Source organism: Lithobates pipiens, unplaced genomic scaffold, assembly GCF_037356315.1.
Source record: "Lithobates pipiens isolate NorthernLeopardFrog02 unplaced genomic scaffold, aLitPip1_a1.2 Scaffold_18, whole genome shotgun sequence".
NCBI lineage: Eukaryota > Metazoa > Chordata > Amphibia > Anura > Ranidae > Lithobates > Lithobates pipiens.
Window position 1 is genome coordinate 114,719,108 of NW_027507758.1, and position 72,089 is coordinate 114,791,196.

The following is a 72,089-nucleotide window of genomic DNA, read 5'->3' on the forward strand; positions in this document are numbered from 1 at the left end:
ATGCGCGACACATGCAGACTTCTGCGGCCATTTGAGGAGATCACCAAACTGGTCAGTCGCAGCCATGGCGCCATCAGTGACATGGTACCTTATGCCTTCTTTCTGGAGCGTGCATTGCGTCGTGTCATTGATCAGGCTGTGGAGGAGCAGGAGCGGGAAGATGAGGAAGTCGCAATGCTGGATGAATTCCCAGGGGGGGCTACTCTATCTGAGACAAGTCAACAACAGGAGTCTGATGAGGAGTCAGAGGAGGATGGTGCCGGGGCGGATGAGCAGGAGCAAGAAGAGCATGCTTTAAACCTTTCTGGGATCCCTGTTGTGCGAGGATGGGGAGAGGAGAATGAAGAGGACGACATTATCCTGGATGATGAGCAGGAGCCAGGCCACCACACCGCTTCCACTTTAGTGCAAATGGGGGCCTTCATGCTCCAGTGTTTTAATAGGGACCCCCGTATAAAAAGCATGAGGGTCAAGGACCAGTACTGGGTGGCAACGTACTTAGACCCCCGGTACAAACACAAAATGGCGGAAATGTTACCGCCGTCGCAGAGGGCTGTCAGAATGCAGCACTTCCAGGCCTTGCTTCGAGAAATGCTGCATTCTGCTTTTGCGTGCGCTGGCAGAGGAGCAATTCCCACTCCCAGAGAAGGATTTGCGGGTACCAATCCAACAGCGCCTGCAAGAAGAGGCCGGTTTGAAGATGTGTTGGTGACTTCGGATATGAGGTCATTCTTTCAGCCGACCCATCGACAGGTGTCATCCGGATCCAGCATCAGGGAACGCCTAGACCGTCAGGTGTCCGACTACATTGGGTTAACGGCCGATGTGGACGCTCTGAGGAGTGATGAACCCCTAGACTACTGGGTGGGCAGGCTTGACCTCTGGCCAGAGCTTGCCCAATTTGCAATCGAACTGTTGGCTTGCCCCTCATCCAGTGTCCTGTCCGAAAGGACGTTCAGCGCAGCAGGGGGGATTGTGACCGATAAGCGTACTCGCCTAGCTCACCACAGTGTTAACTACCTCACATTTCTAAAAATGAATGAGGCATGGATCTCGGAGGAATTCAACACATGTGACCAGTAGACCATGTATATGTCTATAAACTATTTTTTTAATCAAGCACACAGACCTTCTTAATTCATTTGGCTCACTTCCTTGACCCAAAAAAGCACACCGTACTATATGCCCCTACCCTCCTCTTTGAAGAGGTTGAGCGGTGTCATATTTCTACTGGGGCTGCTTATGATATCCCTGTGCTGTGCTGACTTCCTCCTGGGGGTTCTTATTATGAAGGGATCACACTATCCCTGTGCTGTGCTGACTTCCTCCTGGGGGTTCTTATTATGAGGGGATCACACCATCCCTGTGCTGTGCTGACTTCCTCCTGGGGCTGCTTACGGTGCTGCTGTCAGTGCTGTATGTCACGGTGCTGCTGTCAGCGCTGTATGTCACGGTGCTGCTGTCAGCGCTGTATGTCACGGTGCTGCTGTCAGCGCTGTATGTCACGGTGCTGCTGTCAGCGCTGTATGTCACGGTGCTGCTGTCAGCGCTGTATGTCACGGTGCTGCTGTCAGCGCTGTATGTCACGGTGCTGCTGTCAGCGCTGTATGTCACGGTGCTGCTGTCAGCGCTGTATGTCACGGTGCTGCTGTCAGCGCTGTATGTCACGGTGCTGCTGTCAGCGCTGTATGTCACGGTGCTGCTGTCAGCGCTGTATGTCACGGTGCTGCTGTCAGCGCTGTATGTCACGGTGCTGCTGTCAGCGCTGTATGTCACGGTGCTGCTGTCAGTGCTCTGTATTACGGTGCTGCTGTCAGATGCCTCTATCACGGTGCATGTGTCATTCCGGTATGTCACGCTGCTGGTGATCATCTCCTGCACCCTCTTCTTTGCCTACCCTGGTCCCTGACCTTCCCTCTCCTCCATTGCCTTCATTAGCTCCATAGTCCTGAATTGTTAGAACAATTTCCCAAATAAAATAAAAATGCTTGTAGTTATCGATCCCAAATTCACCTCATACATGTATTATGTCATTGTCCAGATGGTGGGACTACGTTTTACCCCCTAATAATTACCACGTGGCCGCAAATTCGACATGAAGGTTTGCAAAGTTCGCCTCCCATTGAAGTCAATGGGGCCCGCGGCGAACGTTCGGTTTCGCGAACGTTTGGGTCCGTTCGCATTTCGCGTTCGCGAAACGTCCCGTCGGAAGTTCGTCCATCACTAGTCAGCAAGCATAGCAATTGTGACAAGGATAGAATCCTTTTCCAGAGAAAAATGAGAGTGTACGTTTGGGGGAGGCTCAACTACAGATTTTACAATGAGGTCTCTAATGGTAGGTGCTCTTTTGTAGACAATATTAGTTTTTTCAGGTAAAATCTTCTCACTTTATAGCTTATCCTTACATTGTGATAAATGTGGCTGTGAAGTGAAATAGCGCTATGCTGCCAGAGTGCAAAGTGCTAAGTGGTCTTGCTAGGTCAACCGGTAAATTAGAAATTGACAACCCCTGTGTGCTTCAAATAGATATGACAAAGTGCAAATCCAATAACTTAAATAACCTGCAAAGCTAAGAAAGTAAAAATACCTTGAAGAACTCAAGCTGTAGGGCGCGAGCGGAGGCATACCGGAAGTAATGTCAGTAAGGATACAAGTTCAGCACTGATGGATTCTCATACAGTTTTCATTGTTTTTTATGTGAGTAATAGCTGTTTTACTTCTAATAAACCTTTACGAACAATATTACACCATGGGAATGTCTTTTATATATACATAACCGCAGATGAAATGAAGAGAGGCCCCCCCCCCCCCCCAGGATCACCAAAGAGAACACATCCACCGTAGAGATCTGTTGATTAGGAGAAGGAACAGAGGACATCCAGAGGCAAGCGGATGTATAAGCATCTCCAGCTCTGAGATATTTTTACATGCTTATCTAAAGCTATACTAAGGTGAGAGGGTAGTGAACACTGAGGTGACACGATGTTGGAAAGATTATACATCTTTATGGACACTCATAGTTAATGGTGAAGGGATGCACCATTAATAAATAAGGATGACTTTTTACATTTGGGACAGTCACTCAACATTTATGTTACTATTTATTGGGAGAAATGGGGGAGAGAGAGGGGGAGAGAGGGAGTAGTAGAGAGAGGGGGAGAGAGGGAGTGAGAGGGAGAGAGAGAGAGAGAGAGAGAGAGAGAGAGAGAGAGAGAGGGATGACAGAGAGAGAGGGCTGACAGAGAGAAAGAGAGGAGTGACAGAGAGAGAAAGGGGGTGACAGAGAGAGGGGGGTCAGATATATAGAGGGATGAGAGAGAGAAGGGGGTGACAGAAAGAGGGGTCAGAGAGAGTGGGGAGGAGAGAGAGGTAACAGAGAGGGAGTCAGAGAGTGGGGGGTGAGAGAGAGAGAGTGGGAGAGAGGGGGAGAGAACACCCACACACAGAGAGGGGTGATAGAGAGAGGGGTCAGAGAGAGAGGGGAGACACAGATAATTCAACCAAAACCATAATATACTGCAGCGTACTAGACCTCGGTTTGGTGCCTGCATTTGTTTTCTTTTTCCAAGCTTGCTTTGGAAAAATACACTTTCTTTCCAGGAGTGGCTTTGTTACTCCTCCACTGTATCTATGGTGGAAGCCATTGCTTTCACCCTAGGCTGTTTTCCTAATATGTAATGTAATGTAATATGTATCTCTTTGTCTCCATTACATGTGGGCAGGGCATTTGGTAGTTTATAGAAAATAGCTAGGTAAGAAGATATTGAAGATCAATAGGCATTTCCTGTACTTTCTGAAAATATTCTTAACTTGAAAAAAAGAAAACTAAGGCAGCTAGCACATTTAAGGACTGTAAGCTGCTGTTCCATTGCCAAAGCTAATAGAAGTGGGGATAGAAGGCATTCGTGTCTGTTCCCCCTACAAATAGTAGAAGCCCAGGTACTGTATGAACACATTTGGACCTTGATAGATTACACCCTCCCATTTCCTAAAGCCCCAGTAGTACAAGAGAGGCATTAGGTATGACTGAGGAAATGGAAGGATCAGTGATGTTTCTTACACATGCATTATTGTTTGTTTGCTTTTAAATAATTGTATCCCTTCTGCCCTCTGTAGCTAGGAGAATCTAGTGCCACCCTCTTTTTTAGTGTGTCTTTAGTTTATGTTCTGAGCAAAATTAATTGCTGGTGCCAAAGATACAAAACAAAAAGGAAGGCGCACTGACCTAGTGCATTACCATACACAGAGCTTTATTGAAAACAGAACACAGCAAAATGGCTACTCACAAACGAGTATTGATAAAAGATACTACATCATACAGATGTTCATCTGTGAAGATCTGCACAAGTTTTCGATTAAAGGGATTGTAAAGTGAATTATTTTTTTTTTTTTTTAATAACAAACATATTATACTTACCTACACTGTGCAGCTCGTTTTGCACAGAGTGTCCCCGAACCTGCTCTTCTAGGGTCCCTCGGCGGCTGTCTCTGCTTCCTCCTGCAGGTGCTTCTCATGTTCATGCGAGGGAGCTCGCATGGTGAGAAGCATCTGCGTGCGCGTTCCCGTGATACAGCCGGCGGCTATAGCCACTTGCTGTATCACGCGGCCCCGCCCCCCGGCGCTCCGCGTCAGTGGATGTGATTGACAGCAGCGCAAACCAATGGCTGCGCTGCTTTCCATCTATCCACTCCAGCCAATCAGCGGCCAGGCTGAACGGTGGAAAGGACATCGGGGGATGAGTGCGGGACTTTCTAGGGGTGAGGTAAGTAAAACGGGGGGACTGGCGGGACTGTCAGAATGCATTAAGGTGAAAAAACATTTACCTTTACAACCCCTTTAAGCTTTCTACAATCTGCAAGATGTCATTTGGATTGAGACACTGTCTACCAATGTTGCCAATGTTGCTGAGAGTTTATGTGTTAGCTATGTGTTTATGTTTATGTGTTAGCTATCTCAATATAACAGCATTAGTTAAAGAGTTGTAGAGACAGTGTGGGGCTGGGCGCTGTGCAGAGAGTCATACAGACAGGCAGCATGTGTGTGTGGCTGTGCGGAACTAGGGGCAAGAAACAGTGTGTCAGCGCTGCACAACAGTGCCCTGACTTACCTTCAATGGCGCCGTAGCCACTCCTCTGTCTCTCTAAATCCAGCCCAACGCACCGCACGCACACATACTAAAGGTCGACTCCTCCCCCTGTGACCAGAAAACCAGTGAGTCACCCAGTCATCCACCCCCATAGTATCGTGGCCGCCCACTGTCCTCTCCTCCGGTCCCCGCCAACCAATCCTAGGCTAATAATAGTAAATCTGACCAATCCCAGGAGAGTGGGAGTGTGTGGGGGCACACAGCTTGCGCCCTGCACACACCCTAAAAAACGGGCAAATCAGCTTCTCATAGACCGCCACATGTCCAGCGCCCGGTCACTCTTAAAGTGACTTTTTTTTTTAAGCTTGGGGGAGGCGGTGCCCAAGCGCCCCTTATGGACGGACCGCCACTGCACACAAGAAGTTGGCTTTACAATCAAGGTCTATGGAGAACAGGCTGAACTGTTGTGATATTGCATGGCCACTCAGCAGCGATCATCTTGCAGTCAATAAGCTATACATTTTATCACAACTGCAACATATTACTTCTCTGGTAGGACTTGCACTTTTTATCTTCTTACGGTTCGTAGTAAGCCTACACCCCCACTAATTCCCTATTTTCCTTGGTAATTTCTCAATTTCTTTATCTTACCCATATTTTCAAAATTTTTGGCCCACTGAGTTTAGTGTAAAACTGCTTGTTTTGGTTAATTGAGGGAAAGGAATAAGTTGCATTGTATGTGATAATATCTGAGTGGTGACTAGACAAGCAATGAGGAAAAGTGGCTTACATTGACCAGTTGTATGGAAAAGAGAAAGCCTGTCAAAGTATTTTTCCTTATACCTTTCCCTTCCTCAGCCTACGCATGTGGCACTGCCACACTTCTTTGGAGTTGGAACCTTTGCTGTACTGCTTGAAATTGTGACTTTTTATGCGCGTATCCACTTTTTATCATGTTAGTAGAATGTGTATCATGTGTTTACATTAAGTTTTTAAGCCGATTTACACTATGTGGCTTTCTTTGCTTTGATTACATGTGGATATTCGATTATATATATGGCCATCATTGTCTCTACTAATCTTGGCGAGAAAGCCAGCCTGACATATTGGAACCAGTGGGTGTGAACTGAATTTTCCAGTGGAAGTGTTTATACCAGACAAACCAGACTCTGTAGTTGGGTCATTTCAGTTTGGTAAGAGTCCATTTCTTACAATGGTGATGGCTCATGTGGTAACTACATTTATTGAGTAGCACGACCTCCGCACAATATCAGTGATGTTTTCCTCAAGACACATATTGGATTTGGACTATTTCATATACCTTATTTATCAGTGTCAGATTTCATTTTGATATGGACTTTTGTTTTTAGCAATTTATTTTCACTATGTTAGCATGGCAACATATATGATACATCAGAATAGTGAGCCAAGATGAGTTGGGGATTAGTAATACAATCCCGCTGGTGTTCCTGCAGGAGGACTGAGTGTCAGCTGCGGCTGCTGAAGCTTTAGGATGGGGGGGCACCAGACCCCGCTCTTCCTTTTTGACCCCTCCCACTTGGCAAAAATGGGCGTGGTTTCAGTGGAATAGTGGCCGTGACTTAAAGGGGTGTGGCGCTAAAGGGGTGAGGTTAGCATCTGAGATGAACAAGTAAGTGAGGGAACGAGAGGGAGAGAGGGACAGAGAGATGGAGGGACAGCAGGCCCAGATCCTACACAGCAATAGAAATATGTGTATTCAAGAAAGTTTAACAATTAGCAGATAAATATACTCCAAACACCTGGTGTTAGTGCTTCAATCATCCGGTCACCATGGTTGTTATGGTTTCAGGATGATTGAAGAGTATTATTTATATTATTACACTGTAATATAAAATTAAATTATTCAACTCACCATAATGCAGAATCAGTGGCAGCCCTGAGCGTGTCACCTGCCACGTCCCCTGCCTCCAGATGCCATCAGGTGCTCCCAGCAGAGTCCGTCCTTACATCAGGTGCCCCCAGTAAAGTCTGTCCTTACATCAGGTGCCCCCAGCGGAGTCCGTCCATATATCAGGTGCCCCCAGCAGAGTCCGTCCTTACATCAGGTGCCCCCAGCAGAGTCTTCCTTACATCAGGTCCCCCCAGCAGAGTCCCTCCTTACATCAGGTGCCCCCAGCAGAGTCCCTCCTTTCATCAGGTGCCCCCAGCAGCAGATCCCTCCTCATATCTGTGTCCCAAGCAGCGGAGTCCTCCTCACATCTGTGTCCCTATCAGCGGAATGCCCTCCTTACATCTGTGTCCCCATCAGCGGTGTCCCTCCTTACATCTGTGTCCCCATCAGTGGAGTCCCTCCTTAAATCTGTGTCCCCATCAGCAGAGCCCCTCCTTACATCTGTGTCCCCATCAGCGGAGTCCTCCTCACATGTGTCCCCAGCAGCACAGCCCTCGTTCATGCCGCGTCTGTCTCTGTCTTCTTCAGCGGCAGCTAGTTCCCGACTTTCTCCGTGTGCTCAGTGGAGTGGGGAGGGTCCTGCCCTCTCCACTGAACATAAGGGGATTAGTCCTCATGGCAGCGGCCATCTTTTGTAGACCACCGGAAATGACGTTGTTCTCACGCGAGAATAAAGCACCTGGCCATAGCGAGACATTACGGGCACTGGGTGGAAGCTGTTCGGCACGATGGATTGCACCAAAAAGCAGCTCCAAAACCGCCAATGACACGCCTCGTCTGCAATCTCGTGATTGCATAGACGTGGCGCTTCCCATAGTTCACTGTGTCCGGCGCCCAAACACATTGCACTTAAGGACTTTTTTTGTGACTGCCTGGGGGAGGGGCTGGGGCAGCACCTGGGAGCCCCCTATGGAGGGGACATCACTGGGTTTAATAGACCTGCAATGGAAGCACAGCACTATGAGGAAGAGGAGGATATCTTGCTGTCTCAAGGCCAGCAGGATTCTTTGCCTAATGCCACCCTCCCTGTAAGAGAAAGGCAGCAGGATGTAGAAATGGAATATAAGGAGGAGAATAAAGGTTTGTTTGTGCACTGGCATTAAAGAGGTAGAGGATTGGGGTGTAAATAGTCAGAAGAAGCAAATTTGTGGTGGCTTTAAGGGGGGCATTGGACCCATCCCTGATTTAAGAGAAGCATCATACAAGAGTGAGCAGAAATATGTGCCCCACTCCAAGATAGAAAAGCAAATACCCTCTTAGCCATATCTCCAGATAGTGGCTGTTTCCACCAGCCTGTAGGGCGGGGGACGGTGCCCTTAATGGACGCCCCCTTCACCCATGTGCCTGGCCCCTTTCAGGACGCCAAGCACATGGATTCCAGTGTGGGGTGGGTGTTTTTTTGAAGGACCTGATTAGAGCCAGAGGCTTTAAAATAGATAGGCTCGGGGTGCATAGAATGCGAATGGAACCAACCCAAGAATATTCACTCTTGTAACCCTGATCCTCCTCCTGGGCCAATCAAGAAGCGGATTTTGAGACCTGTCACCTGATTGGCTGAAAGGACAGGCAATCCTATTGGATGTCAAGGAAGAAGGGAGGAGACGCACGGCCTCCGAGATGGAGGAATGGAGGAGATGCCTGATGTCCGCTGCCGATACTGATCCCGCTGCTGATGCGCAATGACCGATCCCACTGCCAATACCCGATCCCTCTGCTGATGCCCGATCCCACTGCCAATGGTTACTGGGCAATACCCACCACCTAGATGGGGTAAGACAGTGAGCGTCCGGGGCTGGGGGGATTGTGGCACCGTTGGCTGCTGGGGGGTGGATGTTTGCGCCCCCCCAAAAAAAAAACACCAGCCGCCACTGCTGTAGGCATAAGTGAAGACTGCCCATTATCCCACAAGGGGATTTTGATTTCACACTTGTTGCTAAAACAGGCAAAGCTGCCCTTTTTCTGTGGCACATCACCTCACACTTCTGTGCAACAGAGGGGTACTCCAAAGCCCCCCCCCCCCTTTCCGTCCTCGTATGTTTGCCTTAGCTGACATTCTTTTTTTTAATCCTGTGTCTGGCTCCCCTGGCATAGGCTGGCTGCCCTTACACAAGTTGGCTTTAGTTTGCCACTTAGTCTTGATCCAGACAAGGATGTTCCTTGTGTGTTGCACCTTTTTATATGTTTATATTTATCTTTTTTTTAAGGACTATTTGTCACCCCTACCCCGTAAACACTACATCAATAATGCAATCTGTGAGCTGCCTTTAAAAAAAAAAAAGTCCTAGGCCTAGACACCAGCTTGTCCTTATGTGAGAATTAAAAAAAACGGCTCCTTGCAAGATAAGGCAGACAGCTTAGGTACTTGCCTGTCAAAAACAATGGCTTCAAGGAATCCCATTGTGTAGGTGAGAGTAAAGATAAGAATGCCTCTAATGTTAAAAAAAAAGTTCCTGAATTACAGACAGAACCAGATTTATATATATTTTTTTATTCCAGAAGGTGAGAGACAGAAACATGACAGTTGATAAATCTGAGAATCAATCATTGGTTCAGATCCACTAATTTTCCCTTAAGCTAACAATTTTTTATTTATGTTATGTTATTTATTTAGAACAATATTTCAGGATTAGCATTTGTTTATTATTTAAAATTTTTATCATGAAAAATGTTTAAAGGTATTTAAAGGCTATCCATTATTGCACGTTAGACTCTCGATCTTCTTGGAGCAATGAGTGGTGACTGTGAAGTGGGGTACACACTATAGGAAAATCGGCCAAATATTCATCCAATTTTTCTCAATGTTTCACAGCAAATCAGAACTAATGAACGTAAATGCGTACAAAAATTCTCATACGACAAAGTATTTTTTTTGTTGTTTATTGTTTCTGATCATGCTCTGTCTTTCTTTTCTGATTTTTCTTGTACGAAAATTGTAAGAAAACAGTACACATTAAACAAAAATAGTTTGTTCCATTCCTGTACGAGAAAACATTTGGAATTTTTGTACGAAAATTCGGAATGGGCTGTTAAAAGTTGTGTACACACTATACGAAAATCGTATGAAAATTCTTTGGACGAAAATGTTCCCCAGATTTTCTTAGGCCTCATACACATGATCGGACTTTGTACAAACTTTCCCGTGGACTTTTGTACAAAGGGTGTTGCCCGTAAATTTGTATTGCATACACACGATCGGCCCTTTTAGGCAACAAACACGAACGTAGTGACGTTTCAACGTACTGACGACACTTTAAAGGAGGACGGTCAATCACTCCAGCACCACCCTTTTGGTCAACTTCTGTATTGTTGTCTGATCTTTTGCATTGGCTCTGAGCATGCGTGTTTGTACTTTGTACAAAAGTCCGATGGTTTTGTGTACACACGATCAGACTTTGCTCCATCAGACTTATGTTGTCAAAAAGTTTGTCCGTTCGCACAGCCAACAAAAGTCAGATGAAAACCGAAAAAGTTTGTCCGATGGAGCGTACACGCGGTCGGATGTTGCCTTAAAACCGCAAATTTGCATGTTTGTTGTCAAAAAGTCTGATCGTGTGTACGGCCCTTTATAGTGTGTATGAGCCTTTAGACTACTAGTGTTACTAACTTACCAGATTCATATTTACTGACACAATACCCAAAAGTCCCTGGCACAGCCAAGTTTTTACTAGCATTTCTATAAGTTATAAAATTACAGTTTTAAGTGCAAATTTCAGTATTTAGGCTACAAACAAGTACAATAATTCAATTGGCAATGTGATTTGAGGTACACATTGAGGCAAAAAATTTCTTATTTTATTTTCGATATTGTAAGTAAGCGGTTCAGGGACAGGACTCACAGAAATTAGAATAGGCAGGCACACACACATGAAATTGACTCTCACAGTGACATTGACAGCAGTGTGCAGCAGCACAGATGATGATGACACCTCACCGACATGTCCCTTCCTCAGTGACAGTTTCTCTCCAAGCCAGGTGGTCCCTACAGTCCACTCCAGTCCAAACAGCACTGACAGTCCCGCTCCCTTCCTGCAGAACCACTCGGCTTGGCTCCCTTGCACCATGACATCACATAACACACTCAGGCACTTCCTCCACCAGACCGGCCCCTGGCGGCACCACCCTAACACACTGTAGCAGGCACTTGGATGGTCTCTGCTGGTTCCAGATCATAAATGTGCATGCACAGTTCTGAGCCGAGCCTCACAGCCATATTTTTTTTACTGGCAACCTTGCTCTGTCACTGCCAATAACTGGCAGACGAAAAGTGCCCATTTTTTACTGGCTGCCAGTAAAAATACAGACGGTTGGAAACATTGCTACTAGGCTGTCTGACCAGCAACATAATTTTAATTATGCTTGGCTGAGATTGCGCTTCTTTTGGGTTCAGAGTGTTTTTTACATTTTTTTTTAATTTTTAGAGGGGTTTTCAAAAGATAGATTGAGGTGCTGGGACAGTAAACTGTCTAATAATTTGACTAGATTGTCAACAGCATATGCTTCTAATGCAGTCAAATTAACACAAAGACACAAACAAAAATTATATATAATCTCCTGAAGAAGCAGTTCCCTGCGAAACATGTCAAGCTTCCTGTAACTATTACCCTGTATTTAGCCCTGATGCAACTATTGGGGCTGTCAGCTGGGCATCCCTAATTTAGGCGACTGTTTTTGGAGACATATATTTGACTGAAGTGGTGCGTTTCAATAAAATGTACTGTTTTTTATCAGTGGTGCCTATAAAGTTAATTTTTACAGTCATCCCTTCTTCCAAATTCATAGTATACTAGTACGTGGCACTCTGCTACTTTTGTACACCTGCAGTACCATCCTTTGCTGGTGTACCTAGCTTTTTCATAATTAGCTGACAGTAGGCCAGTGACAGATGAAGCTCAACATTTTGGGGGGGTGGCAAACAAACCTGCCCCCCTCACTCGCACTAAAGACACCCCCCCCCCCCCCGGGCTGGGACAAAAATTTGGCCCTGGACCTGCCGACTTTAATTTTGCAAACACACACAAAAACAAGTGAACAAGTGAAGTGGGAGGGCTAACGTCATGCAGGAACATTGCTACAGCCTCATTGGCAGGAATTTCAGAAACTGGCATTGCCTCATAGGCATTGGCTGCCTTTTAGCAACTGAGGCTGAGCCGGGTTGCGCACTATGAAGTGAGGTGATGGGCAGTGCAAATGACAGGTCTCGCCCATACTGGTCGGCCAGACAAACCCACCCCCTCGTCCAGCCGGCCAACCCCCGATGGCCTCCCAAGCCCTCCCCCTTCACTGGTCATTTAGCGTTCTGCTTTATTTCTCTTATAGGCAATGACGTCTCCAGCTTTCATATTTAGGGGGGCACATGGGGGGACAGGGACAAAAGTAGGAGGGCCAACCATAAAACAAGTGGCCCATTGAACCAACGAATGAGATCACAATCCGTGCCCACCTGGTTTTATAACTGATATTGATGTTATGAAGCAAGAGAAATATGCTACAATGTGGTAACATAATTTAATGTTAATAGCAACTAGGGATGAGCCGAACACCCCCCGGTTCGGTTCGCACCAGAACTTGCGAACGACCCCCGCGTTCGGTACGAACGTTAGAACCCCATTGAAGTCTATGGGACTCGAACGTTCGAATTGGAAAGTGCTAATTTTAACGGCTAATATGCAAGATAGTGTCCTAAAAAGGGTTTGGGGACCTGCCTCCTGCCTCAGGGGACATGGGTCACTGCAAAAAAAAGTTTTAAAAACGGCCGTTTTGGCGGGAGCACTGATTTTAATGATGATTAAAGTGAAAAAAAAAAAGTGAAATATTCCTTTAAATATGGTGCCTGGGGGGTGTCTGTAGTATGCCTGTGAAGTGCCACGTGTTTCCCGTGTTTAGAACAGTCCCTGCACAAAATGACATTAAACGGAAATAACACCATTTAAAACTGCTTGCGGTTTTAATGTTATATCTGGTTCCTGCAATATGGTCGAAAATCATTGAGAAACATGGCATGGGTAGCCCTCCCTGCCCATTACCAGCCTATTTGGGTCTTGTACGCATATTAAGGGGAACCCCGTACCCATATTAAAAAAAGGAAATGCGTGTGGCCCCCAGGCCCTATATACTCAGAACAGCAGTATACAGGCGGTGCAAACAAGACAGGGACTGTGTAGGTTTGTTGTGTTAAGTTGAATCTGTTTGTCATTTTCAACCGGTACATTTTTAAAGTGTAGCTCCATTCAAAAAAAACTATTTTTAAGCTTTTTGGAAAACATAGGGAAGGGTTATCACCCCTGTATAATTTGTTTTGTCGTCCATCTTTTTTCATCTCACTTGCTGCTGTCTCCTTGCGTTTGCAAGTAGGAGATGTTTGTAAGTTGGATGTTTGAAAGTAGGGGCCTGCCCTATATTATAGCGGTATGTACTGGGTACAGAGCACGCAGACAGCACGCACTATCTCCTAACACTACTGACTGCAAGCTCTATTATTAACCACTTGTTAGCCCAATGTTTGCATAAAGTGAAAGATGAAGTTATGCTGAGTAAATAGATATCAAACATGTCACTCTTCAAAATTGCACATGCCCGTGGAATGGCGCCAAACGTCGCTACTTAAAAAATCCCCATAGGCGACGCTTTAATTTTTTTTTTACTGGTTACATGTTTTGAGTTGCAGAGGACGTCTAGGACTAGAATTATTGCTCTCGCTCTAACATTCTCGGCGATACCTCACATGTGTGGCACATGCGAGCACATGGGGACATGGGTGCTTTAATTTTTATTTTATTTTTTTATTGTTCATTTTACTTTATTTATTTTAGTTTGACATTTTTTTCCCCAAAAATATATTTTTGATCACTTTTATTCCTATTACAAGAAATGTAAACATCCCTTGTAATAGGAATATGGGGTGACAGGTCCTCTTTACAGTGAAATCTGGGGGGTCAATATGACACCACATCTCACCTCTAGGCTGGGAAGCCTGAAATAAAAAATAAAAAAAAGATTCTGGCTTTGATCGTACTGGCGAGTTGGTAGAAGCACCGGAGGGCGGTGAGGGGTGGGGGGCATCTATGGCTGGGTATTTCAGGGTATCACCGAGTATGGCTGGGTATCTCTGAGTATGGCTGGGTATGGCAATTTATGGCAGGGTATTACAGAGTATTGGCGGGGTACTACAGAGTAATAGCAGGGTACTGCAGAGTATTGGGGGGTACTACAGAGTAATGGCAGGGTACTGCAGAGTATTGGGGGTACTGCAGAGTAATGGCGGGTACTGCAGAGTATTGGGGGGTACTGCAGAGTAATGGGGGTTACTGCAGAGTAATGGGGGGTACTGCAGAGTAATGGCAGGGTACTGCACTGCAGAGTAATGGCAGGGTACTGCAGAGTATTGGGGGTACTGCAGAGTAATGGCGGGTACTGCAGAGTAATGGCGGGTACTGCAGAGTATTGGGGGGTACTGCAGAGTAATGGGGGTTACTGCAGAGTATTGGCGGGGTACTACAGAGTAATAGCAGGGTACTGCAGAGTATTGGGGGGTACTACAGAGTAATGGCAGGGTACTGCAGAGTATTGGGGGTACTGCAGAGTAATGGCGGGTACTGCAGAGTATTGGGGGGTACTGCAGAGTAATGGGGGTTACTGCAGAGTAATGGGGGGTACTGCAGAGTAATGGCAGGGTACTGCACTGCAGAGTAATGGCAGGGTACTGCAGAGTATTGGGGGTACTGCAGAGTAATGGCGGGTACTGCAGAGTAATGGCGGGTACTGCAGAGTATTGGGGGGTACTGCAGAGTAATGGGGGTTACTGCAGAGTAATGGGGGGTACTGCAGAGTAATGGCAGGGTACTGCACTGCAGAGTAATGGCAGGGTACTGCACTGCAGAGTAATGGCGGGGTACTGCAGAGTAATGGCAGGGTACTGCAGAGTATGCACTGGTATTGCAGAGTATTGGCAGGGAATTGAGGGGTTAAATTCGGTGAGCAGCGATGTGGGCACTGCAGATGCAGCCCACATCGCTGCTGACACCGATCTCTTTCCCCTCCGCTGTACCGATCGGTACAGAGAGGGGAGGGAGGAACAGGCGTCATAACATGACGCCGGTTTGTTTCCAAGTGATCACTCCGTCATTTGACGGAGCAATCACGTGGTAAACGGCCGCTATGAGCGGCCGTTTACCGTGATCCGTGATGCGACCCGGCGGTCACGGATACTCTCGAGTGCGCACACCTCGGGGCACGCGAGAGCAGAATTCTGGGAGGCCGTTAATTAACGGCCTCTCAGAGTTAAACAACCCCCCTGAAGCCGTTAATCGGCAATGGGCAGTTGTTAAGTGGTTAAAGCTAGATCACTAGCTATATAGGTGAGGTGAATATAGTGGTGTATACTGCAGTCAGGGCACAGACAACAACCCCTACACAGCAGCAAGATAGGAAATCAGCCAAAAACGATTGGTGTGTACTGTGTTGAAGGCACACAGAACACCCACTGCTTCAGATGCTAAGTAACACACTACACGAGGCCGCCTCAAAGGCGGCCTTATATAGTGTGGGGCGTGCACTACACAGCCTGAGCTATGATTGGCCACAGGCAGGATGCCTGTGGCCAATCATGGCTCTCCTCGCTGCCGGCGCTGCGATTGGCCAAGCATGCGGGGTCACAGTGCATGCTTGGCCAATCATGGGGCAGCAATGCACTGCGCCACCGCAGTGCATTGTGGTCCGCGCGCGCGTCACTCGAATTTTGACGCGAACGGCCCAAACGTTCGGAATTCGCCGAACGGCCGAACAGCCAATGTTCGAGTCGAACGTACGTTCGACTCGAACACGAAGCTCATCCCTAATAGCAACAAAGGAGGTTTAAAAAAAATAATGCATCAATGCAGCCTCACTGTACCCATCAACGCAGCCTGATCAGTGCCCATCAGTGCAGCTTGATCAGTGCCCATACATGTAGCCTCACCAGCCCATCAATACAAGCTCACCAGTGCCCGTCAATGCGGCCTGATCAGTGCCCATCAATGCAACCTCACCAGTGCCCATCAATGCAGCCTGATCAGTGTCCATCTTTGCAGCCACACCGGTGCCCATTAATGCAGCCTCACCAGTGCCCATCAATGCAACCTCACCAGTGCCCATATTTGCAGCCTCACCAGTGCCCATCAATGCAGCCTCACCATTGCCCATCAGCTCAGCCTCATCAGGGCCCATCAATGCCCATCAATGCAGCCTCACCAGTGCTTGGTGATTAGAGAGAGGAGAGCTGCCAGATTACACAGAGCAGGGATCTCCCGCTTACATGGCACGGCTGCTGTGTGCAGTCTATCATAGTAACCCATATGTCAAATAGTGCTCTACCATATCACTCTATAGTGACTAAATATTAAAAGACACAGTATTATTGTGGAATAAATTATAACAAAACAGTTAGAAAAAAAGGTGATAGTGTAATAGTTATCACACCTCCCCTACCCAAGTAGGTAAGTACTAAAACCCTCTAGGTGTGGACACCAATCCTACACAGGAGAGGTTATCACCAAAAATATAATGGCTTACAAATCAGTGTATAGAACATCCAGACATGAATATCATGATAGTATAGTGATCCTCTGCTTGTAACAGTGCGTATAGAGTCCTAAGACTCCCTGGCCAATCGGGTCTCAGGACCCGCTTCCTGATTGGCTGGGGGAGGCTCAGGAACACATATTAATTTGCTAATCTCACATAACTGGGTGGGCAAAAGATGCAGTGCTATGTGCCCCAAGCCCAACCTTTAAAAAAACAAAAACAATTAAATCCATGCATCTGGCGCCCTGCATGTAGATTAGGGGCCAGGCACATGGATTAGAGGGGCGACACCCCTGTGCCCCTAATGGAGCTGCAGCCACTGCAGTAGGCTTTAGCCCAATGCCAGCCGATTCTGAGTCAGAGGAGAGCACAAGTAAATACTGTGATTCAAGAGTAGTATGATAAAAAACGCTTTGGCCATGCTTCTCTTTTTGCATTTTACATGTCCTTTATGATAGTGCCCAGCTCTGCGTGATCTTTTTTTTACAATCTCTTCCATATTAGCTTTGAGAAAGGTCATAATTTATTTATAAGATCTGAACACCCCCCTATAGACATTAAATGAGTTCAGTTTAAAATTTGTAGTTTTTGGACTTCATGATGGGCTGGACAAAAGCCCCATGAAACAAACCCAGATCTATTCGCAAATCAGTACTATAAAGCTATATTTAACATCTAATAGAACATGCTAGTGTTTTAATATGGTGTAAAGAATTACAAAATTTATGTGAAATAAGTCAAACATTAAAAGCAAATGTTTGTGCATAAGCAGCTTACATACAGTATGACTATGTGTTCGTTTACCTGAAGATACACAGTTATATGCATGTCATATGAAAAGATAGAGAAACAGTGACATCTACTGGCCAATCATTGTTAGACTTTAACAACCCAGTCAATAGCTGTGCTAAACATGTAATAAGTAAAATAAAAAAATTAAAAAAATCTACAAAAAATCCAGTTTTTTTTAAGTCATTTAATCATATAAAAATATGTGATGTTTCTAGGCCACACAGAGTTCCCTTTAAGGCAATAGAGATTCAGACAGTGCTGCCGTGATGGGGAGGACCTTAAAGTGTTGCATCTTTTTAGATTGTGACTACTTGAATAAGAATGGTCTGCTTGTAAAACAAAAAACTGCCAGCTGCATACACTATGCATATGCATTGAGATAATGATGTGTCTTTTATTTCAGCATCCACTAACAGAGGTCCATAATTCCGTAGATACACAGCTATAACGCATATGCAAAACCAAAATGTTTTGTTTTAATTTTGAATAAAGTAGGGAATTTTTTTTTCCCTGTACCATCGGGGAAATTTTCTTTTAATAAAATTTCAAATAGAAAGGGACTTTATAGATATGCCACTGGACCCATTTGTATAGACCATATTTTAAAACCAATAAAACAAAAATCACATGGATCTTTCTGCGCTGATATACTATTTGTATCCTAAGAAATTTGTTAAAATTTTGAATAAAAATCTATTGAAAAAAACAAAAACAAAAATCACGTTATTTATTTTATACAAACTGTAAAAAATCACAGTACACACGTACATATAAAGTTAAAACCCAGATAACCAGGAGCCGATGTCCAAAATTGATTAAATTGGTCTACTCATTTCACGTGATTGTTCAGGATCTAGGATACTTATTGAAACAGCATGGTGATTGTAGCTCCCAATATTCTATCATCAGAGCACAACTTACAATGAAATCAGGATTTTAATTTCAAAACATCATAGACAAATATTTTCTTTGGGAGATATTTAAATAACTTTCAACAAGAGCAAGAGAAAAAACATTGTATTAATAAATACAATCTAATAATAATGATAGAGGACTTACCCCCATTAATAAGAGTGAACCCCTTAATCTAGGGAGAGTTCCAGATACATAGACAAGGAGAGGAATGTTATGGTGTGCCACCTGGCCCATGTTCTACTTACCCACTCTGTGCATAGGTTTTGCCTCTTTTCTTCTCTTCTCGGGTCTTTCTTCCACCAAGTGCCTATCATAGTAAGCCGCTTGCTATGAGGGCACTCGCACAGGCGCGCTCTAGAGACAACTCTGTGTGCTCATAGACACACAGAGCTTGGCTCTACCCAAACCCCACACTCTCTTTTTACTGGCTGTGATTGACAACAGGGGGAGCCAATAGCTCCTGCTACTGTCTCTGAGCCTATGTGGAAGGAGAGAGCTGAGAGAGCTTCTGCTATCATGCACAACGCTGGATCCAGATTGGGCCCAAGAAAGTATAAGAGGGGAGTGAGGGGCGGAGGTCAGATAATGCATTAAGGTAAAAACCCCTCAGCCTTTAGAGGCACTTTCAACATAGATGGAGAATCACCAAGAAAGAGTGTAATTTAATACATCAATAACTTACAAAATGTTGAGAACTGGATGGCATGATAAAGTCTGCACTAAATGGTCTCTAATGGTTTGCTCTAATTCCACCAATGTTCAGCTAAGGAAGCTTCATATCCCTATACTGAGTATGCTCAAACTTTAAAATAAATGACAATTAAAATATAAATAAAAGGAAAGCGGGGAAAAGCAAAAAAAAGGCAAAATTGTGAGTTATAAACCCCAAAAGGGCAGCAAAAGAAATATGCTATAATGGAAATTTCCCATCACTTCCTGTCTAAGAGATACAGCAGGAACTAAGATAAGACCCCTCAAAAGAGGGGAGCTATCCTTCTTTATTATTTTTACTACGGTTTCTAATCCATTTCTGTTTCAGAGACAAGTTGAAAATGTTGGATTTTCCATCATTTACTGTCATGGAGACAGTGATCATCAGGACATCAGGACAAATAAAGAGGGTCAATAGTCCCATCCAGGGACACAGACAAGAATAAAAACATGCCAGAAGTTCTAACCCTTCTACATTCCATACAAAGTTTAAAAAAAAGCATTGCAGTTTAACCAATTCAATACAGGTTACTTTCACATTTCACTTTCACTTTCCTGCCCTGACCAATTTTTACGCTTTGAATGAAAATTGCACGGGCATGCAACGCATATGATGCATATGACATTTTTATCTTTTTATTTATTTATTTATTTATTTTTTAAATAAAAAAAACTTTCTTTTAATGGTCACCACTGGGTTTTTATTTTTTGCTAAATAAACTAAAAACGACTGAACATTTTGAAAAAGAAATGTGTTTTTCTTTGTTTCAGTTATAAAATTTTGGAAATAAATAATCTATCTTCATAAATTTAGGCCAAACTGTATTTTCCTACATTTCTTTGTTGAATATAACCCAAATCGGTGTTTATTATTTAATCTGTAGGAAAGTTATATAATCTATGGTATATACAGTGGCTTGAAAAAAGTATTCATACCTCTTGATATTTTCCACATTTTGTCATGTTACAATCAAAAACGTAAATGTATTTTATTGAGATTTTATGTGATAGACCAACACAAAGTGGCACATAATTGTGAAGTGGAAGGAAAATGATAAATGGTTTTCAAATTCTATCTGAAACGTGTGGCATGCATTTGTATTCAGCCCCCTTTACTCTGATACCCCTAACTAAAACCTAGGGGCAGCCCCTAGGTAAACAATTTGATCCGAACCTACATTTGGCTGTTCGGATGTATGAACATCTGAACTTTAACCTGTCTGGCGGGAGCTCTGCGTTATATATAGAAGTGGTATTTCTACTGCTTTTTTATGTAACAACTTCCTGCTGTCACTGGTTCATGGATGCTTGCACCTATGGTGTCCCTAAGAACCATTGGCATCATGGGTAATTGGCAATTTGGGCAGTAATGTCACTGCTGTCACTGGGGCAGGGATGACAGTGACAGTGACATTACTGCCCAAATATGGCAATTGGCTTTTTGAATTTTTTTTTTTGAAATAAATGATTTGTGAAACATTTGGGTGTCTCTATTTCTAGGTAACAACTTTTTGTTTGTGAATGAGTAGGGGTATTATATAGCTTATACTCATTCACGTAAGGGGGGGGGGTGATATCTGGGGGATCCTTATTGTCAAAGGAGGCTTCCAGATTCCAATAAGCACCTTCCTGCAGAACAGTGGTGGTGCATCCATAAGGGTGCACGGGTGCCGCCCCCTCTCTCCAGCCACCCTTCTTTCACCAATAGACAGACTCATGCATTGCACAGTGGCAGCATTTGATGGCACAGTGGGAACATTTGATATGGCACAGTGGCTGCGTTTGGTGGGCACAGTGGCTGCCTTTGATGGGCACAATGGCTGCGTTTGACGGTACAGTGGCTGTGTTTGATGGTATAGTGGCAGCAATCGATGGGCACAATGGCTGTTTGATGGTACAGTGAGTCTGCAATCAATGGAGTTTTTTTCAGAATTTTTCAGTTTGTTTGCGCCCCCCCAAACATTTTGAGCACCAGCCGCCACTGCTGCAGAACGCTATAACTATTTGGCAAGGGTTGTGGGGAAGAAACCCTTGCTCTCATTAACCCTGGCAAAGGGGGGGGGGGGGGGCGCAGGGTGTGTGGCCTGGTATAGTTCAGGGGAGCGGGGGTGCATGTTCATCCCTCACCCATTTCTGGCCAGCCAGGCTGCTTGCTCGGATTAAGGCTCTAGTATGAATTTTCAAGGGGAGCACACACAATGTTTTTCTTTTGCATGGAGTCCCATGTAAAAGCCATACTAGACCTTTATTGTGGGGCCTCACCCATTTATTTTTTATTTTTGTGTGTGATCTACCCCCTTAAAATCGATACTGGACTCAAAGGGTCTGGTATGCATTTTGGGGTGGGGGGGCTACATATCCTGGTGGATCTAGGGGGGGGGCAATTGGGAAATTGCTCCCCTGAGAAAGTATTACAAACGCAGAGGCTGAGTGCACCCCGGGGTGACGGGACAACTCACATCCATTCTCACATTCCCCCTGTACCTTCCCCAGCAGTTTTCCAGCCCCTCTCTTGCAGGATGCTGCTTAAGTAGGTGGGAGCTTCCTGGCTTCTGCTGCTTGAGTGGGGGGGATGGGGTTGTGCCAAGATCAAGCCCGCCTGGAAGAGGGAAGTGTAAGCAGCTGAGCAGAGTGAGCCGAGTGACTGTAAACTTCCTGGAGGTAAGCTCAACTAGCAGCACATCGTGGGTTAGTTTACAGGTACCTCTATACTTAGTCTGCTGCGTTACTGCAGCTTAGCATAGAGGTGCTGTTAGCTGACAGAGCTGATGAAGAAGGCAAGGCCGTGCCCTCGAAACACATTTTGATTGGCCAGACAGCTTGTGGGCGACTCCCCAGTTTGATAACCCTGGACCAGTCACACCCAGCTACAAACAGCCGACTTCACCATGAGGCTTATCGAGGCTCCAGCTGCAACTAACACACGGCGCTCGTGGAGCCCTCAATAGAGGCTTTCTGGCGGTCCCCCTGTGCACCTGTGACACTGCACGTAGAGGCTCCCACCTGCTCTAGCACTCTGTAAGTGCTCCAACATTTATAACGCAAGTTTTTTGTGTTGTTTTATACTTATATACTGAATAAAATCCTAAGCTTTTTAAAAGATTGGCTTGCGCCTCTCTCTCCTTCTTTTGTTAGCTGACAAAGACTGTTAGCTTTTCATGTAGCACAGTGAGAAATTGGTCTAATTAAAGGATCGTGACTGCCCCCTGATGTGTCCCCTTCCGACCTCCCCAATGTGTGCCCTTCTAACCCCCCCGGCGTGTGCCCTCCTGACCCCCAGTGTGTGCCTCCTGACCCTCCCCTGATGTGTGCCTTCCTGACTTTCCCAAAGTGTGCCCTTCTGACCCACCCAGTGTGTGTCCTCCCAACCCCTCCCCAGTGTATGCCCTCCTGACCTCCCCAGGTGTGCCCTTCTGACCTCTCTCGTGTGTGCCCTCCCGACCTACATAGTGTGTGCCCTCCTGACCTCCCTGGCGTGTGCCTTCCTGACCTCCCTGGTGTGTGCTCTCCTAACCTTCCTGGTGTGTGCTCTCCTGACCTCCCTGGTGTGTGCCCTTCTGACCTCCCCTGTGTGTGTCGTCCTGACCTCCTCATTGTGTGGCCTCCTGACCCCATACTGTGCCCTTCTGACCTCCTCAGTTTGTGCCCTCCTGACCCCCCCCCCCAGTGTGTGCCCTCCTGAACCTCCCTTGGCGTGTGCTCTCCATGCATGCCATTCTGACCCCCTGGTGACACCTAGTCCTTTGCTCTTCTGATCCCTGTACACTGTCCTACATTCTAATGACCTCTGTACACTGCTCTTCATCCCACTGAGCCCTGTACATTGTCCTCTTCCCCCCTGTCCTCCTCATTACTTACCCCCTATCCTCTGTCCTGCCAACTCCTGTCCTCTGCCCTGCTGAACCCCTGTTCTCTGCCCTACTGTTCACTCTACACCGCTCTACATCTTACTGACCTCTCTACATTGCCCTACATACTACTGACCTCTGTACACTGCCCTATATACTGCTGACCTCTGTACACTGCCCTGCATACTACTGACCTCTGTGCACTGTTCTACATCCTACTGACCTCTATACATTGCGCTACATACTATTGACCTCTGTGCACTGCCCTACATACTACTGACCTTTGACACATTAAATTCAGTTCTGTAAGCAACACCTTATGTTCTGGCAGTGCCCCCCCCCCCCCCCCCCAGACTCTGGATCCACCCCTGTCCTATACTCACAGTTGATCCAGAGGAAAGCAAAAAACCTGAGCAAAGCATGATCCTACTTGCTCCAGCTGGGGCAAAATTCCTTCCTGGTCCACTGTGAGGCAATCGGATTTTCCCTGGATCAACTTTACCTATAACTGTTAGTACCCAGTTATATTATGTGCATTTAAGAAAGAATCCAGGCCTTTTTTAAAGCAATCTACTGAACTGGACAGAACCAGCTCTTAGGGGAGCCTATTCCACATTTTCACAACTTTTATACCACGTACACACGACCGGACTTTCTGGCAGAAAAGGTCAGACGGAATAATTTCATCAGATATTCCGATCGTGTGTGGGCTTCATCTGCCTTTTTTTTTTCAAAAATTCTGATGGACCTAGAAATAGGACATGTTTTAAATCTTTCCGACTGAATAAATTCCTATCGGGAAAACCATTCATCTGTATGTTAGTCTGATGGACAAAAAATGACGCAAGGGCAGCTATTGGCTACTGGCTATTGAACTTCCTTTTCTAGTCCCGTCGTACGTCATCACGTTCTAAAAGAAGGGACTTTGGTGTGATCATGTGTAGGCAAGTCCGTTTCAGCGGAACTCCGTCAGAACTCCGTCGGAAAGACCATCAGTTTATTCTGACGGAAAGCCAGGTCGTGTGTAGGTGGCATTACTGTAAAGAAACCTTTCCCTATCATCTTCAAACTTTTTTTTGCATTGGTACATGCCCTCCCAAGGTTGTGTATACCCTTCCATGCTATATTTTTACACCTCCTTGCATATCGCAGAAAATGGCCATTTTATTTTGGCATATTCAGCTCCCATTGATTTATATAGAGTTCGGCATCTTGAAGTTTGCAGAGCACCTGCCAAACCAAACCCAGGGTAGTTTGGCTCACCACTAACAGCCAGACTGCCCAGCCTGTCCAGATTGTAAGGGGTATTTGGGCCTTACAGAAGAGTCTTACAGCTTTTGGAGTGCCAAGACCTTGTGCTACGATAGCAGTCATGTGATTTCTATAAAGGGAATTAAAAAGGTAAATAAAGATAAAGGTTAAATAAAAACCTGATTTATCCCAACCACCCCCAGAAAAAAAGCGTGCGAATATTTAAAAACGGTACCATAACATAGTACCTAAAACTATTCATCCACCTCACTCACAAGAATATTAATGTAATTTGTACCTATGGTGCATATATATATATATATATATATATATATATATATATATATATATATATATTCACATAACTTATGTATAGGAAGTGAAAGGGGTACTAGAACTAGACCCTTATGCATTACCTTATCTGACATTTGTGTGGCCGTGCAAAAATGTACCCAAATAAAATGTATCTCCTTTTTTCCCACAAATAGAGCTTTCTTCTGGTGGTTTTTGATCACCTCTGCGATTTTTATATTTTGCACTATAAACAAAAAACGACCAACAATATTTTTTACTTTCTGCTCTAAAACACATCCATTAAAAAATGTAAAAAATCAAATTTCTTCATCAATCAAATCAAAAATCATAATAAGCATATATATTAATTGATTTGCACAAAAGTTATAGCGTCTACAAACTATGGGATATATTTATGGATTTTTCTTTTAATTTTTATTTTTTTACGAGTAGTAGTAGCAATCAGTGACTTATAGCGAGACTGAGATATTGTGGTGGACAAATTGGACACTAACTGACACTTTTGACACTTTTTGGGGACCAGTGACACTAATACAGTGATCAGTGCTAAACTGTAATTATAATGACACTGGCAGGGAAGGGGTTAACATCAGGGGTAATCAAAGGTTAAATGTGTGCCTAAAATGTGTTTTCTATCTGTGGGGGAGTTGCTATTACTAGCGGAAGGCATGGATCGTTGTTCCTGCTTTACGGGAACACAGGATCCATGCCTTCTGTACTGACTGAATGGCAATCTGCAATTCTGTCTGTGTACCAAACAATTAGCGGGTGATGGTGGACATCGGGTCCATGGGATCTGTTGATCAGCTCCTAATGTTTAAAATCCCAATTTCGCCCTTGTGCCTGATAGCCGGAAGTGCAGAATCTTGTACATATATGTGATCCTGCATGGCCACCCTGTAGCAGTAAATGTGCTATGGAGCGGTCGGCAAGTGGATATGGACGTAGAGGATGGATTAGCTTATGTCCAAAGTACATAATTTGATGGAAAATCCAGAATGTGTAGTGATATTTAGGAAGAAAGTCCTTGACTATGGAGTACTGGTTCTATCTCCTAGTATAAACTCCAGAGATATCATGGTCCAGAGGAGGATATTAGTCCAAAAGCTATAAGTACATTTTGGCATCATGGGTAAAGTCCATGCCCATGTAGAATGGCCAGAGTGTATGTATAACCACTGTAGAACCCTCCCTCACATACCAGTAAATTGCAAGTCGCTTATAATATAAGTTCAGACCAGCACTATGAGAAATTATTGCTTAGTATCCTGGCTGCCAAACAAGCAAGGTCCATATAGTTCATATGATCAATTTGTTGCTATGGAGTTCCACAAAGTTGCATGCCTGCATGATATACTTATCAGTAGGGATGAGCTTCGTGTTCGAGTCGAACATACGTTCGACTCAAACATCGGCTGTTCGTCCGTTCGGCGAAGTCCAAACATTTTGGTGCGTTCACGCCAAATTCGTGTGGCGCTCACAGCCCACAATGCACTGCGATGGCGCAGTGCATTGCTGGCTCATGATTGGCCAAGCATGCACTGTGACCCCGCATGCTTGGCCAATCGCAGCGCCAGCAGCGAGGAGAGCCATGATTGGCCACAGGCAGGATGCCTGTGGCCAATCATAGCTCAGGCTGTGTAGTGCACGCCCCACACTATATAAGGCCGCCAGCGCGGCGGCCTTGTGTAGTGTGTTGGCGTCTGAAGCAGTGGGTGTTCTGTGTACCTTCAACACAGTACACACCGATTGTTTTCGGCCGATTTTCGATCTTGCTGTTGTGTAGTGGTTGTTGTCTGCGTGCCCTGATCGCAGTATACACCGCTATATTCACCTCACCTATATAGCTAGTGATCTATCTTTTATAATAGAGCTTGCAGTCAGTAGTGTTAGGAGCTTGTGCGTGCTGTCTGCGTGCTCTGTACCCAGTACATACCGCTATATCCACCTACATAGCTGTTCTCTATTTGAGCCCACTTGCCATCTGCAGGAGTTATTGGAAGTTGTGTGTGCCTCCAGCACAGCACAGTATACATCTGTATATACCCCTTTATCTCTGGTGTTCTATAATAAAGGCATCTGCAGGAGTTAGTGGGTGTTCTGTGTGCCTTCAACACAGTACACACTGATCGTTTTCGGCCGATTTTCGATCTTGCTGTTGTGTAGTGGTTGTTGTCTGCGTGCCCTGACCGCAGTATACACCGCTATATTCACCTCACCTATATAGCTAGTGATCTATCTTTTATAATAGAGCTTGCAGTCAGTAGTTTTAGGAGCTTGTGCGTGCTGTCTGCGTGCTCTGTACCCAGTACATACCGCTATATCCACCTACATAGCTGTTCTCTATTTGAGCCCACTTGCCATCTGCAGGAGTTATTGGAAGTTGTGTGTGCCTCCAGCACAGCACAGTATACATCTGTATATACCCCTTTATCTCTGGTGTTCTATAATAAAGGCATCTGCAGGAGTTAGTGGGTGTTCTGTGTGCCTTCAACACAGTACACACCGATCGTTATCGGCCGATTTTCGATCTTGCTGTTGTGTAGTGGTTGTTGTCTGCGTGCCCTGACCGCAGTATACACCGCTATATTCACCTCACCTATATAGCTAGTGATCTATCTTTTATAATAGAGCTTGCAGTCAGTAGTGTTAGGAGCTTGTGCGTGCTGTCTGCGTGCTCTGTACCCAGTACATACCGCTATATCCACATACATAGCTGTTCTCTATTTGAGCCCACTTGCCATCTGCAGGAGTTATTGGAAGTTGTGTGTGCCTCCAGCACAGCACAGTATACATCTGTATATACCCCTTTATCTCTGGTGTTCTATAATAAAGGCATCTGCAGGAGTTAGTGGGTGTTGTGTGCCTCTAGCACAATATACACTACCCAACTGCTTTTTTACCCAACTCCCTTCAGGCCATTACCATGTCTGGAAGGCCAGCAAGGAGAGGCAGACAGGCGCGAGTCGATAAAAGAGGGCAAGCAGGCTCTGTGTCTAGAGACAACAGTGCTGGTCGTGGACGCGATGCATTGTCATCAGCATGTGGCCATGGGACACGCTTGTCCTTCTTTTCGGCAGCTGGACATGTTGAGCCGCAACATGCCAACGACTTGGTAGAGTGGATGACCAAGCCCTCTTCATCCTCCTCATCCTCTCTCACCCAGTCTCAGGGTACTAGCAAAGCAGCTGCCAACGCATCGTCTTCCCTCCTCTCAATGTCATCATCAGTGACTCCTTCCCTAGACCCACCACGTCCTCCTGAGGAGTCTCCTGAACTCTTTGAGCACAGTGTTGGGTACATGCTCCAGGAGGATGCCCAGTGTTTTGTGGGCTCTGATGAGGACACTCAGCTAGAGGAAGGCAGTAGCGTGAGCGCAGAGAGAGGGGATGCTCAAGAAGGACAGCAATCTGGCAGTCATGTTCCACAAGCTGCAGCATACTGCCAGGTTTGCTACAGCGATGAAGAGGGAGGGGATGATGAGGGCACTGACTCCACGTGGGTGCCTGGAAGGAGAGAGGAGGAGGAGGAGGAGGCACATGTCCAACGAGGCAGGATGCCCTCCGGGGGCCAGCTTAGGGGCAGCACACCGACTGAATCACACCGCAGAGCTCCGCCTGTGCAGGGCGCTGCCTCTGCACGTTATTCTAAAAGTTCTTTGGTGTGGGCCTTTTTTGAGACGAGTGCATCAGATCGCACCGCTGTTATCTGCAACATATGTCTCAAGCGTATCTCGCGTGGCCAAAACATCAGCCGCTTGGGCACCACATGCTTGACCAGACATATGTTGACCTGCCATGCAGCTCGTTGGCAAGCGTACCTCAAAGACCCACACCAAAGAACAAAGCGGACCTCTCCTTGCTCCTCATCAGCTGGCATCTCCAACCCCACTAGACCTTCAGTCCTCTCTGAAACCTGCTCTGAGAGGAATGAAGGTGTAGAATTAGGTGTGTCACAGCCAAGTGCTTCTGGGAACTCTGCTAGTGGTACACCCACATCCGATTATAGCAGGCAAATGTCCCTGCCCCAGCTGCTGGACCGGCGAAAGAAGTTCACTCCCAGCCATCCTCATGCCCAGCGGTTGAATGCTAGCTTGGTTAAATTGCTAGCACTTCAACTGCTGCCTTTTCAGTTGGTAGACTCGGCCCCCTTCCGTGAGTTTGTACAATGTGCGGTTCCTCAGTGGCAGGTCCCCAAACGCCACTTTTTCTCACGGAAGGCGATTCCGGCTCTCTACCGGCATGTGGAAGGCAATGTCCTTGCCTCGCTGGACAGAGCGGTCAGCGGTAAGGTGCATATTACCGCTGACTCATGGTCCAGCAGGCATGGACAGGGACGTTACCTGTCTTTCACGGCCCATTGGGTCACTCTTCTGGCAGCTGGGAAGGATGCAGGACAAGGTGCAGTAGTGTTGGAGGTTGTTCCGCCACCACGCCTCCAAAATGCTACTATTGGTTGTGACACACCTCTCTCCTCCACCCCCTCCTCTTCTTCTTCCTCCACGGCCTCTTCCGGTGCTCTGTCCTCAGAACCAGCGGTGCTTCGTAGGCGTTCCAGGGGCTACGAAAGTACGCAGGCAAAACAATGCCATGCCGTGCTTGCGCTGGTTTGTTTGGGGGACAGGAGCCACACTGGGGCGGATGTTTTGTCAGCTCTGCAGGGGCAGGCCAAGAGGTGGTTGACGCCACGCCAGCTTAAGCCAGGAATGGTGGTTTGTGACAATGGCACCAACCTCCTCTCCGCCCTCCGACAGGGACAACTGACCCATGTGCCCTATGTAGCTCACGTCCTTAACCTGGTGGTGCAGCGGTTCTTGGGCAGGTACCCTGGCTTACAGGATGTCCTGAAGCAGGCCAGGAAAGTCTGTGTGCATTTCCGCCGATCATTTAATGCCTGTGCTCGGCTGGCTGAGCTCCGAAAGGAGTTGAACCTGCCCAAGAACCGCCTTATATGTGACATGCCCACCAGGTGGAACTCAACGTTGACCATGCTGCAGCGGCTGCACACGCAGCAGAGGGCCATCAATGAGTACCTGTGCGACTACGGCACCAGGACAGGGTCAGGGGAGCTCGGTTTTTTCTCACCACGCCAGTGGGGCATGATCAGGGATGCATGCACTGTCCTGTCACCGTTTGAGGAGGTCACAAGGATGGTGAGCAGTGACAGTGCATGCATCAGTGACACTGTACCTCTTGTCCACCTCTTGGAGCATACGCTGCGTGGAATAAGGGACAGGGCACTTGAGGCAGAACAGAGGCAGGAAGAGGAGGACTTCCTTGCCTCTCAAGGCCCCCTTTATCCAGACAGTGTTCCTGCTGTGCCACCCATCACACAGGAAGAGGAGGAGGAAGAGGAGGAGGAGGAGGATGATTGTGTCAGCATGGAGGTGGAGGCTGGCACTCAGCATCAGCAGCAGCAGCAGTCTTGTAGGGATGATTTACAGTCCCAAGAAACACGTGGACTTGTACGTGGCTGGGAGGAGGTAGCTGCGGATCATGTTGTCCTTAGTGACCCAGAGGACTCCGGACCGAATGCCTCAGCTAACCTACGCTGCATGGCCTCCCTGATCCTGCAAAGCCTGCGGAAGGATCCTCGTATTCTTTGGATCAAGGAGAGGGACCATTACTGGCTGGCCACTCTCCTTGATCCACGGTACAAGGGTAAGGTTGCCGACCTTATCTTGCCATCGCAGAGGGAGCAGAGGATGAGACATCTCCGGGAGGCCTTGCAGAAAGGTCTGTGCAACGTGTTCCCAGAGACTGGGAGGTTACAAACTCCTGGTCCTGGACAACGTGTTGCTGAGGCATCGGTCAGAAGGAGCGGTGGAGAAGGTGGCCGTCTGACTGATGCTTTCAGACAATTTTTTAGTCCGCAGCCCCAAGGTATGATCGGTTCCAGCACCCATCGCCAGCGTCTGATTTACATGATGCAGGAATACCTAGGGGCAAGGTCAGACTTGGACACCTTTCCCACCGAAAATCCTCTGGCTTACTGGGTCTTGAGGATGGATCACTGGCCAGAGCTTGCACAGTATGCAATTGAGCTACTGGCCTGTCCTGCATCCAGCATTCTTTCGGAACGCACCTTCAGTGCTGCTGGTGGCTTTGTTACCGATCACAGGGTGCGCCTGTCCACCGAATCAGTTGATCGACTGACCTTCATCAAGATGAATCAGTCTTGGATCACCCACAGCTACCAAGCACCTGAAGCTGATGTAACAGAATAATTTGTTTTGAAATATCACATCCCTTCAAGACTGCCTATGCTGATGCTGAGTGACTGCCCTGTTATGTTGATTGTCTATCCTCTTCCTCCTCCGCTGATATGTTGGAAGAACATTTCTGGTTCTGGGTGATGCCATCAGCCCAATTTTTCTGCCCCTGTTTAACAGGGGCGTTTAAGTACAATTTTTGATGCAATGCTTTGCAGCAGGGCTAATTCCTGCAATAAAACTAGAGTATATGGCAGAGGTTGCAGTGTGGTGGCACCAGCACCAGTGCCTAAGGCCCAATTTTTCTGCCCCTGTTCAACAGGGGCGTTTAAGTACAATTTTTTATGCAATGCTTTGCAGCAGGGCTAATTCCTGCAATAAAACTAGAGTATATGGCAGAGGTTGCAGTGTGGTGGCACCAGCACCAGTGCCTAAGGCCAAATTTTTCTGCCCCTGTTTAACAGGGACATGTAATTACAATTCTTGATATAATATTTCACAGGAGGGCCCCTTCCTGTGCCCACCCAGAGTAACGGTGAGGACTTATAGTGTTGTGGCACCAGCACCACAACCACCAAAGGTCAATTTTTCTACCACTGTACAACAATGGCATGTAATTACAATTCTTGATATAATCGTTCACAGCAGGGCGCTCCAGCGCCCACCAAGAGTCACTTTGAGGGCTTAAAATGTTGTGGCAAAACCAACACCTTGTTCCGCCATTTCTGCAGAGCATATAGGGCAGGCCCCTACTTTCAAACATCCAACTTACAAACATCTCCTACTTGCAAACGGAAGGAGACAACAGCAAGTGAGATGAAAAAAGATGGACGACAAAACAAATTATACAGGGGTGATAACCCTTCCCTATGTTTTCCAAAAAGCTTAAAAATAGTTTTTTTGACTGGAGCTACACTTTAAAAATGTACCAGTTGAAAATTACAAACAGATTCAACTTAACACAACAAACCTACACAGTCCCTGTCTTGTTTGCACCGCCTGTATACTGCTGTTCTGAGTATATAGGGCCTGGGGGCCACACGCATTTCCTTTTTTAAATATGGGTACAGGGTTCCCCTTAATATGCGTACAAGACCCAAATAGGCTGGTAATGGGCAGGGAGGGCTACCCATGCCATTTTTCTCAATGATTTTCAACCATATTGCAGGAACCAGATATAACATTAAAACCGCAAGCAGTTTTAAATGGTGTTATTTCTGTTTAATGTCATTTTGTGCAGGGACTGTTCTAAACACGGGAAACACGTGGCACTTCACAGGCATACTACAGACACCCCCCAGACACCATATTTAAAGGAATATTTCACTTTTTTTTTCACTTTAATCGTCATTAAAATCAGTGCTCCCGCCAAAACGGCCATTTTTAAAAACATTTTATGCATTGACCCATGTCCCCTGGGGCAGGAGCCAGGTCCCCAAACCCTTTTTAGGACAGTATCTTGAATATTAGCCGTTAAAATTAGCACTTTTAATTTTGAACGTTCGAGTCCCATAGACTTCAATGGGGTTCTAACGTTCGTACGAATTTGGGGTCCGTTCGAAAGTTCTGGTGCGAACCGAACCGGGGGGTGTTCGGCTCATCCCTACTTATCAGTTCCAGGTGCCTGTAGGAGCTTCGGTCCAAATGCCACCGTGGGAAGAAACATATTCTTTGTCTTTAAATGTTGTTAGGTCTCCCAAGCCATAGTGGATCACCAGATACAGAAAGTGAGGAGGTGGAAAATAAAGGTAGCCTACATTGGTAGGCAAATTTGATCTGCAGTTGACCTTCTTTTGACCTGCTTCAAGTGGATTTTGTATGCGAAGTGAACAAAAGGCTGTTATACAGGTACTTATAGAAGTAGCAATAATGGCCACAATATGAACACATAGGGGTTGATTTACTAAAGGCAAATAGAATATAAAATATTGATTATATATAAAATATATAGAATAGAAACTCTGCTTACTTCCATCATCCAATCATGTGCAAGCAAAAATGCAGTTTTTTTTTTTTTTTTCCTTGCACATGATTGGGTATTCTTTGCAAAGTGAAGCTTTATCTCATTTACTAAATTCTGGAGTAACTGCATTTTGCAAAGTGCACAGTCTATTTTTCTTTAGTAAATGAAGCCCATAATCTTTAAAATAACTAAATAGAAAAACTTGAAAATTAATTTACTTTAGGTGGTTGTAAATCGGTTGAATTATGTAATTATAAGAACATGGATTATGACCTATTTTAAAACAGATAAGAACTATTTTATACACTTTAGTAACATGATTTCAAACCTACACAGTGAAAGGGAAAATAAAATTATTATTGCAATGTATGGCTAGTGAGCAGCAGGTGGCACGAGAGTGTAAGTCTTATGAAAAACGTCTGTGCGCGCCTGAAAGAGAAATTAGCAAAATAAATAATGTCTTCTCTCATACATGGAAATCAGACTGGATTTCCTGAATAAAGGAGACATAATAGTCATGCACGCAACAGAAACAATCCAGTTGAAAAAAAAAAAAAAACTCAGGTGATTGAGGAATAGAAACTTTTCAAGTTCTGCAAAGCATGAAAAAGTTTGTACAAGTATATGGGTAAGATATTATAGAACACTTTCACCAAACGCTGACAATTTAAGTGAATCTGGAGAGTTCAAGCACACATATCTACTGCTGGGCATCAAAGAAACATATACTTAAAGAAATACGGGGGCTGACTTTTCCTTCTGAAAATGCTAGCTGCCTTGTCATCATATTGATCATCTGGCTTTAGAACATTTACTAAGTCACCAATAAGTATACAGACCAGGAAAGTCCAAACTCTTGATTTGCAAACTTGTTTCAGGTCAATGATTGGGAAGGTACTATAGCAGTGATGGCGAACCTCGGCACCCCAGATGTTTTGGAACTACATATCCCATGATGCTCATGCACTTTGCAGTATAGTTGAGCATCATGGGAAATGTAGTTCCAAAACATCTGGGGTGCTGAGGTTCGCCATCACTGTACTATAGTTATTGAATCTATATGACAGCCAGGCAAATAGCATTTTCAGAGGGATAGATCAGCAATGGCAACCTCCATATAGGTTAACTTTGTGCATCAGAATCCAAGGGGTATAGTACCTACATGACTAAAGGATTTGTCAACCTAGATCCTTACAAATATAGAATAAAGACATGGACTGAGTGACATGGGTTTTATACAGCCACAGCAGCCCATTTTTTTAACCAAAGAATAAAATAACATATCATTAAAACATACCAATAAGTGTAAATTCAACAATGTAATGCCCAACAACAAGAGGTCTTTGCGTGTCCTTAAAGGCACAATTTTAACTGGAATCGTCCATGTCCTCAGCTATGCCCCAACCAGCTTGGAGACACTCCGACATCACACATACTTCCATATTCCCCTCCCCCAGGGGACCTCGCTCCTGGGAGAACCACTGCTAACCAAGTGGAAGCGCCATACCTTAGATGGGTCCCACACTTTTGTAACCATGTAATTACTCCCAAAGACCCCTTGACCCACCAACATACACCATTTAGTAGATTATTATATATATATATATATATATATATATATATATATATATATACACACACACACACATTTTTTTTATATATATTTTTAAACGCGATCAAAACTTAAGACACAAAAACACCACCACTACCTATCCAATGCTGTAACCCCTAACACCAGGGCAGGTGGGTGGGAAGTTGCCACTGCTCCTGGCTCCTTGGAATGTGAGAGAACTACCTATCCGCAAAGACCATCTCATCTGAACCCTGCCCGTTCAACATCGGCCTCCAATCAGGTAAGGGCTACACCCCCACCAAACATACTGACCTAGATGACTGTTCCCTGACCCTGTCCCCCCCCCCATAGTCATGCAGCCCTTCAATCCATCTTCTCCTCCAGGTCTCACTTTACTCCTGTAATAGTTTACTCTCTGGGTGATGGCAGAAACTGGCATCATACCTTGAAATCTTGAAATCCCAATTCTAGCAAAAACATTTTTTTCTGAGTTTTCAATATAGTGGGTGAGTTTCCAGTATGTTTGCAGTCTTTGTTCACATTAGGGAGATTTTCCCCTAACTTTTTTTCTCCAGTGATACCACTAAATCCTAATTCCCGGCTTACACTTTGGAGTCTATTTATTAAAAAATTACAATGTGATTACCTCAAGCATTTGCACAACCATCAGAAATAATTACCTTATTATGTCTAATATGTTTATTTCCTATGCTTTTCAACTCCATCTGGTGGCCATAATGTATTATTTTCCTGAATGAAATTATAGGAAAATAATGCAATATGGCGTCTAGGTGGAGGTGACAATCATAAAACATAAATATATTAGACATAATACGGTGATTATTCATGATGGCTCTGCTTGAGGTAATCACACAGAAAATTCTTTTATAAAAAGAACTATTAAAGTTAACATTCTTGTACACATGTATTCTCTAAGTGTATGCAGACCAATGAACAATGAACTTCTCTTGTCTGCTACCTTTTGGAATGACGCCAAACTACAGTATCAAAAATCTCTATAGGCGACACTTTTAAAGAATTTATAGGTTACCAGTTTAGAGTTGCACAGAAGGTGTGAAGCTAGAATTATTGCTCTCACGCTGAGATTTGTGGTGATACCTCACATGTGTGGTGTGACCGCTTTTTCCATATGTGTGCTGGATCCACGTGTGCATTTGCATTTGTATACGAGCGTGGGGGAAAAGAGCACTTTAAAAAAAAATTATATTATTTTTTATTTTTTTTAATTACATTGTCTCTTTATTTTTATTTTTTTCTGATCAACTAATGCTATCACAAGAGATGAACAAAATCCCCTGTGATAGCATGGGTCGTGACAGGTCCTCTTTAACCCTTTAACCACTTTCAGACCGGACCATTTTGCTGGCTTAAGACCAGACCACTTTTTGTGATTCGGCACTGCGACGCTTTAACTGACAATTGTGCGGTCGTGCGACGTGGCTTCCAAACAAAATTGACGCCCTTTTTTTCCGACAAATAGAGCTTCCTTTTGGTGGTATTTGATCACCCCTGCGGTTTTTATTTTTTGCGCTATAAACAAAAATAGAGCGACAATTTTGAAAAAAACACATTATTTTTTACTTTTTGTTATAATAAATATCCCCAAAAAATATATAAAAAAAACATTTTTTTTCGCTCAGTTTAGGCTGATACGTATTCTTCTACATATTTTTGGTAAAAAAAATCACAATAAGCGATTATTGATTGGTTTTCGCAAAAGCTATAGCGTTTACAAAATAGGGGATAGTTTTATGGCATTTTTATTAATAGTTTTTTTTTACTAGTAATGGCGGCGATCAGCGATTTTTATTGTGACTGCGACATTATGGCGGACACTTCAGACATTTTTGACACCATTGTCATTTATACAGCAATCAATGCTATACAAATGCATTGATTCCTGAGTAAATGACAGTGAAGGGGTTAACCAGGGGGTGGCAGTGTAGGGGTTAAGTGTTCCTAGGGGCGTGTTACTAACTGTTGGGGGCTGGGCTTTGTGTTAGTGAACACTGATCTCTGCTCCAATCACATGGAGCAGAGATCAGCGTCACTTGTTAGACAGGTATCTGCACCCCCCTCCCCCCTGAAAGGTGCCAACTGTGACACCGGAGGGGGGGAGGGTTCCGATGAGCGGAAGTTCCACTTTAGGTTGGAAACCCGCTTTAAATTCATAGATGTATACATTTTCAGAGTATTATCAGAATAATTCATGGAAAGGAAATAGACAACAGGGATGCCAAGAAATAAAAGAACTTACATTTAGTACTAAAACGGTTCTGTGTAGAGATCCAGAACGACCACAGATAATTGTCGTGTTATTGTACAATCTCTGTTAGACCCCAAATCTCTCCTCTGGCCTCCAATGCAGCCAATCAGACACAGATCAGTGTGATCGGTTGCTTCACTGGCTAGTAATGGCCAGGTAAACAAAGAACCGAAACTGGAAGTGATGAAATCCCCATCTTTCGGTTTTTGATTTCAAACAGTGGGAGGGACAGCATCAGTTCCTCTCACTGAGTCTCAGTGGGGACTCAATTCCACCACCTGTAAAAGTAGTCCAGAGGCTAAATAGCATCTAGGATTACTTTTACATCGAAGGGAATCGCCAGCTGAAAAAAATGATATCTCTTCATCACTGAAGCTGCAGCAATGACCGAGATATTACCCTTCCTCTCCAGCAACGTACCGGTACATTGCTGGATGGGTGAGCTGAGCAGTAGGGATGAGCCGAACACCCCCCTGTTCGGTTCGCACCAGAACCTGCGAACAGACCTAAACTTCGTGTGAACTTTAGAACCCTATTAAAGTCTATGGGACTCGAACGTTCACAATCTAAAGTGCTCATTTTAAAGGGTAATATGCAGGTTACTGTCCTAAAAAGTGTTTGGGGACCCGGGTCCTGCCTCAGGGGACATGGATCAAAAAAAGTTTTAAAAACGGCCGTTTTTTCAGGAGCAGTGATTTTAATAATGATTAAAGTGAAACAATAAAAGTGTAATATTCCTTTAAATTTCGTAGCTGGGGGTATCTATAGTATGCTTGTGAAGGGGCGCATGTTTCTGGTGCTTAGAACTGTCCCTGCACAAAGTGTCATTTGTGCAGGAAAAAAAGTCTTTTAAAATCACTTGCGGCTATTGTCGGGTCCCGTAATACAGAGAACACTCAATGAGTGTTCTCTGCATTAGCCGACAATTCATTCATTCATTGATAAAAAAATAAAATGTAACACACAGGTTATACTGTATACACACACACGCATGTGTGCTTGAGCTTTGGGGTTCAAACCTTAATGCAATAGGCTACACACACCTATGCTGCCAGAAAAGTGTTGTAGTTGCTTTACTGAATTCCCCTCAGAGTGCTGAGACAGGAACTAACAGGGCATCTCTATCTGCTTCAAGGCTTGTTCACATCAGAATGCGGTGCAGGAAACCCACTATCTGTGGCATTGGTTGCATTGCTGCAGGTGACAATATATTCCTAATGACATTCCAAACACAAATTGCAAAGGCAGTCCATTTGCCTGCACCAGATTGCATGGTACATGCAATTTGGTGTGATGCATTTTTGAAAAATAGTGCATGCATTACTTTTTGTGCCCATTCAGTCTGATTTCAGCCCATCACACAGGAATGGGTTCTGTTAACAAGTGGTTAGATCGGAACACAGTTTATTTAACTCTTTTAACTTTTTTTTTACTTTGAAAGTTCCTTCAACAGGTCACCCACTTTGGTCTGCTATGTATAAACCAGAGTATTCTTATGCCGCGTACACACGAGCGGACTTTTCAACATCCAAAGTCCGAAGGACCGAGTCCGTCAGACTATCCGATTGTGTGTGGGCTGCAACGGACTTTTGATTCACCAAAGTCTGACGGACTTTAGAATATGGAACATGCTTCAAATTTTCCCGAAGGAACTCCGCCGGACCCGGTCCCCTTCGAAAACTCCGCTCGTGTGTATGCTACTCCGACGGACTAAAACCGACGCTAGGGCAAATATTGGCTACTGGCTATGAACTTCCTTATTCGAGTCGGGTCGTACGTCATCACGTTCGAATCCGTCGGAGTTTAGTGTGATTGTGTGTGGCCAAGTCCGTTCGGCCGAAAAGTCTGTCAGAACTCCTTTGGAAGTCTGTCGGACTTAAGTCCGCTCGTGTGTACGGGGCATTAGGGCCCCTTTCACAGGGCAATGGGTGAAAGGGGCCCAATCTAGTAAAATTACATTGCTAGATTGTAAATCTTTTTGACACTGCAAATGCTGTCCTCTAACGTCAATTTACATAGAAGCAGCAAGATCTGCTTCTGTTATAGTTAGCAGGTTTTAGCTGTCAAAATAACAGCTGGGACTATCTGGTAAACACCGTCACAAAGCTGTGGAGGAGGAAGAAGGGCAGGGTTTACTTTTTCTGTATGAAAAAAAGTGTATAAAGGATTTTAAAGGCTTGTTTTTTTTTTTTTTTTAGAAAAATAATAAACATGTCATACGTATCTGCTCTGTGCAGCGGCTTTGCACGGAGCAGCCCGAATGCTCCTGGCCCCTCCCTTCCCGAGTGACCACATAGTAAGTATCTTGCTGGGGGAGTCTATTCACCCACAGAGTCACTGCTCAGCCCTGCCCCCCTCTCTCTCCTCATTGGCTCACTGGCTGTGATTGAGAGTAGCATGAGCCAATGGCTCCCACTGCTGCCGAAGTCAGTGAGAAGTGAGAGTCTTCAGGAAAGCCGAGGATGTAGTTCACATTGCTGGATCGCGATAGGGCTCAGGTAAGTATTGGGGGGGAGGGGCTGCTGCATAGAGAAGATTTTTTACCTGCATGCATAGAATGCTTACTTTGCTTCAGCCTTTAGAACCACTTTAAACTTATTTTTTTAATTATATTAATATTATTACTAATATTATATTGTACATTATTATATTACATTTCATGCTTATACATTTTACAAATTCTGCTATGTTGATAATGATAATAATGATTTTGCAATTGAGATCCAGCAGGCTGAATAAACTTTATAGTAACAATTTTGCATTTGTTAGTTCAATACATGGATTATACATACTGAAATGTTTTGGGGGATGGGGGAAAGACAATTAATGGCTGCATTGCACCATACTGTCAAAAAGAAAAGGCAGACATGCCCTGCATCTAAATGGTGCAGTCTGTCCACCACTTTGTCCTACAGAACCTGATCACCCCATACTACCTCCCTGTGCAGAACCTCTGCCTCTCCCTTTAGGCCTGCCTGGCATTTTTAATAAATGGCATTGCCCAACTTCAATGTCAGCTATGGCAGAAGGGGCTATGTTTTTTTTGTTTATATAGATAACAATATAATTTGTTGTTTAAGTTGGCACATAACTCTGCATTCAGTTTGAAAATAGGAAACAGAAAAACAAAGAAAAGGCGCCTCTAAGTGTAGAATTAAAAGCTGTTTAATTTCCCCAAAAAGGGTTAAAAACACTTACAAGATATGTAGACTGGCAGAGCATATCATTAATATCCATGTAGGTGGTCCGGCATGAATGCAGTGGTCACTGGCATATACCAGTTCTTTATGCCGGACCACCTACATGGATATTAATGATATGCTCTGCCAGTCTACATATCTTGTAAGTGTTTTTAACCCTTTTTGGGGAAATTAAACAGCTTTTAATTCTACACTTAGAGGCGCCTTTTCTTTGTTTTTCTGTTTCCTATTCAGAGATTGCTTCTCTCCATAAGTGCAGCCCTAAGTGTGGAAGATACCCTATTATAGACTTTCTGGTTCATAAAGATATCTGTTTTTGCTTGGTCCTGAAGTTCAGAGCGCCCTTACAAACTGTAGTTTGAAAATAGGGGCAATAGAGATATGATGCTTTAATGCATTAAATTTGGTGCTTTCATGCACTCAACTTTACCACACAAGTATGCAGTTATGTGCTGTAAATAAAGGACAGCTTTATCTGTGTCAGTAACAAGTCTACACTGTGGACTCCAAAAACAATAATAAACAGGTACCTAGGAAAATTAAAAAAAAAGCTGCCTCCCATAAATAACCCTTAACATACAAAACCCCTAACCTTATATTTTTTTGTAACCTAGAAAAATGTAAAAAAATATATAAAAAACAAAAAAAATTTGTAGGGTGGGCGGATGCTGCTTCCTCCATGTTCCCTATTAACTTGTCAAGCACCAGTCACATAGGAGGCCTACACCAGGGTATGTTCTTTGGGCTACACTAGGCAAAGAACAGAATGACTCATTCTAGCACAGGGGTAACACCTTGCCAGAAGTCATGCTCACCAATGCCCGGGACCATGCGAGTGCCACGGCCATGTGAAAAGTCACATACATTAAGGCAGTACCCCAACTTAGAGATGAGCCACTTGTGTGTAGTGTTATATGCAGAGTTCTTCCAGGAGATGTTATCTCTTTTCCTACACACTTGAACAGATGTATACGTTGCATTAGGGGGGACGTGCAGAGCCTATGCCCACTTCACCAGTCAACGTATCTCTGTTACTTCACTCCCAGTAACAGAATGGTGTCCTGCCTAGGCCAAGCACATAGCATGGACCTCAAATGACTAGGTAATAGATCTCCATAATGCTAATCCTCTCCCCGTAAACAGACAGCTGGGAAAGGAGCTGAACAACAAACCCCCTTGCTACTTATGCAGGTGCAAACTACTGGTTGCTGTTCTTCTTTCTGGTTATTCATAGCAACGTCCTTGCAAGTTAACCTTCTGTGGTAGTGATGTTTCACAGAACCCAATGTGCTATTTCAGACCTTAGTTCCTTAGAGAAAGGCTAGGACCCCACATGCACCTCTTGAGTAACTTCAGACCAGGCTTTGTGTAGTGTAAACATCTTTACTGAACTTTTTACAGAACATGTACAACATGCAACAATGGCCTTTCCCTAACTAAACTTAAACGTGGCTGCCCCAGGTTACCTGTACGGGTGTAGCATCTTTGTGTAGAGTCTAAACTGAAGATAATTCAAACAAAATAGTTCATGTCGTTGGAAGTTTTCCAATAGGTTGATGTTTCACAAGCTCCTTGGGGTATTATTCAGAGTTTCCATGCATACCAAACCTGTACTAGTTTTCCCTGCTGGTTCTAGTTTCCCTTGCTTGATCTTGGTTTCCCCTGTTTGTTCTTGGTCCCCCTGCCTAGGATCTGGGCCTCTTCCCTTTATATCACACAGGATGGACCCCAGAGGAAAATCCACAAACACACAAGGAAAGGCGGCACAAGGTGGCTAAAAACGTGTAAGCCCTGTATTATTTTGTACCACACCTGGATTAATAAATGTATTTATTATGGAAGAATAACCTGCCGGCCTACTTTTACATGTTTGCTTGGGTGCTAGGAGAACATTACAAGCCAGTGCTCCGGCTGCTCACTACCTCTGGGAATTACTACATGTGTTTTCTACTATATTTAAGTGTATGCAACCTGCCTACAAACACAAATAAAATAAAAAAACGACAAAAGCTGGGGGTGCAGGGAATAAACAATTGCTGTTGACACAAAAAATGTATGTAGCACCGGCTCCTGAAGAGCACGCGCTATGTTTTTTTGAAAGTTAAGGTTACACCTGAACTGCAGTTTGGTTTGGGTACAATTGTTTTAAATTTGGACCTCAGCATCAGTCTGACTGGACTATAGGATATTCAGCCTGGCCACAAGGGGCATTGTCTCTTCTGGCAGGCATGGATCCACAGTCTGGTTGGGTGTTTTAAGGTTACTCTCTCTCGGAGCCCGCCCAGTGGGAGTGTCACTCTTGCTGTGCTTTCTGGGAGAGGGTACTTAAGATGCGTATGTCACGTGGTTCGGGGTTCCGGTCCAGAAGTATGTTATGACTCCATGGTCCTGGTCCTCCTGACCAACCCCCAGGAAGGCTATGGCCTGGGGTGCGGATCTACCCGACTTGGCAAGCCCGAGGCAAGAAAACCAAAGAAGGATTCAGAGGTGGTCCGGTGCCGTCTCCGGTAGTTGGAGAGGCCCAATAACTTCGTAGCTATCCAGGGGAGGACTCTTCAAAAGAACAGAAGAAGGTCACGTACGGGTTGACTTCTTAGAAAGAGGATGGTGGGGCTGAAGTACCTAAGTGAATCCAGTCTCGTGGGTATCGCCAAGCTGGCTGAAAGATCCAAATATCACACGAGTGTTCCACAAGTTTTAGTTTCCTGAATGTTCTACAACAACGTCTGTGGCAGAGACTTGTTCCTGACCTTGTTGGCTGCTAGGCCTTGTGAGAGAGGGACTATCCAACTTGAGTGAACATCCAGTTGTGAATGGCTATTCTCTGGATTTAGTCAAAGTAAGCAAGTCCTTCATTATTGACTTTGACACTAAGAGTACCTGAACTTCCTTCCTAACCCTCTGATCCTATTTTAAGAGACTGTTCGTTGTGTAAGTTTTTGCAAATAAAAATCCCTTTATGTGGATCTGTCCTCAGTCTCTAAAGTTACTGGGCCATCTACCACGGAAAGCTCCTAGACACAAATCGAGGAGAAGAAGGTAACGGTAAGCCCAATCAAACCAGCAACTCCTTCGGGGGTTAGTGCTTCATGTAGATACTTAAATGTGTACAGAGGAGCACCTCTGTACACATTTAAAGGACATTTTGAAACATTTAATGGTTAAGAACATCAGATAGAACCAACATATTTTGGAGAAAAAATCCTTTCTTTCTTCAGGGCTTGAGTAGTTGGTGTTAATATAATTACAACTGAATGCTCAAAGGGAGCTGTGTTGAGGCTTGATGAAGACTAGCATCTCTTGACAGTGCTGTAGGCAGCTTTTCTTAGCTTATAAGCCAAAAAAAGTGTTTTTTACATAGCTCAGTTGCTAAAGCTCATTCTTTCGCACATAACTGAATGGGTCAGAGGATTTGGCTTATCCCATGCAGCTACTGTTCAGACAGCCATATACAGTACAGCACCAATGAGAGAGGGAGAGCCAGAGGGCAGATAGCTTCTACTTAGAAAGTTTCATAGGTACACCCTGTATTTGTAAAACAAAGACTTTATATAAATAGTTTTTTAATGATCGAACAATAAAGATTTGTTTGTTTTTTATGGGTTTTGGGAGGTAGCATCAGCTTTTCAGCTTTTGATTCGATCCAATGCTGCACATTTTGTAAACACTAGCACTTCATTCAATTTTAATTACTGACACCACATACTTTTCATTTATTATTTATTCATTTTTAATTTTCAATCCTATTTTCTCATTATTTATTTAACTGTTTTTTTTGTTTTGTTTTTTATTTCAAATGACCTGACCACCTCAGTTTATTCCCCTTTCATTTTTAAATATTGTAAATATGGGTTTACAATAGATTTAGGCTAATGCTTTGGAAAGCATATATTAATTTACGTAATGTGAATTTGCCAGCCGGAGTTTTTTGGATCTTCACTTGAATGATATTTGGCTTCTTTTCATAGCTGCAAGCACTATTGACCTGAATCATCCCCGTATTTCTGCATTTCTTCAGTAATGAGGCCGATGAACAGTGTCTTACAATCTAATATATCAGCACTCATTCACTTAGCCAAATCAAACTACCCCTTGTCTATACTACACAAGCTGAAACAAGACTTCCACACAAGATTACATTAATGTTAACTACAACTTAACATAATTAGGCTTCTCAGAACTGAAGAGTACTCATGTATAAAATGGCAAAACCTATATCAAGCAATGAGAGTTACATTTGCCATTGATATATCAGTAAAATAATTATTATGATTGGTTATCAAAGATTTTTCTGCCTTGCTTTTTATTAGAGGGTTTTTATCCATACTTTTTTTTAGTTATAGGCTGAGGTAAGGTAGAAATGTAATTATGTTTATGTCTGCTCTGTTGTTCTTAAAAACACACCTAAAGCTAATCGTCAAACAAAGTGTTAAAACCACCTTTTTATCCCCTCTATTTGTCTTGGTGAATATTAGACTACAAGGGATTTATAAACTACAGGAGTAGAGCATGCCCACTTTTAAAATGAATTGTACAACTGACCTCTGATAAATAAGATTTGTTTTTTGATTTTTTAGAAGAGGATTAAGGATTATTGTTTTATCAATGCAGTTTCAGTGCAATGTAATATCAACCTTTTAAATTTACAGCCTCTCAACTTTCTTCCACTAATAATGGAAGATTGCACCTGATTTCAATGGGTGAAATTAAAGGCTCAGCACACCTTAATTTATTATAAAATTGTGACGAAAATAAGATCACCTTAGGATGGCCATTTGGGGATCTTCCACTGTCCCAGCATTTTTTATTTAAAATATTTTCTTGTAGAAAGTAAGATAATTTTTCAGCCTTTATTTCCTTTATATAATCTACAAAAAAAATCCCAGTGGTTATGAAATACCACCAAAAGAAAAACTCCATCTGTCTCACAAAATGGTATAAAATATATATGGGTATCATTTTGCACTAAAGAGTAATTATCGGTCAAACTATCACAGCACTGAAATCTGAAAAAATGGCCTGGGTAGCAAGAGGGTACAACATGATAGTCCTGAAATGGTTAAAATAAAATTGTTTTATATAATGAATCATTACTAATAAACAGATAGCGAGTCTACATATGCAAAAATGCGCTGCACACTCCTACAACTCTAAAAAAATATTTTAACACAGCCCTCAAATCTTCCATTCTCCTTCTTGCATTAATTATGCGAGTGGAAAATGAGGGCTGGCGAGCGTGGGCTGCCTCGGAGCGGGGGGGGGGAGAGTACCACCAGCAGGCGGGGTTGAATGGGAGGCGTTCTCCCAGCTCCCAGCGATAACCCCGGGGAAGAGAGAGGAGAGCAGGTGGCCGGATCATAAGAGTGCCAGGGAACATCGCAGTAACAGCTTTCATTAGAATTGCGTGTTTCCCGCACTCACTGTCACATGCAGCCCCCCTCCTAGCCTACTTTGATAGACAGATCACCCGTCCAAGGCCGTGACGTCTCACATATACCAAAGTACCTGGGCCGGGAGGTGGGGCTGTATGTGATGGCGAGCATCAGGAACACTCAGCAATTCAAATGAAAGCTGTTACCGCTGATGATCCGGCTGGCAATGCTGTTCCTCTCCTCTCTTCCCCTGCACAGGTAGGCTGCATTGTTGTGCAGAGTTGAGGCTGCATTGTTGGGCATGGGAGAGGCGGCATTGTTGGGCACAGGTGAGGCTGCATTATTGGGCACTGGTGAGGCTGCATTGTTTGACACAGGTAGACTGCATTGTTGGGCACAGTTTTTGTAACTTAATTCTGCATAAAACATTTAAATTGTAAGTAAACCCCCTATCATTTTCAGTCAAGGAAGTTGCCATCTTTGCCTCTGTTTGGATGGTTTGACAGTTTGGTTGAGAGCACAACCAACGGGAGTGTTACATTTCTGGCCCCTTCCCGGAAATGAAACTGTTTTATGGATGACTTTACTTCCGCTTTAAGTGTCATTTCATTAGATAATTTATGAATGTGTGTTTAGGGGCGGAATTAGGGGTGGGGCAGGGTAGGGGTTGGGTAGGACAACTGGTGGCAAGTAACTCCTAAGGCCTGGCTAGTAGCTCAGGACTTTAAATTTTGAGCCTGTTTGCCAGCATTTACTCTCTGTGCCCATCACTGGAAAAATAATGTAACTTGCCCAAGCAGCAAAAGCGAATGTTAGCATTTGTGGTTAAAACCAGGTATGCGGATGTGCCTTTATCATAGTTTTTTCCTTCTTAAAATAGTTGAAGAATAATGAGATAACTAGAAATAGGAAAATCCCCCCCTAGGCATAATATCATGTTCTGTTTACAGACAGTGAAATTCTTTTGGCAAATTCATATGCAGTGAAAACATCTATACAGCAGTTTTCAACACAAAGGTATCTGACATTAAATTCCTCTGTGAACTGACAATAAATGACTAATTAATTAATATACTGATGCTTTCTGGAGGTTATAGAACTCTAAATTCCAACAGTTTTTTTTTTCTTGGGCAGCCAAAAAAAATTAAATGCAAGTACTGGAAGCTGTGGACAATGCCTCCACATCTAAACCTAATTAAATACATTTTTGAACCCCCCCCCCCCCCCCCCCAAAAAAAACCATAGAACTAAAATTGGGAAGAAAGACCCTCACCTTGCCAACATCCAAATTATAACAAAAAAGAGCAGCTAATTCATCTTCTCGAAATATGAATTTTGTAAGCACAGCATGAGGCGATATGCTGTATATAAAAAGTAACAAATTCTATTAGATATACATTAAAATACAACAATCATAAAATGGGGGGAATAATAAAAAGGCATCCTTTGTCTACAAAGAGTCAACAGATGCCCAATCCTATAGTATGGAAATATAAAAGTCACAGTGTATTGCGAGGTATATTGGAGTCCACCAGTGAGGTCAATTTGCTGCAAGTGTTTTGCTCCATACTCTAACGTCAATGCGTTTCGCAAGATATGCTTGCTTCTTTAGGATTGATTGGGTGGATGGTGAGTGACTTTGGGTTTCAGGGAAGAAGATGGTGATGACCAGAAAGGGGGAGACACACATGAGGCATCGACAAGGAAAATAGACGCAGGGAGATCGAAATTCCCCAGGAATAGGGAAACCCCTTAATGACAGCAACAGGAGCCAGCCAAAAATATCAAGATGTGCATCTAGAGTATATATTGCTGTATTAAATAGCAGGTTCCAGTATCTGACTGGAGAGAGATAGGTATAGCGCAGTCAAGAAAAAATGCTGAAAACTATATGGGATCACATGACAGCGGGGGCAGGTCCCACCATGAATGGAAATACAATGACCCCAATAGTATATATAAAAGCTGATATGCATCAAAGCCATGAACCATAATAATAGACAACATGGCCCTTTAAGACTCACTAAACCTTCCAGACAGAGAATATGGGATCACCAACGTCAGCTCCTGGGTCTGTTTTTTTTTTTTTTATATATATAGAAATAAAATTATTTTCTTTTCTTATATAAATTAACCCCAATGATACCATTCCATAGTTGAAAAAATATTTCCATTTAATATACACTATATTACCAAGAGTATTGGGACGCCTGCCTTTACACGCACATGAATTTTAATGGTATCCCAGTCTAAAGCCTCGTACACGCGATCGGATTTTCCGGCAGGAACTGTGTGATGACTGGCTGTTGGAGGAAAATCCGACCGCTTGTACACTCCATCAGACAATTGTTGTCGGGTTTTCCGCAGACAAATGTTGGATGGCAGGCTTTAAAATTTTCCGCGGACAAATGTCTGTTGTCGAACTTTCCAAGCATGTGTGCACAAGTCCCTTGAACAAAAGTTCAAAGTACAAACATCCATGCTCGAATGCAAGGACGAGCTGAAAGCTGTTGGGCTTGTAAACTAGCATTTCGAAATGGAGAATTAGCATTTTATGAAATCTCGAAATGCAGCGCACATTCTTTTCTTCTTCAATGGGATAATAATGAAGTTGTTTTGCTGGTGATACTGATGGAGTTATGGCAAATTAATTTTCAAAAGCTTTTTTTTTTTCTAGTGATATTAAGAATAATATTATTATGCTTGTTTGTTTTTTTTGTTTTTTTGGTGCAAGTTACCACAACACCATTATCCCATAATTTTTTAGCTCAAAGACACAACTATGTAGGTGTCCCTTGTTAATTTTACATTGTATGTTTTAAAATGTAACTGCCCACTCCCAAACTGTCATTTGAAGAAAAACACATAGCCAAGTATTATTCTCCACAATCTTTTTGTTGTGCATTAAAAAAAGAAAACATATAAAATTAGACATGCTATCCGCCAACAGAACTTAACCAAAAAGTACATTCTATGCATCCAAAAATCTAGAAAATAGACCAAATCAATTCATTATTCAACCAAAAAATAAAATAAAACTCTCAAGCATGTGTCCTGTTTCTGAATATAGGGGGTCAACAATGCCAAGAGTTGGTGAAAACAGGGGTCCATCATCCGGAGATAATTCCGAAAAATCATCCTGGAGCTCCCACACCAAAGGCATATGACATAATTTGTCACGATTAATAAAGCAATCAATTTTTGGTCCAAGAAATCTTCCTCCTACTGTTCCTGGACTGGACTTAGGTCAAATCAATAACTTCAAGGACAGTAATAAATAACAGGTTATCTCCCCGAATTCCGAAACATGGCTGGTTGACGAACGGCTATTTAGAAACGGACTGAAAAGAGCAAACTGAAAAGTGCGAAATGAAAAGCATGTATCAACACTCATCAAACTTCTACTGACACGAAATTAGCAGAAGGAACCCAAAGGGTGCCGCTAAAGAGCTGAAAAAACACATAGTACGCCACTACGTTCATGTTTGTTGGCCGACAATTCCTTGCCGTTTGTATGCAAGACAAGTTCCTGGCCAACTCCCTTCGGACAAAAGTCTGAGGTTTTGTTTGTGAAAAATCTGATCGTGTGCATGAGGCTTTAGTCCATAGGGTACAATATTATTGGCACACCCTTTGCAGCTATAACAGCTTCAACTCTTCTGGGAAGGCTGTCCACAAGGTATAGGAGTGTGTCTTTGAGAATGTTTGACCATTCTTCCAGAAGCGCATTTGTGAGGTCAGGCACTGGTGTTGGATGAGAAGGCCTGGCTTGTTTTCTCCGCTCTAATTCATCACAAAGGTATTCTAAGAGAAAATCCAGACCAGTGAGAGACTGATAAAACACAGCCATGGGAACTCTTAAATATTTTACAAAATTTTACAGAATTTTCAATGGATCTGCAGGGAAAGGTAGCTTACCTGTATAAAACAGAAAAGGGATATAAAAAGATGTCCAAGGAATTGAGAATGACAATCAGTAGTGTTCAAACTCTAATCAAGAAGTGGAAAATTAGGGGTTCTGTTGAAACCAAACCACGGTCAGGTAGGCCAACTAAACTTTCAGCCACAACTGCCAGGAAAATAGTTTAAGATGCAAAGAATAATCCACAAATAACTTCAGGCGAAATATAGGACTCTCTGAAAACATGTTGTGTGGCTGTTTCAAGATGCGCAATAAGGAGGCACTTGAAGAAAGATGGACTGCATGGTCGAGTCGCCAGAAGAAAGAAAATTGATGGCAAGATGAATGCAGTATGTTATCAAAAAATACCGGAGGAACATTTGCATTCATCAGCCAGGAAGCTGCGCATGGGATGTATTTGGACATTCCAACATGACAATCATTCAAAACACAAGGCCAAGTTGACCTGTCATTGGCTACAGCAGAATAAAGTGAAGATTCTGGAGTAGCCATCTCAGTCTCCTGACCTCAATATCATTGAGCCACTCAAAATCTCAAACGTGTAGTTCATGCAAGACAGCCCAAGAACATACAGGAACTGGAGGCTTTTGCCAAGAGGAATGGGCAGCTTTACCATCTGAGAAGATAAAGAGCCTCATCCACAAACACCACAAAAGACTTCAAGCTGTCATTGATGTTAAAGGGGGCAATACACGGTATTAAGAACTGGGGTATGTAAACTTTTGATCAGGGTCATTTGGGTAGTTTCTGTTGTCATTATGATTTAAAAAGAGTAAACACAGTTAATTGATAATAAATGTCTATGGCCAAACAATAACCATGAGTGAAAGAAAAGTTGTTGTGTTGTCATTCATATTCTCTGAAAAATTGCCAAAAAATCATACATTTTGCCAGGGTATGTAAACTTATAAGCACAACTGTATATGGTATGATCTCTTATATAAAAAAATTTGGGCATAAATCCTCTATAACAATAAACTTTTATATCACATTCAACATAATAATTCACAGTCCAATAAAAATTCATTAATAGTACAAACACAGTTGATAGTTTTGTTATAACTTGATGTTATTAATACATAAATGACCTGTTAACCTTCCCAAGTTCCTCTCAAATTAAAAAGGGAAAAATGGGGTAGGATAACAGAAATACCATAGCAAAATGTTATGAACATGGATTAAATCATAAAGAATCTTGCTGACCCATGATTAGAATGGTTGTAAAAGTTGATGGCTTGACGCGTTTCGCCTTATAGCCACTCATCAGGAGAATAAAACCATGGAATGTGCCTAGGAATAGAAAGCATACCTGTTTATATAATCTCAAAAAGATAATAAAAAATAAAAATAAAAAAAATATATTAAAGAAATATGAAAAAATGTGAAACTATTTTAGAAAAAATAAATAAATATATTGTACATAGAAAAAAATCTACATGGTTATAAAAATAGAATAGTATATTCTGGGTCGATAAATGTATTTCTTGATATATATATATATATATCATTTGCCACTTGTGTTTTTAATATATAGGAATTTTTATTGGACTGTGAAATATGTAATTTATGTTCAATGTGATCTAAAAGTTTATTGTTATAGAGGATTTGTGCCCAAAAATTGCTATATAAGAGATCATACAATATAAATAAATATAACTTCTCAGTCATTATACTTCTTTATTTGCTGCTGTGTGCATCATATAAGTGCCACTTCTCGCCCTCTTACTTGTAAAAACAATGATAGGGATGGCGGCAGGTACACCTAAGTTTCTTGCTTCATATAAAGTCCCAAAGCCCCTTCCTTTTTTCAATATATTAAATATTTTATATTTCAAATATAATTTTTTTTCTTAAATTTAAATATCTTAGATTTTACACTCCTTTCTTACATGTTAATAATAAAAAAATATATAGATACAAAAAGAAATAAAATATGTATGTAATCAGAGCATATTACATTCATATACTGTACAATACAAGGATGATGAGTACAGGGTGCATTCTGGCTGAAAAAAATAAAACAGGAAGGTATGTATATGTATCTGTATGCATCTGCAATGAAGTGGTTCCATTGTTTTGACAACCTTCAGGAAAAACATATTCTCAGGATCTCAACAACACTATATTGCCAAAAGTATTGGGATACCTGCCTTTACACACACATGAACTTTAATGGTATTCCAGTCTTAGTCCGTAGGGTTAAATATTAAGATGGCCCACCCTTTGCTGCTATAACAGCTTCAACTCTTCTGGGAAGGCTGCCCACAAGGTTTAGGAGTGTGTCTATGGGAATGTTTGACCATTCTTCCAGATGCACATTTGTGAGGTCAGGTACTGATGTGGACAAGAAGACCTGGCTCCCAGTCTCCTCCACCCCAAACTCGCTCATCCATGTCTTTATGGACCTTGCTTTGTGTACTGGTGCGCAGTCATGTTGGGACAGAAAGGGGCCATCCCTAAACTGCTCCCACAAAGTTGGGAGCATGAAATTGTCCAAAATGTCTTGGTATGCTGATGCCTGAAGAGTTTCCTTCTGGAACTAAGAGGCCAAGCCCAACCCTTGATAACCAACCCCACACCCTAATCCCCCCTCCACCAAATGATTTGGACCAGTGCAAAGCGGGATCCATAAAGACATGGATGAGTGAGTTTGGGGTGGAGGAACTTGACTGGCCTGCACAGAGTCTTGACCTCAACCCAATAGAACATTTGGGTTGAATTAGAGTGAAGACTGCGAACCAGGCCTTCTCACCCAACATCAGTGCCTGATCTCACAAATGCGCTTCTGGAAGAATGGTCAACATTCTCATAGACACACTTCTAAACCTTGTGGACAGCCTTCCCAGAAGAGTTGAAGTTGTTATAGCTGCAAAGGGTGGGCCAACTCAATATTGAACCCTACAGACTAAGATTGGGATGCCATTAACCACTTAAGGACGCCTCACATACATATACTGCGACAGGGCAGCCCTTAAGCATGAAATCACATACCTTTACTTGACTCCTCTTCTTAGCTCTGGGGTGCACGTGCACGCCGCCGCTGACCCGCTCCCGCTGTGATTGGACACAACAGGAGCCAATCGATGGCCACCCATGATCGTTCGCTGGAGAGGCAAAATGGCAGTCTATATGTGAGGAAGGGAGACCTTGTGTTCCTGCTAATCAGGAATACAGATGTATCTCTTCCTCCAGTCAGTCCATCTCCCACACAGTTAGAAAGCATTCCCTAGGAGCACACTTAACCCCTTGATCGCCCCTGATGTTATCCCCTTCCCTGCCATTGTCATTTATACAGTGACAGTGCATTTTTTAGAACTGGTCACTGTATTAGTATAACTGGTCCCCAAAAAGTGTCAATTAGTGTCAGATGTGTCTGCTTCATTGTCACAGTCCAGCTAAAAATTGCTGATCACCACGATTACTAATAAAAACGACTAAAAAAATTAAAAGTACATAAATCTATCCCATAGTTTGTAGACGCTATAACTTTTGTGAAAACCAATCAATATACACTTATTGTGATTTTAAAAATGAGTGATTCAAATCTGTAAGTGTAACGCTATTTCTATTCCTTATATAAATAAACCTCAATAATATAAATCCATAGTTGTAAAATGATTTACATTTTCATATAAATGAGCCAAAGTGATACAAATCCATAGCTGTAAACTTATTTCTATTTCTCATATAAATAACAACCAATAATGCAAACCCATAGTTGTAACTTTATTTCTATTTAATATACAGTAATACCTTGGACTGCGAGTAACGCAGTTTACAAGCTTTTCGCAGTTCAAGCTATTTTTTTTTTTTTAAATCCTCACTCGGTTTGCGAGCGTTTTCTCGCAAGACGAGCAGGATTCAAGCAAATGGGGTGTGCAGAACCGCATTTAGTCAGAGGTGCGGGGGCACCGGAGACACTCAGAGCAGCTCGGAGCAGTCCGAATGCACTTGGATCTGCTCCGGGACACTCAGAAACACTCTGTTCCCAAGTGTCTCTAAACCTCTCCGTGTGCATCTGAGCGGCTCTGAGTGTTTCTGAGTGTCTCCGGTGCTCCCCCACCTCTGGCTACACGCGGCACTGCATACAATAGCAGCCACTGTGGAATGAATTATATAAGTTTCCATTGACTCCTAAGGGCAAACTCGCTTTGATATACAAGTGCTTTGGAGTACTAGCATTCTCCTGGAACAAATTATGCTTGTAATCCAAGGTAGCACTGTATATAGTAAATGAATCTCATTGATACAAATCCATAGATATAAACTTATTTCTATTTATTTTATAAACAAACCCCAGTGATACAAATCCATAGATATAAACGTATTTCTATTTATTTTATAAACAAACCCCAGTGATACAAATCCATAGATATAAACGTATTTCTATTTATTTTATAAACAAAACCCAGTGATACAAAGCCATAGATATAAACGTATTTATATTTATTTTATAAACAAAACCCAGTGATACAAAGCCATAGATATGAACTTATTTATATTTATTTTATAAACAAAACCCAGTGATACAAAGCCATAGATATAAACATATTTATATTTATTTTATAAACAAAACCCAGTGATACAAAGCCATAGATATAAACTTATTTATATTTATTCTATAAACAAAACCCAGTGATACAAAGCCATAGATAACACAATATTTCCATTATTATTTATGTTTATCTGAAACCTTTTTTTTTTTTTTTTCATTTTGGACAGTGAATTAAAACCCTGTTAGTTTTTTTATTATTATTTGTGTCCCAGCTAGATTCATCCTCTTTATTTGCCTTCACACTCATTTCAATTAAATAAAACCTTATAGAAAACCCTAGAGGGTATACAAAATCTTGTTCCACTGACTTAAAAAAGGGAATTTTCCTCCACTGTAGAGATTTTGTTTCTCCTTTCCTGTTGCATCTACAGGACAGGAAGTGAAAGGAAATCTCCCCTCTTATGACACAGACAGCAAAAAGCCATCTGATAAGTGTTTTAACCCTTTACAACGATATGAAAAACAAACAAAAAGTTTGGATATACATAAACCCTATACATATAGCAGCAGCTTTACAAGCAATAAAGCATACGAAGTCTGCAAAGATGTGAGCCTTTATCCTGTAACTGCTGAGGATGGATGGAAAAAATGAGAGCTAATAGGCTCAGCTAAATGGCCTCCAAACAGCACCATCAGGCCCTGCAATGCAAACAATGTCCAGCAGGTGGCTGCCAGTTTAGCACTAGCAGAGACTAATCAATCATACAGTGAAATATAAAGAAAGAGCACTTTGGGACTTCTAGGCTATAACCACTTAAGTGTTTAATGGCTCAAAAAATCCTGCTAAAAATACATCCCATAAATTACTCATATATTTTGAGAGATTTTTTAAATTGGTCACAATTAACAAACGTGGGTAAGCTATAGCCAAACTATTCTGTATTTCTTTGCACTATGCAGTGTAATGAAAATAAAACCACTTTCCATTGTAAGATTGTGAGAGCTAAAACTGGCAGCAGAAAAGACAACAACTGTATTGATATGCTGAAGATGAAAAAATATTTAGAAAAAAATTGTCTACATTTGTAGCAATTACAAATATGCATATTTCTGGATATAGGCGGTTATTTACGAAAGGCAAATCCACTTGAAATTGCACTGAAAGTGCACATGGATGTGTAGTTACTGTAGATCTGATGGGGACATGTAAGGAAAATACAAAACAGCATTTTAGCTTGCACATGATTGGATGATAAAATCAGCAGAGCTTCCCCTCATTTCAGATCTACCCCTAGATATGCAGTGACTGCACTTCCAATTGTACTTTCAGTGCAATTTCAAATGCACTTTGCACTTGTAGTTTGCACCTGTAGTGCAAAGTGGATTTGCCTTTTGTAACTAACCCCCTAGTCTTTTGTGGTCTAACATGTTGCCCAGGATCCTGTGAAATGGGTCAAATTTGAGAAAATGTAAAATAAATAGCACAGTCATTTGAGATGCTGAAGTGATACTTGAGAAGCAGTAAGAGTGTTTTGTGTCACTGATAAATGTACAAATTTTCCAAGTACTTTCAATGATTTTAAAGGTGCACTTAACCGCTTCCCGACTGCCTCACGCTGATATACGTCAGCAGAAGGGCACGTACAGGCAGAATCATGTACCTGTGCGTTGGCCTTTAAGCTCCGTGAGTCGGGTCGCAGGTCCCGTGGACTCAATCACTGTGGGGATACCCACAATCGCTTCACGGAGAGGAAGAGCGGGGAGATGCTAAGGTAAACAAGCATCTCCCTGTTCTGCCTAGCAACAATGACACTGATCTCTGCTCCCTGTGATTGGAGCAGAGATCAGTGATGTGTAAAACACAGCCACGTCCCCCACAGTTAGAAACACGCCCCTAGGACACAATTAACCCCTACACTGTCACCTAGTGGTTAATCCCTTCACTGCCAGTGTCATTTACACAGGAATCAGTGCATTTGATTAGCACTGATTGCTGTATAAATGACAATGGTCCCAAAAATGTGTCAAAAATATCCGATGTGTCCACCATAATGTCGCAGACACGATAAAAATCGCTGATCACGCCATTTCAAAATATATATATATTAATAAAAATACCATAAAACAATCCTCTATTTTGTAAATGCTATAACTTTTGCGCAAACCAAACAATAATCGCTTATTGCGATTTTTTTTTACCAAAAATATGTAGAAGAATACGTATTGGCCTAAACTGAGGAAAAAAATAGTTTTTTGATGTTTTTGGGGGGGATATTTATTATAGCAAAAAGTTTAAAATAATGTGTTTTTTTCAAAATTGGCGCTCTTTTTTTGTTTATAGCACACAAATAAAAAATGCAGAGGTGATCAAATACCACCAAAAGAAAGCACTATTTGTGGGAAAAAAAGAACGTCAATTTTGTTTGGGAGCCACGTCGCATGACCACGCAATTGTCAGTTAAAGCGACGTAGTGACGAATTGCAAAAAAGTGCTCTGGTCAGTAAGGGAATCAATTCTTCTGGGGCTGAAGTGGTTAAACAAATACAGTTCTAACAGGAAAGGTTTTATTGCAGAAGAGACTCTGTGGGGGGGATTTACTAAAACTGAATCTGGTGCAGGTCTGCATAGAAATCATTCAGCTTCAGGGGTTTTTTTTTGTAAAAGTTTAAATAAACAAGCTGAAGTTAGAAGCTGATTGGCTACCATGCATAACTGCATGAGATTTTGCACCCTTCAATTTTAGTAAATCAGCCCCTGTATGTCTCCTTTTCAATAAAACCTGTGCTCATGTCTGCCAACCAAGTTTCTATTAAATATGCACACAAAATATGCACATGCGTGGCTCAGTGTACATTCCTGGAATGCCTTGGTATCGAGATGAATTAAGTTCCATGCACATACAGCAGCTACGCAATGACAAGGGAGATCACAGTCATCAAATCACTGGAGGGGGTGCTTTGTTGGCTAAATCTGCTATAATGTTGTGCATATTTGTATATTATGACCTCTGAGCATCCACAGCAAAGTTACTCTCAGCTTTAACCTCTTGCCATACGTGCAATGCATATGTGCAGTGGCAAAGAGTTACATATTACATAGTTACATAGTAGGTGAGGTTGAAAAAAGACACAAGTCCATCAAGTCCAATCTATATGTGTGATTATATTTCAGTATTACATTGTATATCCCTGTATGTTGCGGTCGTTCAGATGCTTATCTAATAATTTATTGAAACTATCGATGCCCCCCCCCCCGCTGAGACCACCGCCTGTGGAAGGGAATTCCACATCCTTTCCGCTCTTATGCCCCGTACTCACGAGCCAATTCCCCATCAGAAAAAACTTGGATGGTTTTTCCAACAGATTTCTGCTCAAGTTTGGCTTACATGCACACGGTCACACAAAAGTTCTCTGAACTTTCGACTGCCAACACTACGAGGAGCCGAGAAAATGAAGTTCAATGCTTCCGAGCATGTGTCAAATTGTTTCCAAGCATACATAGGAATTTACGCGTCGGAATTTGTAAAGACGATCGGAATTTCTGATCGGAACTTTTTCTGACCGAAAAATTTAGAACCTGCTCTCAATCTTTTGCTGGCAGAAATGGTGCCAGCAAAAGTCAGATGGAGCATACATGATTGCATTTTCTAACCAAAACCTCACATCGGTCTTTTGCTGGTGGCATAACCGATCGTGTGTACTCGCCATAACAGAAACCCCTAAGTAGTTTGTTAAGCCTCTTTTCTTCTAATTTTAATGAGTGGCCGTGAGTCTTGTTAAACTCCCTTCCGAGAAAACGTTTTATCCCTATTGTGGGGTCACCAGTATGGTATTTGTATATTGAAATGATATCCCCTCTTAAGCGTCTCTTCTCCAGAAAGAAAAAGTTCAGTGCTCACAACTTTTCCTCACAAATAATATTCTCCAGACCCTTTATTAGCTTTGTTGGGTGGGCTTTAACCACTTGCCAACCAGCTGCCATAGTTTTACTGCGGCAGGTCGGCTCTCCAGCACAAACTGACGTACCTGTATGTCGGTCTGTACAGATGTGATTGCTGACACCCAGGTGCCTGCTGCGAACCGCGGGAGCATGCCCATGGGTCCGGCGGACTCGATGTCCGCCAGCCACCTGTGATCCATGTGCACAGAGGCAGTACGGGGATCCCAGTTCTGACAGTGATTGGGAACAGTGATCTCCGTCATGTCCCTGGCATACCATCCCCCCTACAGTTAGAACACACTCAGGGAACACAGTTAACCCCTTGATCACCCCCTAGTGTTAACCCCTTCCCTGCCAGTGTAATTTATACATTGATCAGTGCATTTTTATAGCACTGATCAATGTAACAATGTAACAATGACACTGGTCCCCAAAAAAGTGTAATTTAGGGTCAGATTTGTCTGCCACAATGTCGCAGTCCCGTTAAAAAGATCTCCACCATTACCAGTAAAAAAATAAAAAAATAAAAGTCCATAAATCTATCCCAAAGTTTGTAAACGCAATAACTTTTGCGCAAACCAATCAATATACATGTATTGGGATTTTGTTTAACCAAAAATATGTAGAAGAATATATATAGGCCTAAATTTATGAAGAAATTAGTTTTTTAAATTTTTTGGGGGATATATATTAGAGCAAAAAGTTGAAAATATTGTTTGTTTGTTTTTTTTTTCAAAATTGTCACTGTTTATAGCATAAAAACATGCACAGGTGATCAAATACCAGCAAAAGAAAGCTCTATTTGTGGGAAAAAAGGACATACATTTTGTTTGAGTACATTGTCGCACGACCACGCAATTGTCAGTTAAAAGCGGCATAGTGCCGAATTGCAAAAAATGGCCTGGTCATTAAGGGGGCAAATCATTACGGGGCTGAAGTGGTTAATGCCCACATGCAGCACATATGCATCCATTAGAGGCAGAGGCTTCTGTGCCGAAAGTGTGCTCGCTACAAGCTCCCAGCACAGAGACAGAGCTGTCAAAGACAGCACTCGTTCTCTAGTAATGATCTGGAAGCAGCAGGACCACTGTCAGCCAATTACAGTGGTCCCATGATCAGGCAGACTTTCCTGATATGTACCTGCTGTACCATGTACTTGTATGAAATAGTATCCTGTTCTCCTTTTATTGCTTCCCTTGTGTGAAATCCCTGGTGTTCTTGCAAGTCTCTCTGCTTTCCTATTACAAAATGACCACACTAAGCAGGAGAACACAGCTAGGCTGGGAACTCATCCTGCTTTCCTCCAATGGTCAGTCTTGACAACTGCACAACCTTTCACTGGGAAGCTCAGTGTGCTGCTGTGTCTCCTCCCCCCAGCTCTTATGCAGCTGAGAACAGAGGAAACAGAAGGAATGTGAAAAGGGGAAAAGGGTATTTAGAATGTTGTTGTTTTTTTAAATCTATACTTAAATGTTTTGCCATTCATTTATAATTTAAACTGAATGGGTTGTTTTACTCGTTTTACAAGGTGGTCATTTACAGTCACTTTAAGTGAAACTTATAAAGCTGCACAACACTTGGCAGGGTTTCTCTAACTGTGTTAATGGCTTTAATCTTTTGCAGCAATGGAGTTGTTTCCTATAGTATCCAATCAGAACTTTTGTTTAACTTTTCAAAAAATGAATGGTAAAATAAATGAATCTGTCAGTATTAGGGCTCTCATATATATTTAGGCATTTAGGTGTCCTTTTATGAAACTGCGGTAAAATACCGCTATTCCGTTCTCAGGCATTCTCAGAGGAGATCGCTCTCCTCTGAGTGCCTGTTTATGATGATCTGTAGATCGCTTCTCATGTTGAGTTGAGAAGCGATCTACAAACGCCGTATATATATATATATATATATATATATATATATATATATATATATATATAAAGAATCGTTAACAGTTATTTTCAATACCTCACATTTTTGAAAATATTTTATATCTTTTCATGTGACAACACTGAATAAATTACACTTTGCTACAATGTAAAGTAGTGAGTGTACAGCTTGTATAACAGTGAAAAATTGCCGTCCCCTCAAAATAACTCAACACACAGCCGTTATTGTCTAAACTGCTGAAAGCTAAAGTGAGTACACCCCTAATTGAAAATGTCCAAATTGGGCCCAAAGTGTCAATATTTTGTGTGGCTACCATTATTTTCCAACACTACCTTAACCCTCTTGGGCATGGAGTTCACCAGAGCTTCACAGGTTGCCACTGGAGTCCTCTTCCACTCCTCCATTACGACCTCACGGAGTTGGTGGATGTTAGAGACCTTGCGCTCCTCCACCTTTGGTTTGAGGATGCCCCACAGATGCTCAATAGGGTTTAGGTCTGGAGACATGCTTGGCCAGTCCATCACCTTTACCCTCAGCTTCTTTAGCAAGGCAGTGGTCATCTTGGAGGTGTGCTTGGGGTTGTTATCATGTTGGAATACCGTCCTGTGACCCAGTTGCCGAAGGGAGGGGATTATGCTCTGCTTCAGTATGTCACAGTACATGTTGGCATTCATGGTTCCCTCAATGAACTGTAGCTCCCCAGTGCCGGCAGCACTCATGCGGCCCCAGACCATGACACTCCCATCATCATGCTTGACTGTAGGCAAGATACACTTGTCTTTGTACACCTCACCTGGTTTGCCGCCATACATGCTTGACACCATCTGAACCAAATAAGTTTATCTTCTGAGTGGAACCTATCCTGTTAAACCACTGTATGGTCTTGGCCACTGTGCTGCAGCTCAGTTTACGAGTCTTGGAAATCTTTGTATAGCCTAGGCCATCTTTATGTAGAGCAACAATTCCTTTTTTTCACATCCTCAGACAGTTTGTTGCCATGAGGTTCCTTGTTGAACTTCCAGTGACCAGTATGAGAGAGTGAGAGCAATGACACACCTGCTCCCCATTCACATCTGAGACCTTGTAACACCAACAAGTCACATGACATCGGGAGGGAAAATGGCTAATTGGGCCCAATTTGGAAATTTTTACTTAGGAGTGTATTCACGTTTGTTTTCAGCAGTTTAGACATTAATGGCTGTGTGTTGAGTTATTTTGAGGGAACAGCAAATTTACACTGTTATACAAGCTGTACACTCACTACATTACATTGCAGCAAATTGTCATTTCTTCAGTGTTGTCACATGAAAAGATTTACAAAAATGTGAGGGGTGTACTCACTTTTGTGAGATACTGTAAATAGATAGAGAGAGAGGGAAAGAGGCTGGCATCACAATTGTGCAATCTCAGATATTGCATGTGACGCATTGCCGTGCATATCACATGCAATGTTTGTGCAAATTTAAATCATATTGCATTTGCACCAAAATGGTACAGGACCCTTTATTTGGTCTGCACTGGAATCGGATCGCATTGGGGGTTCACAACCAATGCGATCCGATTCCTGCACCATTTCATCGTTCGCACTGTGATCTGTGAAATGATCTAGGGGTGTCATTAACTTTACATTGACACCAGCAGTGGTCCGCAGATGTCAATGCAGATGCGATGTGGAAACCCGCACAATAATCACGCTGGTTCACGAATCGCACAAGCGTGAACCCAGCCAGAGACATGAACGTCAAAAAAAAAAAAAAAAAATATATATATATATATATATATATATATAATCTATCTATCTATCTATCTATCTATCTATCTATCTATATATAAATATACACACATTGAAATAAACACACACACACCACACACATATATATATATATATATATATATATAAAATTATTGATAATATTATTATTATTATATTATAATTATATTATTGTTAATATATATATATATATATGTGTGTGTGTGTGTGTGTGTGCTTTAGATATATATATATATATATATATATATATATATACATATATACACACATATATATACATATATACATATATATATATACACTATAGATTTCTAACCTGCTTGTTTTGGGTGTGTAATGGTGGGGAAGATGTGCTCTGACTGTTCAGCCACTGGATGAAAGAAGGAAATCAAAAGACTTCCTGCTTTCTCCAGAATACTCAGCCAGCTTCGCGCTTCTCTCTCTGATTCTCCACCTCTGAGATGGTGAATCAGAAAGTGAGAATTCTGTCACAGATCACCAGTGAGGTGGCAAAATCGCACCTTCATACACTGGCTGTTTCTGTGACAGTCAGTTCCAGATTCTCACTGTGCTGAGATAATCAGTGGAGAACATGTTCTCCGCTGATTACCTCAGTTTCATAAACTGGTAATGACCTGAGATCAGCTGTGAGACTCGGGATCGCAGCTGATCTCAGTTTCATAAAAGGACACCTAAAAGATGTTTTACTAATCTGAATGCAGTGTATTGTTTTCTATAGGCTTGTACACACTAGCATGTAAATATAAGAAACCTAGCGCTGTACTTCGATCAATAAAAAAAATACAAAAATTGGTGTATCCATTAACATCTACTGTACCTCCAAAGGAACGCTCAATTTGTCCTGAACAGTATAATTCATGTGGGTACATTAGTAGTTGCAAAGATATGTTTTTACTAGCAACAGTTTTTCAAAGATATGTTTTTACTAACACAGTTACAGTATTACTAACACATGCCAAAGTTGCAAAATTGGATTCATGTGTTTGTTTTACCTTCTGTATTTAAAGGATTGCTCATTTTCAACACTAGAACACCGCAGTACTGACCGCTTCCTAACTCTACTAACATTCAGAACCATTTAGCACACTTGCTGAATGCTGATCATGTAGTCACCATCTCAGTTAAGACATGGTGGTCATATGCCTTTGTTAGTAAAAAAAAAATGTTTTTTAAAATGTATTTCCACATTTGTAGCCAAACTGGTATAACGTCTATTTTATATATTCTTATTCACATAGCATACCTTAAAAAAATAACAAAAAAAATTGCAGCTTACATTTCTTAGATGCTCCACTCTGGACCCTCCAGCAAGAAAAAAAATCTCTTTGTTTATAGAGGGGCTGAGCAGTTGTGTTTGCCATAATTAACCTGTTCAGACAGATCTTCATTATCAGTTGTAACTAGATGTGAACACTGTCCATTCTAAAAAGAGGTAAAGCAGACCATACATTAGTCATTTGTGTTCCATTCAACAAGAAGTGGAAAAAAAATTCCCCCATCCACATAGAATCCTCCCCACTATGTTCTGACCGTCGTCAAAATACACTGATCAGTGCTGCTGGCGTGCATGAGCTTTAACCTCCCTGGTGGTATTCCCCAGTGTGGCGCGGGGTGAATTTTCATTACTAAAATCGTTAACCTCGAGCCACACTCGGGATTGCATTGCAGGATCCTGTGATGTCCACTCACTGTGTCCGCAGGCTGTGTCCTCCGCTCGATCTATCAATGTGCCGGGCTCCATTCCCTGCGAGCGTTGCAACGCAAGGGGATGGAACCCGGCGGAAAATTCAAAAAGTGAGAAAAACATAACATATACAGTACAGTATACAGTATTGCTGTATGAAACCACTTCACATCCCTTTTGTCCCTAATGCTTTGTCCAGTGACCTGCATGCAGTTTTATATGATATATACTGTTCTTTCTGCCTGGAAACTTGAGATTGTCCATAGCAACCAAAAAATGTCCCTTTACATCAAAAGCAGTTTTAACTCAAACAAGAAAACGGCGATAATAAATTAGAATCACTTGCAGAATTGAGCGATAGGGATTTGTGGGGAAATTTGTTATCAAGCACTGAAAGTAACAATAGCGACAATTCTGCGACTGAGCAAATTTGAGTGTTTGATTACATTAGTGAATAAATGTTATTATATTATTATTTGTTATAATTATTTATAATTATTTATTATATTATCATTTATAATTTTGTGTTTCTAACTTTTTCATACCCGGGATGTCTACTAGACTCTTGTTTGGACAGATTTGTGAGTTATTCCTAAGAATTACAGACCTACAATATAAAATGGCAAATTTCCATTCGAAACCATGGACCGCTTTGAGACGCAAAAATCTGACATAATCATACCACCAGGAAGGTTAAGGGAGACACTAGAATGTTAAAATAGCTCCAGCCAAACAGCAAAATAGACAATTAAAATATATGGAAGCTGTCAAAATATGTGAAATTCTGTCTATCCAGGCCTGAGATTTACAGAGCTCTGCTGACTGCTTGGTGACCTGACTTTTCTCGACGGCAGGTAGAACAGTACAGCCAGGTCTGATCCCTGTCCCCAGACTGTGACTGCACAGTGAAAGAGAAGCAGAACAATCAGCATTATAATTGACAGCTTATACGTACACGCAGCATACCTACCCGGCTCCCAGTACTGCCCGTCCCTCCATCGGTCTTCTGTACAGAGTATTTCAAGAAACCAGGTCCAATTCAAGTACTTACACTAGCTGCATTTCAAAATACATTTAGTTTAATTTTAAGTTGAAAGTATTTTTATTGGAAAAAAAAATTTCATACATAGCAAATATAGTTATGACTAACAGTGTAGGATATGTTAGATCATAAAACAGTCCAGTTTATCCGCAATAAAGTAAATATATAAAACATGGCTTATTCATAACTGACAAAGAGACAAAGAAAAAAAAGAAATATAAAAATAAACCATTCGTTGGTGTAAACCATATATAAAAGGCAAACCATATATAAAAGGCCAGGACTTTAATTTTAATCAATAAAATAACTACATTTGTTGGTACACAGTCTAGCTTTCATCCTAGTTTACTTCTATTGCTTCTTTTTTTCATGGCAACAGTTGAACATAAATACTTGTACACGTATGAAAAGGGACTCCGTATTTGCATAATTGCCAAAAAACACTTTAACCCAGGCCGTCAGCTATTCATTAATCAAGAAAAGGAAATATGTCAGAAGCAGAATTCATCAGCCATTTCAAAACAGAGCCATGTATGTACCAGTAAACATAATAGTGAAATTCAGCAAACTCTCAGAGAAGCTTCTAGATAGAAAAAGAGAATTTCTATGACCATTAATCTTACTTGTTTTCTTTCTAAATGAAATTTTGTTGAATATAAAAAAAAGTTGGAGAGAAAATCCAGACCAGTAAGAGACTGATAAAGCACATGGGAACTCCTAAATATTTCAAATATTTATTTTTCCTTAAATTTGAATATCCTAGATTTTACACCCTTTTTTTAACATGTTAATAATTAAAAAAACAAGAGAGATACAAAAAGAAATAAAATAAGTATGTATCCAGAGCATATTGCATTCATATACAATACAAGGATCTTTATAGCAACAGTAACAGTGCCAGAGGTAGCTGTGAGTACAGGTTGAATACTGGGTGCACTCTGGCTGAAAAAAAACCCTGAAGGTTAGTATATGCAACTGTAGATATCTGCATTAAAGTGATTCCATTGTTTTGGCAAACTTTAGGAACAAAACATCATTTCAGGATCTCAACTACACTAAAAGTATTGGAACGCTTGCCTTTACATGCACATAAACTTTAATGGAATACCAGTCTTAGTCCGTAGGGTTCAATATTGAGTTGGCACACCCTGTGCAGCTATAACAGCTTCAACTCTTCTGGGAAAGCTGTTTGCAAGGTTTAGGAGTGTGTCTATGGGAATATTTGCAAAATGTATTCAAAAGAAGGAAGCATGGACTTTAGAGGCACATCTGTAGCGCTGAAATACAAAATGAACTTTTGTTAATCTTTAAAATTTTAATTATTGACATGACACATTAAAAACAAAACATGGTGTTTGGTCTAAACAACGCTCACACCACCTAACACAACCAACTATTACCACAGTGGAACAAATCGATCAATAAGGATTCAAAATGAGATGATGTCAAATGGAAGGAGCGGCTGGCTGGTGGTAGAGACGTAGTAAAGAAAACTCTACATGTTACGTGCCCTTAAGCACTTCTTCAGGAGCTTGCAGTGGTGCATAGTATACGAAGCAATAGATGCAGGCAAACTTGGCGAGATCATCCACCAATCAGCAGTTTCTCATGCCTTAAAGTGGAACTAAACCCATGGATTAAACAGTTTAAAAAAAAGGCATGCCGGGAATGCTAACTGCACATTGGCTGTGCTCTCAGCCAAACTATCAAACCATTAAAATGGCTGGTGTCATAACGAATCACATGTGCAGCACCATAGCAGTTGAAGATTAAACAGAGGCAAAGATGTCAGCTTCCTTGGCTGAACACGATAGCGGAGTTTACTTCCACTTTAAGCAATATAGAGCTCTAAGGGTCCTTATAACTTGTGTGGGATGGGGGTAATAACCATATCCTCAACAGCCAAACTAGGGAACTTTGAACCAGGCGCTATTCCTATGTAAAGTCCACTTTAAGTGTAGGGGGCCAGGAGCGCTCCAACAGTGTTAAGGCCAGAGACAGTAAATGTAAAGACCCCCGTCCGTATCTCTCCAGACAGAGACACAGTAGTACCATGTGTATGGTACTAGTGCCTGGTTCAAAGTTCCTTAGTTTGGCTGTTGAGGATATGGTTATTACCCTCATCCCACACAAGTTATAAGGACCCTTCAAGCTCTATATTGCTCAAGGCATGAGAAACCGTTGATTGGTGGATGATCTCGCCAAGTTTGCCTGCATCTATTGTTTCGTATACTATGCACCACTGCAAGCTCCTGAAGAAACGCTTAAGGGCACGTAACATGTAGAGTTTTCTTCACCATGTCTCTACCACCAACCAGCTGCTCCTTCCATTTGATATCATCTCGTTTTGAATCATTATTGATCGATCTGTTCCACTGTGGTAATAGTTGGTTGTTTTAGGTGGTGTGAGCATCGTTTAGACCAAACACCATGTTTTGTTTTTAACATGTCATGTAAATAATGTGAATTTTAAAGATTATTAAAAGTTAATTTTGTATTTCAGAGCTACAGATGTGCCTCTTAGGCCCCTTTCACACATGCGGATGGTATGTCCGTATTTCATCCATCCGTTTGCGGATGAAATACGGGCCATACATTCATCCCTATGGGATAGCGGGTGTCTGCGGATGAGCATCCGCAGACACCCGCTATTGTCCGCCTCCGCAATTGTCCGATTCTGCAGATGGAGGAAAATCCTATTTTTCTGTCCGTCTGCAGAGCGGATCGGATGAACACGGACACACGGTCCGTGCTTGTCCGATCCCCATAGAGGAGAGCGGAGAGCTGACAGGGCGGTCCCCGCACAGTGTGCGGAGACCGCCCTGTCCGCAGCCAGCTCAGCGGGGACAATGGAGCGATCCCCGCTGAGCGAGCGGATCATCACGGGGCGGATCTTTACTGATCCGCCCCGTGTGAAAGAGGCTTAAAGTCCATGTTTCCTTCTTTTGAATACATTTTGCAATATATTTAGGACGTTGGCACACTCATACCTATCTGTATCCACAACGCCATCTTGTGGTGATACGTTTAAATTGAAATTATGGGAATATTTGAACATTCTTCCAAAAGTACATTTGTGAGGTCAGGCACTGATGTGGACGAGAAGGCCTGGCTAGCAGACTCCACTCTGTGGAGGCCAGTCAAATTCCTCTGCCCCAAAATCGCTCATCCATGTCTTTATGGACCTTGCTTTGGGCCCTGGTATGCAGTCATGTTGGAACAGGAAGGTGCCATCCCAAAACTCTTCCCACATAGTTGGGAGCATGAAATTGCCCAAAATGTCTAAGGAGCCAAGCCCAACCCCTGAAAAACAAGCCCACACCATAATCACCCCTCCACCAAATAATTTGGACCAGTGCACAAAGCAAGGTCCATAAAGACATGGTGAGCGAGTTTGAGGTTAAGGAGCTTGACTGGCCTATACAGAGTCCTGACCTCAACCCGATAGAACACATTTGGGATGAATTAGAGGACAGACTGCAAGACTGCAGTGTCTAACTTCACAAATGCGCTTCTGGAAAATGGTGAAAAATTCCCATAGAAAAATGGCCAAACCTTGTGGACAGCCTTCCCAGAAGAGTTTAAGCTGCCATAGCTGCAAAGGGTGGGCCAAGTCAATATTGAACCCTACGGACTAAGACTGGGTTGGCATTAAAGTTCATGTGCGTGTAAAGGCTTGCGACCCAATACTTTGGGTAATATAGCACACACACATACACACACACATATATATATATATATATATACAGTATATACAGTGTGTATATATATATATATATATATATTTAAATATACATATATATATATATATATATATATATATATATATATATATATATATATATATATATATATATATACACTATCGTTCAAAAGTTTGGGGTCACATTGAAATGTCCTTATTTTTGAAGGAAAAGCACTGTACTTTTCAATGAAGCTAACTTTAAACTAGTCCTAACTTTAAACAAATATACTCTATACATTGCTAATGTGGTAAATGACTATTCTAACTGCAAATGTCTAGTTTTTGGTGCAATATCTACATAGGTGTATAGAGGCCCATTTCCAGCAACTATCACTCCAGTGTTCTAATGGTACAATGTGTTTGCTCATTGGCTCAGAAGGCTAATTGATGATTAGCAAACCCTTGTGCAATCATGTTCACACATCTAAAAACAGTCTAGCTCCTTCCAGAAGCTACAAAACTGACCTTCCTGTGAGCAGATTGAGTTTCTGGAGCATCACATTTGTGGGGTCAATTAAACGCTCAAAATGGCCAGAAAAAGAGAACTTTCATCTGAAACTCGACAGTCTATTCTTGTTCTTAGAAATGAAGGCTATTCCATGCGAGAAATTGCAAAGAAATTGAAGATTTCCTACAACGGTGTGTACTACTCCCTTCAGAGGACAGCACAAACAGGCTCTAACCAGAGTAGAAAAAGAAGTGGGAGGCCGCGTTGCACAACTAAGCAAGAAGATAAGCACATTAGAGTCTCTAGTTTGAGAAACAGACGCCTCACAGGTCCCCAACTGGCATCTTCATTAAATAAATGAATAAGGAAGGCTATCACTCCATTTTGCAACGCCATGCCATACCCAGTGGACAGCGCTTGATTGGAGCCAATTTCATCCTACAACAGGACAATGACCCTAAACACACCTCCAAATTGTGCAAGAAGTATTTACAGCAGAAGCAGGCAGCTGGTATTCTATCGGTAATGGAGTGGCCAGCACAGTCACCAGATCTGAACCCCATTGAGCTGTTGTGGGAGCAGCTTGACCGTATGGTACGCCAGAAGTGCCCATCCAACCAATCCAACTTGTGGGAGCTGCTTCTAGAAGCGTGGGGTGCAATTTCTCCAGCTTACCTCAATAAATTAACAGCTAGAATGCCAAAGGTGTGCAATGCTGTAATTGCTGCAAAAGGAGGATTCTTTGACGAAAGCAAAGTTTGATGTAAAAACAATGTTATTTCAAATACAAATCATTATTTCTAACCTTGTCAATGTCTTGACTCTATTTTCTATTCATTTCACAACGTATGGTGGTGAATAAGTGTGACTTTTCATGGAAAACACAAAATTGTTTGGGTGACCCCAAACTTTTGAATGGTAGTGTGTATATATATATATATATATATATATATATATATATATATATATATATATATATATATACACACAGCACTTTGGGCTTTGGGTAATATAGCACACATACATATATATATATTGCCTTGTATTTCTATTTTAAAGTGAATGGGTTTTTGTACAAGGTAAGGCTTCACGTATACTTTAAAAAAAAAAAAAAGATGTCATATTTATCATGGAAAGGGCAATGAAAGGAGTGAGAGCACCTAAAATCAGCAAGAAACATACAAAAAAAAAAAAAGGTGGGTGTCAACAGAGCCAGAAACTATAGCTGGTCAATTTTGCTGCTGTAGCCTCCAGGAAATAGGCAAGTCCATCAGAAGAATACACATAATAAAAATATCAGTTTTGGTTAGAGGGATACTTTAACCCAATTCTGTGTGATAGCAGAGTGTCAATCCATTCAGCATGCAATTGATAAGAGTAGACAACAGCAATGATCCAAATATCTGTCTATAGTTATCTATAAACTTGTATTACATGCATGAACATGCATATTCTTTCTATCTATCTATCTATCTATCTATCTATCTATCTATCTATCTATCTATCTATCTATCTATATAGATAGATAGATAGAATATATAATGCATATACAATGCACAGACATATATATATATATATATATATATATATATATATACATTAAAACAGAAAAACATTTGGTGTTATCCTGAGCAACTCCACCCCTATCTGTTATAGCAGTCATCATGTTCATTAGTTTGTTTAACTAAATACCATACCATCAACACCCCCATCCGGCTACGTGGAAGTTCCGTGGGAAAAACTATTGCATGCACAGGTACAAAATAACAGAAGATAACTCCCTGTCTGGTCTTCTATGGTATTGCTCTATTTCCACACATAACAAGCTCTGTTTTCCAGATGTCTAATGAAGATAATGTCATATCTGCATGCTACCTTCTATTAATATGCTGTGAATCTCATCTCTGCAGGTTATCATGAATCATCCTCATTGTGCCTCCTCTGTCATTTAAGCAACATGTTTATTTTACATTCATACTTAAATGCCATATTTATTAGTGTACTTGGATTTAGAAATATTCAAAGAAAAAAAAAATTTGAATTTAATTTTGCAGGTCTGACAGGTTCCTCACATCTGCAAATGATATCTGATTTACGAGAAAATTCTAATAATGCACTTTGTTGACACAGAAATAATAAATAATGGAATACTTTCAGGCATCACTCAGCAGATGCTGATGGGAACATCTGACAAGTTCATCTGTACATAAGATAGATCAGCATAATATTAAACATTTGCCTAATTCATTGTAATGATGAATACTGCAGTTATATATGCAGATATCTTTTAAGTGAACATTATTCATAAGTTAGATTTAGCCTTTCCGTTGAATTAGTCACTTATTATCTCCTTCTTCTACAATACATATTTCTTAATCTTCAATTTATGGCAGAGAACTTGATTCGTCAAGGAGATAAATAATAATACATAAACACTCCATGTCATGTTGTTATGAATTGTTTCCAGATTATTATGTTACATTTATTTACATGGAGAACTGGGACAATATAATTTACGTAAATGAGATTGTCTACTGCTAAAATAAAATAACACATTTATCCTTAGTCTTAGGATCAAGTCAACATTAAAATACCCTAAAATGAGGTTCATCAGGAGTAGAACAGTACAATGACTTCTAAGGTATTCTCAAGTCAAATATGAACCGTTTCAAATGTGAGCCTGCGGTAGCCTTGTAAGCACTCTAATGCCCTGTACACACGGTTGGAAATTCCGACGGAAAAGGTCAGATCGGATTATATTGTCGGAAAATCCGATCGTGTGTGGGCTTCTTCTGACTTTTTTTGTCTGAAAAAATTTGAGAGCAGGATCTAAAATTTCCCGACAAAATAATCCGATCAGACTTTTTCCAATCGTTTGTAGAAAATTCCGACGGACAAAGTGCCACGTATGCTCAGATCGAATTACGAAATTGGCTTTTGGCTATTAGACTCTACATAGTCTCGTCGTGCGCACCAAACATCACCACATTCCGAATGATTGGATTATCCGACAACTTTGTCCGACCGTGTGTATGCACACCAGTTTTGGACAAAATTGGTTGGAAAAAATCTGACGGATTTTGTGGTCGGAATGTCTGACCGTGTGTACAAGGCATTAGAGGGAGGTTGCACATAGTTTGCCCTGAGAGAACAAAAATGAAAATTATTATACTTGCAGGCACCTTATCTTTAGTTTTCCATTTTAATCTGCCATTGCATATTCCCGAATATTATTTGTCAGTATTGACTTTCTGTAAGTCACTGTTTTCATGTGGGTAGAAACACTGCCCATGCACATTCAGCTGGGAAAGTGAAGGTGGTTAGTCTCAATTCCATGTTCTCAGATTTTATTTAAAGTATAAGCATATTTTAAAAAAAAATTGCGGGACAGAGCTTTATTTCCATGTAAAGTCCTATCATGAGTTTTCCTCCATTTTCTGTACATGGAGAGAGAAGGGGAAGTATATGGAAATCTCCCAAAAATATAAAGAAATACCACCTTTCACAGCTGTCACCACACTTGGTTGGACAATGATTAGAGCTTTGGGGACATTAGGCACAGTATAAAGTATAGCCTCTGGTTTAATTAATGGATAGGCTTTATATTTACATTACATTACATTTATATATACTAACTCCCTCCAGCTGAACGAATCAAAGACAGAGCTTCTTATCTTACACCAAAATCATAAGCCCGCAACCAAAACCTCCTGGTCTCCACCAACCGCCTTTGGGCAAACCATCTCCCCAAAGACCAAAGCCAAGAGTCTCGGGGTTATTTTTAGATGCACAAATGTCAATGGATGCGAAAATAGGAGCAGTAGTCAGTGGATCTCACCATCTGCTGCGCATGCTTCGCAGACTCATCCCTGTTATCCCAATGAATGACAAAGCAGTGGTAGTTGGAACAATCATTAATTCACGACTGAACTACGCAAATTCACTTTACATAGGATTACCACAATATCAACTTGCGCGATTACAACTGATCCAAAACACGGCGGCAAGGCTGATAACAGGAAAAAAACCCTGAGAATCCATCTCTCCTTCGCTGAGGAGCTTACATTGGCTAACCGTAAAAAATCGGATCACGTTCAAGACCCTTTGCCTCACCCACAAAT